This window comes from Triticum urartu, chromosome 3A, assembly GCF_056163025.1.
Source record: "Triticum urartu cultivar PI428250 chromosome 3A, HENAU_Tu73, whole genome shotgun sequence".
Classification (NCBI taxonomy): domain Eukaryota; kingdom Viridiplantae; phylum Streptophyta; class Magnoliopsida; order Poales; family Poaceae; genus Triticum; species Triticum urartu.
The window spans coordinates 458,922,596-458,994,684 of NC_141875.1; the positions used below are offsets into that span (position 1 = coordinate 458,922,596).

The 72,089-nt window shown below is 42.1% G+C and overlaps 1 protein-coding gene across 2 annotated transcripts; it reads left to right on the forward strand.

Annotated features, from left to right (window-relative positions):
* Positions 1-17,811: 17,811 nt before the first annotated feature.
* Positions 17,812-32,035, forward strand: LOC125544345 (homeobox-DDT domain protein RLT2). Of its 2 annotated transcripts, none has more exons than XM_048707996.2 (18): positions 17,812-18,682; positions 18,784-19,311; positions 20,864-20,940; positions 21,735-22,244; positions 22,334-22,426; positions 22,510-22,674; positions 22,780-23,002; positions 24,614-24,714; positions 25,319-25,405; positions 25,858-25,992; positions 26,085-26,240; positions 26,326-26,532; positions 26,623-27,327; positions 27,401-27,943; positions 28,808-29,431; positions 29,518-29,622; positions 30,314-30,565; positions 30,876-32,035. In XM_048707996.2, exons 1-18 carry the CDS (start codon positions 18,481-18,483, stop codon positions 31,722-31,724), a joined length of 5,562 nt encoding a protein of 1,853 aa, XP_048563953.2. In that variant the 5' UTR covers positions 17,812-18,480; the 3' UTR covers positions 31,725-32,035. The 2 variants fall into 2 exon arrangements, with proteins under 2 accessions (XP_048563953.2, XP_048563952.2); XM_048707995.2 differs by having other exon boundaries at positions 17,816-18,682; positions 30,873-32,035.
* The last annotated feature ends 40,054 nt before the right edge of the window (positions 32,036-72,089 follow it).

Below are 72,089 nucleotides of genomic sequence, written 5' to 3' on the forward strand. Positions count from 1 at the left end.
AGGACGAACACAAGGAACATCTTCGAGCAGTTATGCAAAGGCTTCGCGACCATCAACTTTATGCCAAATTCAGCAAATGTGAGTTCCGGCTCTAGCAAGTGGGATTTCTCGGGCATGTCCTCTCGGCAGAAGGAACCTCAGTGGACCCAAGCAAGGTGAATGATGTACTTGATTGGTCCGCCCCCACAATAGTCTCAGAAATCCAGAGTTTCCTTGGACTAGCCGGATATTATCGCCGTTTTATCGAAGGATTCTCCAAGATCGCCAATGACTAAGCTTCTTAAGAAGGATAAGAAATTCGTATGGACTGAGGACTGCAAACAGAGTTTCAATGAGTTAAAAATCAGGCTGACATCGGCACCAGTATTGACTCTTCCAGACATTTACCGCAGTTTTGATGTCTACGGCGACGCATCCAGAGAAGGACTTGGGTGTGTACTCATGCAAGATGGCAAAGTGGTGGCTTATGCATCTCAACAACTACGACAACGCGAAGGAAACTATCCTACTCATGATTTGGAATTGGCCGCGGTGGTGCACGCTTTGAAGATCTGGAGACACTATCTGATTGGAAAGAAATGCCAGATATTCACCGACCATAAGAGTCTCAAGTATATATTCACTCAGCCCGATTTGAACCTTCGACAGCGAAGATGGCTCGAGTTGGTTAAGGACTACGACCTCGGAATAAATTATCACCCGGGCAAAGCTAATGTGGTGGCTGACGCCCTCAGTCGCAAACTAGCCAACCTTAATGCTCTAATGGATTCCTTGCCTCCTGAGCTTTATGAAGAAATCATGCAGCTCAATTTGGTAATCACCGACACCCGTCTTGCCAATATATTGGAAGTTTCCCCTACTCTCGAAGAAGAAATCCGCAGTGCTTAGGCAGATGACAAGAGGTTGAAAATATATGTCTAGAAGATGCACCAAGGGCATGCATCAGATTTCTCTACGGATCAGCGAGGTTCGCTAAGGTTCCGAGGAAGACTTTGCGTACCCAACCAAGAAAGTCTGAAGAAGAAAATATTGGCAGAAGCACATAAAGCACCATACTCGATTCACCCCGGTGGTACCAAAATTATGAGGACCTTCGTCGGGTATGTTGGTGGGATGGTGAAAGCACAAGTGCTCCCTGGGTGATTTTGGTAATTAATGTCAACATATCTCTTGTTGGACTAATGCTTCTACCTAGTATGTTTCAGATAAGTTCAACAATGGAGTGTCATGGACTAGAGGATGTGGAACCCCTTCAAGATGCCGAGGACAAAGGATTGGCTCAAGCTCAAAGCACAAGACTCTGCATTTCTACTTTAGTGATCCAAGATCACATTGAGTCCATAGGAAAGCCAATACTATTAAGAGGGGGTGAGGTGTTGCTTAATGGCTTACTTGCTCAAAGTGCTTAGTGATATGCTCCACAACCCTCAACTACTTTCTCACAGCCAAATATGTCCCAAACCAAAAGTCAAACTCAGCCCCACCGATTTGATCTATCCAGTGCCACCGAGTTCACTTAACATAAGCCACTGCCAGAAACCCTAATCAATTCGGTCTCACCGATAGGATCTCGGTCTCACCAAGATGGCCTTGCAAACTCTCTGTTGCCTATTACATTAATTTCAGTCTCACCGAAATATGAAATCGGCCCCACCGAGTTTACCTGGCCAACTCTCTGTTTGGCTTATTACCAAAATCGGTTCCACCGAGTTTGTGTAATCGGTCCAACCGAGATGAGGGTTTACCCTAACCATAGCACATCGGTCCCACCGAGTTGATCAAGTCGGTCCAATCGAAAATCCTAACGGTCACATTATGAACTAAATCGGTCTGACCGAGTTTCACGATTCGGTCCCACCGAGTTTGGTAAATTGTGTGTAACGGTTAGATTTTGTGTGGAGGCTATATATACCCCTCCACCCACTCTTCATTCATGGAGAGAGCCATCAGAACATGCCTACACTTCCAACATACATTTTCTGAGAGAGAACCACCTACACTTGTGTTGAGGTCAAGATATTCCATTCCAACCACATAAATCTTGATCTCTAGCCTTCCCCAAGTTGCTTTCCACTCAAATCATCTTTCCACCAAATCCTATCCTATGAGAGAGAGAGTTGAGTGTTGGGGAGACTATCATTTGAAGCACAAGAGCAAGGAGTTCATCATCAACACACCATTTGTTACCTCTTGGAGAGTGGTGTCTCCTAGATTGGTTAGGTGTCACTTGGAAGCCTCCGTCAAGATTGTGGAGTTGAACCAAGGAGTTTGTAAGGGCAAGGAGATTGCCTACTTCGTGAAGATCTATCCTAGTGAGGCAAGTCCTTCATGGCGACGGCCATGGTGGGATAGACAAGGTTGCTTCTTCATGGACCCTTCGTGGGTGGAGCCCTCCGTGGACTCGCACAACAGTTACCCTTCGTGGGTTGAAGTCTCCATCAACGTGGATGTACGATAGCACCACCTATCGAAACCATGCCAAAAATCTCCGTGTCTCCAATTGCGTTTGCACACTTGAATCCCATCCCTGTACATTCTTGCAACTTGCATGCTTTACTTTCCACTGCTCATATACTCTTGTCATGCTTGCTTGATATGTATTGTAAATGTGTGAACTTGTGCTAAAACTCCACCTCAACCTAAAGAAATTAAAAACTGCAACTTTTATTTGCTAAGAGTCTATTCACCCCCCCCCCCTCTAGACACTTCTTCTCGATCCTTTCAATTGGTATCAGAGCATTGGTCTCCATTGCTTTGGTTTAAACACCTTTGGAGGAAGATGGACGAGTCTACGTTGGGGAGTCTTAGACATAGAGTGCATATTCTTGATGGAGAGTTCTTCCATGAGTGGAAAAATGAGATGCTTGAGATTTTCAATGAATATCATTTGAACAAGTACATTACTAGCCCTTGTGCACCTCATATTGACCCTCTGCATCCCACACCCGATGAGGATCTTGACATGATTCGCAATCTTAGAACTATCAAGCTTATCATTAGAGGATTGCCCACAAATTTAATTGCTAGCTTACCTACTCTTAAGTGTGCCTACACTATATGGAGATTTTTTGAGGAACGATTCCCAAATTATTCCTTGAAAAATCTAGACGAAATTCTCCATAAGTCTATTGCCTTGAGTAAGATGAGCACTAGTGATCCTAAGTTTAATGATTGTCTATTTGAGCTTCGTGATCTCATGTGTGCCGAAGGAGATGTTGGAATTATTAGCAATATCACTTCCGAAGTCATTAGAATTCATAGAGATGAACATTGTTACGGTCATACTTCTAATTAATCACTCTCTCTAGGAATTGATCCACCACATGACGATGTTGAACATGGATCCTATGATGAGGATGATGATAGTGACTATGATCTTGATGATGCAATGAGACACTTTGGTCTTATGGCTAATCTTCGCGGCTACATGGCCGGAGGAAAGGAATGGGTCCTTGATAGTGGATGTACTGATCATATGACCGGAGACAAAGAGATGTTTCGTGAGCTTGCTGAAAACGACGGCCCTCGAAAGTATGTCACTTTTGGTGATAACTCAAAGGGTAAGGTGGTTGGCCTTGGTAAGGTGGCCATCTCACATGATAGCTCCATACAAAATGTTATGCTCGTTGAATTGCTTGGCTACAATTTACTTTCCGTATCTAGACTTGCTGACTTTGGTTTCAACGTCCTATTTACTGAAGTAGATTGCCAAGTGTTTTGTAGAGATAATCATAAAATGGTCTTTACCGGTATACGTAGAGGTGATCTTTACATTGTTGATTTCACTAGAAAATCTCAACCTAGAACTTGCTTAATTGCTAAATCTTCTAAAAGCTGGTTGTGGCATAGAAGGCTAGGTCATGTGGGCATGCGAAATCTTGATAAGCTTATTAAAGGTGATCATATCCTTGGAGTAAAAGATGTTATATTTGACAAGGATAGACTTTGTAGTGCTTGTCAAGCAGGAAAACAAGTTGGAAGAAGTCACCCCGTGAAGAACATCATGACCACGAGAAGACCGCTCGAGCTACTTCACATGGATCTCTTTGGTCCCAATGCCTACAAGAGTCTCAATGGTAACTCATTTGGTCTAGTCATAGTCGATGCTTTTTCAAGATTTACGTGGGTGTTCTTTCTTGATGATAAATCGCAGGTCCAAAAGATCTTCAAAAACAACTTCGCTAGGAAGGCCCAGAATCAATTTGAAGTGAAGATCAATAAGGTTCGGAGCGACAACGGAACGGAGTTCAAGAACGCAAATGTGGATACCTTCCTTGACGAAGAAGGGATTTCACATGTGTTCTCGGCTACGTACACGCCTCAACAAAATGGAGTTGTTGAGAGGAAAAACCAGACTCTTATTGAGATGGCAAGAACGATGCTTGATGAGTACAAGACTCCAAAACACTTTTGGGCGGAAGCGGTTGAGACAGCTTGTCATGCAACAAATCGCTTGTATCTTCACAAGCTACTCGACAAGACGGCATACGAGCTCATCACCGGTAACAAACCCCAAGTTGGATACTTTCGAGTATTCGGCTCAAAGTGCTACATTATTGATAAGCATCGTCTTTCTAAATTTGCTCCTAAATCTCATGAAGGTTCCCTACTTGGTTATGGCTCAAACTCTCACACTTATCGTTTCTACAATAATTTCACCCGAAAGGTTGAAGAGACGGTAGATGTGAAGTTTGATGAATCTAACGGCTCGCAAGTAGAGCAATTGCCAATTGATGTAGGAGACAAAGACCCTTCGGAAGCAATCCAAGACTTGTCTATCGGCAAGATTCGTCCAACGGAGGTAAAGGAGAGTACCTCGTCCGTCCAGGTGGAGGCTTCCACCTCACAACAAGGTGAACCAAGAGTCGACATGGAAGCATCCATGAGCGGGACGCACCAAGATGAAGAGAACGAGGAAGTACATCAAGATGAACCTCATCAACCCCCTTCTCCACCAAGACAAGAAAACGACAACGCCAATAATGAAGAAGGTCAAGAAGAAGGACAAGATGATGAAGAAGATGTTCCACCCCGACCCAAGCAAAAGCTCTCACGAGTTCGAGCAAGAGTCTCAAGAGATCATCTCGTCGAACAAATCTTCAACAATATTCAAACCGGGAGAATCACTCGCTCTAAAACTAGTTTGGCTAACTTTTGTGAACATCATTCATTCATCTCTAGCATTTAACCTATGAAGGTTGAAGAAGCATTGGAAGATCCAGATTGGATAAATGCCATGCATGAAGAGCTACATAACTTTGAGAGAAATCAAGTGTGGACATTGGTCGAGAAGCCCGACAACAACCACAACATCATCAGTACCAAATGGGCGTTTCGCAACAAGCAAGATGAAGACGGTCAAGTCATCCGCAAAAAGTTCGTCTAGTCGCCCAAGGCTACACTCAAGTCGAAGGTATGTACTATGGTGAGACATATGCCCCCGTTGCTAGACTTGAGTCCATTCGCATTTTACTTGCTTATGCTAATCACCATGATATCACCTTGTACCAAATGGACATTAAAAGTGCTTTTCCAAATGGTGAAATTGAGGAGGAAGTTTATGTTAAACAACCTCCCGGCTTTATCAATCCTAAGAAACCTAATCATGTTTACAAACTTCACAAAGCTCTTTATGGTCTTAAACAAGCCCCTAGAGCGTGGTATAAATGCTTGACCAAGTTCCTTATTGAAAAAGGCTTTGAAATTGGAAAAATAGATTCCACTCTTTTCACTAAAAGGGTTAATGGAGAACTATTTGTGTGCCAAATTTATGTTGATGATATTATATTTGGTTCGACTAACCCTCATTTTAGTGAGAAGTTTGGAAAGCTTATGTCGGAGAAGTTTGAGATGTCTATGATGAGGGAACTCAAATTCTTTCTTGGTTTGCAAATCAAGCAAACTAAGAAGGTACCTTTGTTTCTCAAACAAAGTACACCAAGGACTTATTCAAGAAGTTCAATATGCAAGAATGAAAAGGTATGAATACACCCATGCCTACTAGTGGACATCTTGACTTGACTAAGGACGGTGAACCGGTTGATCAAAAGGTTTACCGCTCTATGATTGGTTCATTGTTATTGTTGGGGAACGTAGTAATTTCAAAAAAATTCCTACGCACACGCAAGATCATGGTGATGCATAGCAACGAGAGGGGAGAGTGTGATCTACATACCCTTGTAGACCGATAGCGGAAGCGTTAGCACAACACGGTTGATGTAGTCGTACGTCTTCACGGCCCGACCGATCAAGCACCGAAACTACGGTACCTCCGAGTTTTAGCACACGTTCAGCTCGATGACGATCCCCGAACTCCGATCCAGCAAAGTGTCGGGGTAGAGTTCCGTCAGCACGACGGCGTGCTGACGATCTTGATGTACTACCGTCGCAGGGCTTCGCCTAAGCACCACTACAGTATTATCGAGGATTATGGTGGAAGGGGGCACCGCACACGGCTAAGAATATGATCACGTGGATCAACTTGTGTCTAGGGGTGCCCCCTGCCCCCGTATATAAAGGATCAAGGAGGGGGTGCGGCCGGCCAGGAGGAGGGCGCGCCAGGAGGAGTCCTACTCCCACCGGGAGTAGGATTCCCCCCCCTTTCCTAGTTGGAATAGGATTCGGGAGGGGGAAAGAGGAGAGAGAGAAGGAAGGGGGGCGCCGCCCCCCTCTCCTTGTCCTATTCGGACTAGGGGGGAGGGGCGCGCGGCCCAGCCCTAGCCACCTCTCCTCTCTTCCACTAAAGCCCACTAAGGCCCATATACCTCCCGGGGGGTTCCGGTACCTCCCGGTACTCCGGTAAAATCCCGATTTCACCCGGAACACTTCCGATATCCAAATATAGGCTTCCAATATACCAATCTTTATGTCTCGACCATTTCGAGACTCCTCGTCATGTCCGTGATCACATCCGGGACTCCGAACAAACTTCGGTATATCAAAATGCATAAACTCATAATATAATTGTCATCGAAACCTTAAGCGTGCGGACCCTACGGGTTCGAGAACAATGTAGACATGACCGAGACACATCTCCGGTCAATAACCAATAGCGGAACCTGGATGCTCATATTGGCTCCTACATATTCTACGAAGATCTTTTATCGGTCAGACCGCATAACAACATACGTTGTTCCCTTTGTCATCGGTATGTTACTTGCCCGAGATTCGATCGTCGGTATCTCAATACCTAGTTCAATCTCGTTACCGGCAAGTCTCTTTACTCGTTCCGTAATACATCATCTCACAACTAACTCATTAGTTGCAATGCTTGCAAGGCTTATGTGATGTGCATTACCGAGAGGGCCCAGAGATACCTCTCCGACAATCGGGGTGACAAATCCTAATCTCGAAATACGCCAACCCAACATGTACCTTTGGAGACACCTGTAGAGCTCCTTTATAATCACCCAGTTACGTTGTGACGTTTGGTAGCACACAAAGTGTTCCTCCGGTAAACGGGAGTTGCATAATCTCATAGTCATAGGAACATGTATAAGTCATGAAGAAAGCAATAGCAACATACTAAACGATCGAGTGCTAAGCTAACGGAATGGGTCAAGTCAATCACATCATTCTCCTAATGATGTGATCCCGTTAATCAAATAACAACTCTTTGTCTATGGTTAGGAAACATAACCATCTTTGATTAACGAGCTAGTCAAGTAGAGGCATACTAGTGACGTTTAGTTTGTCTATGTATTCACACAAGTATTATGTTTCCGGTTAATACAATTCTAGCATGAATAATAAACATTTATCATGATATAAGGAAATAAAATAATAACTTTATTATTGCCTCTAGGGCATATTTCCTTCAGTTATATCTATGTGCCTCTCGTCCAGATATTATGCTAAGTGTGTGCATGTGTGCACGATATCAAGCAGCCCCCAAAGAATGCCATCTTAAGGCTGTGAAAAGGATAGTGAGATACTTAATACATACACCAAATTTTGGCATTTGGTATCCTAAGAGGTCCTCTTTTGATCTTGTTGGCTATTCCGACTCGGACTATGTCGGAGACAAGGTTGATAGAAATTCCACTTCAGGTACTTGTCAATTTCTTGGTAGATCTCTTGTGTCTTGGTCTTCCAAGAAACAAAACTCGGTATCCTTATCCACTGCCGAAGCGGAATACATTGCCGCCGGTTCTTGTTGCGCTCAATTACTTTGGATGACTCAAACTCTTAAAGATTATGGGATCAGTGTGAAACATGTTCCATTGCTTTGTGACAATGAAAGTGCTATTAATATTGCTCACAATCCCATGCAACATTCTCGAACTAAGCATATTGAAGTTCGTCATCATTTCATTTGAGATCATGTTGCTAAAGGGGACATTGATCTTAAGCATGTTCGTACCGATAAGCAATTGGAGGATATATTCACCAAACCGCTTGATGATAAAGTCTTTTGTCATTTGAGAGGTGAGTTGAACATCATTGATGATTCAAAATTGGAGTAGGAACTCCATTTGGATACATGCAAGGCATGAATCTATGACTAATCCTTGATATTTCTTTCATAATGCTATTCATATGTCTTGGATATATTTGCACCCTTGCATGTTATATAACCCTTGTAGGTACTTGGATGAATCTAAATCTATGAGATTGCAACTCTCTCACATCTTGAGCAATCTCTACATCACCAAGTCCCTACAATACAGTAGTCGATGACATGGAAGCACGAAACCCTTCAACATATCCTTGACAAATTATATGTATAGAATTTCATAATTGTCATTTTGGATACACAAGTGCTCTTCCTTACAAAACTAACCCATGTAGGTAGATGAACTCAAATTACAAGTGGTGCTCTCAACTCTTGATGAACTACATTAACCTCGAGCAACTCACACAAGTTCGACTACATGACTAGGATCAACACCACCATCCAAGGTATGTCATTCCAGCTTAGAGAAGCTTAACCTCAAGTGATAGGTTAAAGCAACTCAACAAGATGTGAATACATCAAATGCTTAACGAAAAATGGTAACCCCATTTTGAGCTTAAACGATGAGTATGACCTACGATCAAGTGTTTTCACTTGACTCCTCGGTCAAAATACTCTAGCATAGGTGACTCAGTAACCGCCCAATTCTAGATGAAGTTCTCTAGTGTTTCTCTGAGTTTTTGCATTTTTTCTTTGCATTTGTCCCTTGCATGTTTATTCCCCTTCCATTTATGACTTCATCTAGATTTTTCTTTTCTTTGTTTTGTTCTGCATTCCCTGCATCCAATTCATTGCAAATCTTCCAGCAAATTCCTTGCATATCCTTGTGAGATTTTACCTGCCTAGTGAGCTGAGGTGACAAGTGTTTTTACTGTGACGAACTCGGTCACACCGGTTTGTTTCCTTCGGTCCAACCGAATCCTTTCGGCGCCACCAAAGCACACAACTCGGTGCTACCGATTTCACTACAAGAAAGACAACTTGCCACCTGTTCCTGCATTCTGTTTGCTCCAGCTCCACTCAATGATTCTTGTCTTCTACCAGCATCACATTCGAATTGCTGCTTTGCTTTGTGACTCAAGGACCAAACCCATTTGTAACAAAAATCCAGAAGAACCCTTCTTGGAAATTGATGTCAAAGGGGGAGAGAGAGATCACATCAAAGCTTAATCATTTATATAGGGGGAGAGAATACTCAGGGGAGAGTGTAAGAAACTCCAGATGCTTGGTGTTCAAGAGGAGATAAGTCACATGTATTTAAGAGGGGAAAGACATGTTCATAGTTGATTGTTTGCATTAGCTCTGTTTCTTTTCTTTGCTCTACTTTTCTTTTCCCTATCTTCTCCCAGTATCCCATGCTAGATTCAAGGGGAGCAAGACATCTAAGGGAAGGAAATCCTTGAGTTCATTGCACATCTTTACATTTGGGGACATGTCTATATCCAAAAGAGTACTCAGTACTCACTCTCTACATGTCATCCCAGTCTCGGTATTCTTGTGGTTTCTTTGTTTGCTCTGGCTAGTAGATATATCTGTGTTATCTAACCTTGTTTACACAGGTTCATTCCTTCCTAAGCCAACTCAAGACCACAAGGTAAGTATATGCATCACACTCATGTGCATGAGCATTTCTTGCTGATGTACACACTGTTTGCAAGAACGACTCATGAGCATGAAGGTAGATTACCTATACTCACATCATTTGCTCTGATGCATATAGCCAAGATACATGTAACACATTGCTTACTCTGTCATGCTTATGCATTCACATGTTCCTATATTCCATATTTACATGATTGCATACATGTAGGGGGAGCCTATGCATGTTACATGTCTTTCCAAAGCTTTACTTGTTATTCTCTATATCTTTATCTAAAGCTTTGATGTATGTTGTCATCAATTACCAAAAAGGGGGAGATTGAAAGCACAAGTGCTCCCTGGGTGATTTTGGTAATTAATGTCAACATATCTCTTGTTGGACTAATGCTTCTACCTAGTATGTTTCAGATAAGTTCAATAATGGAGTGGCATGGACTAGAGGATGTGGAACCCCTTCAAGATGCCGATGACAAAGGATTGGCTCAAGCTCAAAGCACAAGACTCTGCATTTCTATTTTAGTGATCCAAGATCACATTGAGCCCATAGGAAAGCCAATACTATTAAAAGGGGGTGAGGTGTTGCTTAATGGCTTGCTTTCTCAAAGTGCTTGGTGATATGCTCCACAACCCTCAACTACTTTCTCACATCCAAATATGTCCCAAACCAAAATTCAAACTCGGCCCCACCGATTTGATCTATCCAGCGCCACCGAGTTCACTTGACATAAGCCACTGCCAGAAACCCTAATCAATTCGTTCTCACCGATAGGATCTCGGTCTCACTGAGATGGGCTTGCAAACTCTCTGTTGCCTATTACATTAATTTTGGTCTCACCGAAATATGAAATCGGCCCCATCGAGTTTGCTTGGCCAACTCTCTGTTTGGCTTATTACCAAAATCGGTTCCACCGAGTTTGTGTAATCGGTCCAACCGAGATGAGGCTTTACCCTAACCCTAGCACATCGGTCCCACCGAGTTGATCAAGTCGGTCCCACCGAAAATCCTAACGGTCACATTATGAACTAAATCGGTCTGACCGAGTTTCATAATTCGGTCCCACCGAGTTTGGTAAATTGTGTGTAACGATTAGATTTTGTGTGGAGGCTATATATACCCCTCCACCCACTCTTCATTCGTGGAGAGAGCCATCAGAACATGCCTACACTTCCAACATACATTTTCTGAGAGAGAACCACCTACACTTGTGTTGAGGTCAAGATATTCCATTGCAACCACATAAATCTTGATATCTAGCCTTCCCCAAGTTGCTTTCCACTCAAATCATCTTTCCACCAAATCCTATCCTATGAGAGAGAGTTGAGTGTTGGGGAGAATATCATTTGAAGCACAAGAGCAAGGAGTTCATCATCAACACACCATTTGTTACCTCTTGGAGAGTGGTGTCTCCTAGATTGGTTAGGTGTCACTTGGAAGCCTCCGTCAAGATTGTGGAGTTGAACCAAGGAGTTTGTAAGGACAAGGAGATCACCTACTTCGTGAAGATCTACCCTAGTGAGGCAAGTCCTTCGTGGGCGACGGCCATGGTGGGATAGACAAGGTTGCTTCTTCGTGGACCCTTCGTGGGTGGAGCCCTCCGTGGACTCGCGCAACAGTTACCCTTCGTGGGTTGAAGTCTCCATCAACGTGGATGTACGATAGCACCACCTATCGGAACCATGCCAAAAATCTCCGTGTCTCCAATTGCGTTTGCACACTTCAATCCCATCCCTTTACATTCTTGCAACTTGTATGCTTTACTTTCCGCTGCTCATATACTCTTGTCATGCTTGCTTGATATGTATTGTAAATGTGTGAACTTGTGCTAAAACTCCACTTCAACCTAAAGAAATTAAAAACTACAACTTTTATTTGCTAAGAGTCTATTCACCCCGCTCTAGACACTTCTTCTCGATCCTTTCAGATGGAATGAAGAAAGACATCGCATACTTTGTGGCCTGTTGCGACATATGCAACAAGGTAAAGGCGGAACACCAAAAACCTGTCGGACTCCTCCAACCTCTGCCGGTATCCCAATGGAAATGGGATGATATCTGCATGGATTTCATCATCGGATTACCAAAGTCTCATCGAGGAAAGGATGCAATATGGGTCATAGTGGACACCTTAACAAAGGTGGCACATTTCCTTCCTATCAGGACCACATACCGTGCAAATCAACTCGCACAGCTGTATGTGTCAAGAATTGTCACTCTACATGGAGTACCCAAGACTATCACCTCCGACAGGGGATCTCTCTTCACCTCCGCATTTTGGTCCCGACTACATCAAGCCTTGGGGACCGCTTTGAAATACAGCACAACTTATCATCCTCAGACAAATGGACAGACTGAGCGAGTAAATCAAATACTCGAAGATATGCTCCGGGCATGTACATTGGCCCAAGGGGCCAAGTGGGAAGACTGTCTGCCCTATGCCGAGTTTTCCTACAACAACAGTTTCCAGGCCAGCTTAAAGATGTCACCCTCTGAAGCCCTGTATGGCCGGAAATGTCGCACTCCATTGAACTGGTCTCAAACCGGAGACAACCGTATTTTTAGGACTGATTTAATGCTCGAAGCAGAGAAGTAAGTCAAGGAAATCCGAGACAGACTACAACTGGCCAAATCCCGAAAGAAGAGCTACTATGATGCCAAACATCGTCAGATCAGCTTCGAACCCAGAGAACACGTATATCTTCGAGTCACCCCTATGAAAGGAGTCAAGAGGTTTCAGACCCGCGAAAAATTGGCACCCAGATATATGGGTCCATTCCCCGTCATGGCTAGATTCGGAACAGTTGCATATCAATTGGAACTGCCACCGGAACTGTTAGAAGTACACAACGTGTTTCACATCTCACAGCTAAGGAGATGTATCTCGCCACCGGAGAAAAGGACTGATATGGCAGAGATAGAATTGGCTAAGGATTTGACTTATGAGGAAAAGCCAATCAGAATATTGGATCAGACAGAAAGGGTCACTCACAGCAAAGAAATAAGGTTTTACAAGGTTCAGTGGGAGCATCACACCAAAGAGGAAGCGACCTGGGAAAGAGAGGAATTTTTAAGGACGGCATACCCAGATTTTTTCGCAAGCAAGCGAATCTCGAGGACGGGATTCATCTTAAGTGGGGGAGGTTTGTGACAGCCTGGATTTTGCCTTCTCTCTTTTTCCGGACTTGCCTTCTCTCTTCTTCCGGACATGGTTTTTACCGTGGTTTTTGCCCTGACTTGATTTGGATTTTGGAATCATTTTAAATGGACTTGTCACTTGGGCATATCCTTGACTTTCACCCAAGTGACCTATCTACTCTATTCCTCTTATAAATCCCCAAAATAATCAAATGAATATTTTTCATAAAAGAAAAATATTCATTTTTCTCTCTGAAATTCAATTCAGAAACTTGTGCTCCAAAGCAACCCCAATTTTTCTTGCCCAGAAAAATCTGAAATAATTCCTGAATATTCTTAGAACCTTGGAACACCTTACCATGTGAAAAATTGCAGGACTTTTTGGAATATTTTTGCTATAGAAAATCATTTCTCTTCTGGCCCAAAATCCCAGTTTGTACAGCAAGTACATTTTCCCTTGAGCTTTTGGCCCTGATCTTTCTTGAGCTTAAACACCCTCCTAAGAAACCCTAAAACCCAGGAGATCAGCCCTAATGGCCTTCTAGAAGGTGGCTTAACTTGGCAACCAAGTTCCTGGTCAAAAACTTGCCAACTTGGTTAAGTCAAATCTGGTCGGTCTGAGCATGAGCTATCACCACTCCTAGACTAAACACTGCATGGACGAGCGCGTAGACAAGGTTTGGCTGCGCTTGGGCGTCGTCTTGACCATGCCAGCTTGGTGACCGTGCGAAGACACTACGCCTGGCAACGTCTCGACGCGCTCTGGCTGGCGCTTTCCTCTCTGTTTCACGCGTGCTCGTTCCAGCGCTCGCCGACGACTGCCGCGCTGCACCAACAGCGTCGACCCATCACCCTTGACCGCTCCCTGGCGCTCGCCGACGCCGGAGCCGCCGCAGCAAGCACGGGGCCGTCGTGGCCAAAATGCCACAGTGTGCACACGCGCTTGTCCACTTCCTTCACCGCCTCCCATGCTCATCCGCGAGCATGGGCAAGCTCCTGCGTTGACACTGAGCGTTTGCCCCCTCACATTGGAGCTTCTCGTCGCCGTTCGCCGCGTGTCCAGAGAGCTCCAGCGGCGACACATCCCCCATCACTCCAGTTATATATAGCGACCCCACCTCGAATCCTAGCCAAGCACCACTCCACACCACCTCCAAAAGCACGTAGAACGACCCCAGCTCGGTCGGGCAGGCCTCTGGCCGTCGCCTCGACCAGAGGACTCCGGCGACCTCCGCAGTCCAACCGTCGCTCTCCAATGCCCCTCGAGCTCAAGCAACTGCTTGGGCGGGGCATTGGGGGTCTGCTACTGCTTCCTGGACACCGCTGAGCCCTCGGAGCCGCCTCTAGCCTCCGTCTTACACCACTCTGGCGAACTCCGTCCGCCACCGTAACTTGCGAGCTCGACCGCGAGCAGCTCCGTCCACCCCACGCCAAGCTATGGGTACGGGCAGGTGCACCACGAACCCCACTTCAATCCTATCCCTCTAGCCTAGCCCCAAACCCCCTCAACGCCGGCGTGAGCTCCGGTGAAGCCCCGCCTCTCTCTGATCTTGCGCTCCCCTCTCTCTCCTAACGCGCGGGACCCACCTGTCGGTCTCACCACTCGCGCCCGAAGCGGTACGAGTGGAGGCACCTTCCCCGTTTACGCCTTCGACGTCACCCCCTGGTTTTCTGTTTAATTCAAATATTATTCAGAAATTTGACTAAAATTTGACCAGCCACCATTTCTAAACCATAAGTCCAAATGATTTGATTCTTTTTGCATTGTCTTTGTTTCAGAAAGCTCTAGCAGCACACCAAAGGGTGGATTTTTCCTTGCTATCTAGAATTTCTGGTGCTTTTTAGATAGGTTTTTGATAATTATTTTTGTGGTTTTAAATTCTTTTCAGAAGGAGAAGCTTGTCTTGAAGCAAACCAAGAGGGGTGTGATCCTCCTCTACACTAAGGTAAGCTACGCCAGCATTTGGATGGTGTTATTTTAATATCTATGATTTTCTACTTGAATATGAGTTCTTGTTTGCATTTAAAATTTGATAAATAAATTTGGTTAATTGCTAGTTACTTTATTCTGCTTGATATGCTTGTTTTAGTTACTGGTTGAATGCATGAACTTGTTTGGCTAAGTATAGCAAGATTTTGCACTAGACATATTGCTATGGAAATTAATGATAGTTATTTTATCAAGTGATATTTTCTATTAAAAGATGAACTAATAAAAATATTGCTTGATAATAAAAATGAGTTATTGCCAGAGAAGTTTTGATTCTGAGTATTGCAAGATAGTTATGTTGTTTGATCCATGACTAGGAGTTGTTTGCCTTGCATGACGAGTAGTTGCATGATTATGGTATTATACCATGTCATTGATAAAAAGTTTTTATCAAAGCTAAACTTGATTAAGTTCAACTTGAATATGATGTTGATCACATCATGGTGCCACTGAATTGGGTTTTTAATTCAGTGCGACCACATTTACCTAGTGGGAAGGTCTTGATTCGGTCATTTGTTGTGGCTCTCACCGGTGCCTCCCGCGAGGGAAGGTTATGGGCGTGCATACCCTGGCCCGGCAGGCAGCCATAACCTTGTGTGCTCGTTTTTGTTTTTATGGTACCTTGTCCCCGTTTGGGACCGTTTTGCCACGACGGTGGCCATTGGTGTCTTTGGTAGACACGGGGCCACCCAAGACCTAGCCCTGAGAGGGAGTTGGTCGGAGTGGCCGGGGAGAGTGCATGACAAAGGGAGGGTTTCGTCAGAATGCTTTGGTCCACCTGAATGGGCATGCGAGGCCAGGTGTTTCGTAGTGTGGGTAAAGTGCGCTACCTCTACAAAATGTATTTAATCTATCGATAGCCGCGTCCTCGGTTATGGGCATAACTCGTGAGTAAGTCACACCATGGATCAACTTTTATAATAAATCTTGCAAACTAAGTGATTGTTGTGATGCATTGTTTCATGGTGAATCATGAACTCTTAAGGTGTTCAGGAGTGATTGGTTTCAGGTGTGACCCCGGTATGGTCACCGTTTGGTTACGAGGTAACCGTCTGGTAAGCGAGTCCGTGAGACTCGGAGCACGTAGTGTTTGCATTGCATCGGTAGTATTTCTTGCATTGATTTAATCTGATTAATTATCATGATATTGTCTGTCATCGTGCTTATGTTTGTTGTGAGCTTGCAAGTATATTCAATGTACTGACCTGGCGTGTTATGCCAGCTTTCAGGCAAGTCGGTTTGCATCGGAGCGCATCTCGTGTCTAGGCCATGTCCACGTCGGTGTCCTTGTGCTATGGAGTTCCACTTCGTCGTTCTTCCGCTGCCGCGTAGTTCGTGTGATCGAGGCCCCCGTCATGTTCATTAATTAATATACATACTGTCCAGCAGCACCGGGTGTGCCGCTTGGCCTCATATCTCGATGTAATATCAGACCTATGTAATCCGCTAGCATCAATAAAGCGGTTGTTTCTGTACCATGTTGTTGTGTATTGCCAGAAGACTTGATCTCTGGGCTGGCAATGCAGGGTAAACCGGTTGTTCTGAGCCGGGGTGCCACATCTCGGTTGTGATTCGACGCCGGAGTGTGTCCCAGGATCAAGCCCCTGAGCATTGGCCGCTGCCTACTAAGGTGGTCATGGACGTCCAACACAACATCCAGAAGCTCCTCATCGCCGAATGAAGAATCATCCGAGTCACAAATGAAATTGTGGAAAAAGAGCTCGTCGACAGAGTCCATTGGTACCTTGTAGGCAAACTGTCGAACAACTTGCGGGCGTGGTGGAAGAAGCTGGCCAGTGAAGAGCCTCGCGCCTTCCCTGGACCAGGTAGCAGGTCTGTCAGCGTCCGGCGAGCATGCGGGCGTCTGGCGAGCGAGGTCCCCACGCTTGGGTACTGCACGCGGCGGGGGTAGTGGTGGCGGCGACGTCGGGGGTGCTGCGACGGTGGTATGGCGAAGCGGTGGCGACGACGACGGGCGACGGGAGACGTGCTTGGGGGTGGGGGCCGTGCGTGCGGACGCATGTGCGGCGGCACGGGGGGTGACCGGGTGTGTTGGGCGTTGATGGGAGGAAGATGGAGTGGCTATATGCCACCGACCGGCGGGCCAGAGGGAGGAGTAGACGGGCGTCACGCGTGTTCGTTTCGTGTCCGCGCCGACGCAAACGATTTGGCCTGGAATGGATCATGTGGCGGGCAAAAAGCAAATGCGCATCCGTTTGATCGACTTTTTTGTGTAAACGAAATGGGTTGGCGCGTTGGAATTGCTCTAACACATTCTCACAAGGAGACTTTTGTTTTTAGTCGACTCCACGATGAGATTTTTGTTTTTAGTCGACTCCATGAGGAGATTTTTGTTTTTAATCGACTCCACGAGGAGACAGGAGGCCCCACCCACCATCATCCGTCATCACGTGCACGACCGATGTCCCAAACCAAACCACCAAAGTCGCCTGGCGGCCGCAGGTCACGCAGAGCCGCGCCCCGCAGAAGATCCCGGCCAGTTCTTGTATCCGCCCGCGCTTCGTCCAATGATCCACCTTCGTACGGGAGGAGCAATCCTATGAACACAACACACGCGCCAGCAGCAACCCCGCGACCCCCAGCCACTACTAGTACTAGTCAAAAGCACAAAAGCCACCCCAGAAGATCAAACCCCAAGAAATCCAAGCACCCACTAATTATTCCACACCCCCCGCATCGATCCACAAATATTCCCCGCACACAACAACAAAACAACGCAGCAGCAGCAGCGGCCAGAATAGAAAAGAAGGCAATAAAAGGTGCCCGAACCCGCGACGAAAAAGAAAGAGGGGGAGAAAAAAGGGTTTGGTTTTTATTAAGCGAGAGGAGGAGGCGAGCAGCAGCAGTAGTACTCTTACTACCCTAGCTAGCATACGATGGAAGCGATCCAAATCGGAACCCAATCCCAAAGGCGCATGAATGATCCACCAGCTCCAGCAGTGGCCCTCCCTGTTGCTGCCTCCGCCTTCCTCCCGCTGCTGCTGCTGCTGTTCCTGTTTTTCTTTCCCCCACATCCCAATCTCCCCTCTCGTGCGCCTCGTCCCCCGTTGTTCGTAGTGTTCAAGTCATCATCATTAGTACTAGTATTAACTGTCCCGCTCCGCTTCGTGGCGAAGAAGATCCGGCCGCACATCGATTCGACTTTTCCTCGCCTCGCCTGGGGCACATAGTGGGAAAGTGCCGCATTCGCTCCTGTTTCTTGGTGCGGGGAAAACCCTACGGGAGGGGAAAGCTTCTGGGTTCCTCTGCTGGAGTTTGGATCTAGGTTTCGGTCCTCGCCGCCATGGACGCCGCCGGCGCCGGAGACGGGCCGCCGCGGGAGGCGCCGGAGGAGAGGACGCCCCAGACCCCTGCGCCGCCGGCCGTGGCCGCCCCGGCCTCCGCCTCCGGGGGCGCCGCGGGCCCTTCTGGCTCCGGGGAGAAGCCGGTGAAGCGCATGATGAAGACCCCCTACCAGCTCGATGTTCTCGAACAGACGTATTTAGGTGCGTGGATTTCGATGTTTTGGGTTCTGCAGAATTTTTTGGGTTGCGTTTCATTCAGCTTTTTTCACGAGGATTCGGTTCATCGTTTTCGTTTCCTGCAGCGGAGCAGTACCCCTCGGAGGCCATGCGCGCCGAGCTGTCAGTGAAGATAGGCCTGTCAGACAGGCAGCTGCAAATGTGGTTCTGCCACAGGCGGCTCAAGGACCGCAAGCCGCCGGCCAAGAGGCAACGGCGGGACGAAGAGGGCCCAGCAACACCTGTGCCCGTGCCGCCGCCTGTGTTGCCGCTACAGGCAATGCCGCTGGCGAGCACCGACCTTATGATGAGCGCCGGCAGTCCTTATGACGAGCCGCTGCTGCCCCTTGCTCACTCCCGTAGGGGAGCTGGACGGTCTTCGGCAGTGCCCAGGATTTCTGCACCTGACATTGGGAGGGACATTGGGAGGAGGTATTATGAGCCATTGCCTGTTATGCTGCCACCACCCGTGGCGCCGATGCAGTTCAGGCAAGCTGAGCTCAGGGTGATTACTTCTGTTGAGTCACAGCTTGGGGAACCGTTGAGGGAGGATGGACCCGTCCTCGGTGTCGATTTTGATCCGCTTCCTCCAGGCGCCTTTGGTGCACCAATCGGTACTTTTCCTAAAATCTATAGTTATTGTGTTCAACATGAGGATTTTGAGCTAAAGAATGCCCAAGCTAATTTGTAGTTGAACTGGGTGGGAACTTTCAGGTCTCATTTGTCCGTGCTTAGTGTGATTTTGCATTCAGGTTTTTTATGTAGACTACTCTTAAACCCATTAATCTTATGCATCGTTTTCTCTATAATGGATTAATGGTGAAGACTTGAATTTAGTTATTATTTGTTACTTCTGTAACTTCCTTTTACTGGGAACTGGAGAGTAATAGTATGGGATTGGAGTGACCGGATGAGTCGTTATCTAATAATGAAAAGTAACTGTAGATTATATGTTGGAGAAGAATGATTGATCAACATAAAGCGGAAATGAAAAGTAAGACAAAACATCCCTTCGAGCTTGGATTAAGAGGGCCATGTAGTATAAGACTAAATTGCTAATTTCCTTCTAGTGAGGAGTGATTTAGATAATAACTACTCCTACATATCATAGGATCTTATCAAACAAAGACGAATAACCTTTTTATAAAATAATTTCACTGTCAACCTTGAACTTAAGCAGAAGTTCACTTTTCGATCCTCAAGTCTAAAGCCATTTGATTCGTAGCCTTGAAACATTGAAATCGTCCATTTTTACCCTTGCCCTTGGGTAGTTTCACAAGTGCTGATGTGGCTGCCACGTGTCCACCACATCACTGCCATGTCGTAGCAATGTACCAAGTTCCGTTTATTGATATGTTTTCACCGATTTTTCTTAGCATCTGGTGAATTTTTTTTATTATCTTAAATGGTGGAGCTTGTTGGATTTTCGGAACTTGTTCACGTCACTTAAAAGTTAAACTAATGAAAATGAAACCATAAGGGTGAAAATGGATGGTTTCAATAGTTTGAGGTGGCAAGTCATACGGTTTAGAGTTTTAAGGTAGAAAACTGAACTTTTGACAAGTAGACCTTTTTCCTCCTTTGAATGAAATACACAGCAAAAAATAAGGAACATTAGTCGGTAATAACATTCCACCATCACCCTATGGAAAGTGGTTTACACTGGATCAGTCTGTAACACGAAATCCTAAAGTGCCTTGATCAGTGATCAGTTGACTTGCTCAGTGCCGCTTTCCTATGACATCTGTGTGTGTGTGTGTGTGTAAGAGAGAGAGAGAGAGAGCTTTACTACCTTCAGATTGAGCAGACATAGCTGCTGCATACCGATGACTAAGTGTGCAGGGGTGAGCTATGGGCGTGTGTGCGGCAAGCTGCCCACCACCCGAAGTCTGTAAATCTGATCTAGTGGCTAAAATGCGAGTTTGCATGACAGCACCTTGTGTGGGGGTGTTTCATTAGACTCTTCCAGATTATTGTTATACAAGTAAAAAAATAGATACACAGTCAAGCAATCGCCTAATGAAATATAACTAAGGCCTGTACCATTGAGCTTCTCTGTTTGGCGAAAGAAGATTCATGTGTGGTATCTATTGATAGCATGGACAGAGTCACCATTTATTCATAATTTCATATCCTTCTGATTGCTGACATACTTTTCTCACGCAGTTCCGGAGCAGCAAAAGCAGCCTGTCCGATCATATGACGCAAAGATATTTTCTAGGCATGATCCGAATCTCTTAAAGGTAAATATTTAGGGAACTTGCATAAGTAAGTTCATGTATCTTAGTGCCTTATAAGCTTGTAGTGGATTTTCGTCACTGCAAAAATTGTTTCTGTAAGCTACCATTGAGATAATTTTATATGGTAGTTATGAGTTGACATTGTAGTCCATTGTTACATTGTTGGTTTGTATTACTTTTCAGCATATGGATATCATGGTAACTATGCTAATCTATTAGCCCCGATCCAGGAAGTGTATTGTTGTTCCAATGAAATGAGTCCAGTGTATTGTGCTTAACACCAACAACGGAGATTTCATGATCTGGAGTAGGCCATGTATTTGGATCTACCAAATGGTAAAAAACGTTGGTGCCAACACGTGTTGATATGGCATCGTTACTGTGTAGTGCGGGTGTCTTGTCAACGTCATGCACAACCCTTACTAAAAGGGAAATAACACCGAGTTTCGATGCATGCATTGGTTGTGCTCAACTGCAGTTCCAGGTTTTATATGGCCATATTTAGTGGGAACACTTGCTCTCTTTATGCGTGTTACTTCATTGATGTACGTGTGACTCGTTGATACCTTTTCCATTGAAGTTCTCCCTTATCCAATGTTCCTTCTTATTTATAACTATCTTCTCAGCGAGTCTACCACTATCTTGTTCTAATCATCTGTGCCGTGATCTTTATTTTGAGGACTGAAAGTGAGAGCACTGTTGGTGCGATATTTTATTCTAAGGCTTGAGTCCCCCTCCCCCCTCGATTTCTTTCTCAAACCCACCTCTAATTGTTTATGCATCTTTTCCCCCACCAGGTGTCCTCATTTTTGCCCAGCATGGAGCACCCTTTTGTTCCGAATTCGTTTGCTGGGAAGAGAAAATCAACGGTTGGTAATCCACCACCTCAAGTTCACCCTCATGGTGGATCGAGGGCAGTTCATGAGTATCAATTTCTTCCTGAGCAGCCAAGTGATACGTACGAGAGAGCAAGTAGATCTCATTACTATGACACTCCGGTTGAAGCTTCAAATTCGAGGATTCCATCTCTCACTCCAGGACCGCACCTTCTCCATGGATCTGAGGATATGGTGCCTGGTTATGCTTTTGAAGGCCAAGGTCTTCTGCCTCAATCTGGCAGGCCTCAGGTGTTTCCTGCAGTATCGACAGATTACGAGATGAATCAATCTAATAGCAACATTAATTCTGTGCCAGTCGATGGTCAATTTGGTAGTTCTCATGTTGCTGGCTTTGAAGACCCACTTATATCATCGGAAACAAGGGCTTATCATGATGAAGATGCTTCTCGAGTGGATAGGAAGCGAAAAGTATGTTTCTCTGTAACCTCATATATGCATCTTTTTCTTCAGCCTTGGACATTTGTGAGCATATTGAATTTATCTGGCATGTTCTTCAGCATAACGAGGAAGCAAAAATTGCAAAGGAAGTCGAAGCTCATGAAAAGCGGATTAGGAAGGAGCTTGAAAAACAAGACATATTGAGGAGAAAGGTATCTGCTTGTTTTCAATTGATGGATATCATCAGCATATACTATTTGGCTTGAAAGTCATTTATGGTTTCATGTCCTTGCAGAGAGAGGAACAAATGCGCAAGGAAATGGAGAGACATGATCGTGAAAGGAGAAAAGAAGAGGAGCGATTGCTTCGCGAGAGGCAAAGAGAGGAAGAGAGGTTCCAAAGGGAGCAAAGGCGGGAACATGAGCGCATGGAGAAGTTTTTGCAGAAGCAATCTAGACGAGTTAGTTTTTTTGTTCCTTTGAAATAAACTGTAACCCAGATATAGTACTATACTATATGTAGCACTAATTCTGTTTAGCATTAAGATCTGTCTACATATTTGCAGGCAGAGAAACAAAGACAAAAGGAGGAACTCAGAAAAGAGAAAGAGATGGCTAGGCAGAAGGCTGCTAATGAAAGGGCCACAGCACGAAGAATTGCACGGGAGTATATGGAGCTTGTGGAAGATGAGCGCTTGGAGCTAATGGAATTGGCTGCGCAAAGCAAAGGGTTACCCTCAATGCTTTGTCTTGATAGTGACACATTGCAGCAGCTGGATTCATTCCGAGGTATGCGTATTAAGTTTAATTTTAACTTCTTAATACTACACGCCACCGAAGGTCACTTCTAATGTATTTGTAGGAAATAAATCTATTCTCATGTATCCATAGTACAATATAACTAGCACATTAAGATGGACTGAGAAACGTTAGTATATAACACTGTAACACATCTATTAAATTTCTGGGTGAAGCTTGACCACTGAAAAATGTAATATACTTGTTTTTGTAGGGTTAATGAATGCAGATTCATAATAGAGTATAAATCTGTCGAGGCTTGTTTTCAACTTCTACTTTCAGTAAAATTAGATTTATCAAACTAGCCTTAGATCCTAATCACCTAAAGCTTTTTTGGTTAGGTTTGCATATGATCAGGAAAAAACAATATACTTTTTACCAAAAGTCAGCACGAGTGATCCTAAAAATAATTCTTACATGTTTCGTTTCGGTAAACTCAGATGTAGATATCTAGAACACTCTTCTTACCAAGGTGTTCATTCTGTACTATTGTAAGTGAAATACAACAAAATCAAACAACTCCCAAATCGTGCACAAGAACTCATAGTTGAAAATCCACCTCTAAAATTTATTGCCTAAAGAACTGATTAAAGTTAAATGGTGTCTAGTGATCTGAAGTCCGAGTGATTCATTTAATTAGTTAGTACTCGTTTGGTTGTGTATATATCCTTTTACGTATGAGTTATGACAGTATCAAAGAAGGGAAAATCTAAATGGTCATTACTGGAGGAAGAGAGCTATGCATGCATGCAGAATCTTACACCTCATACTGACATCACCGACATATTGTACTAAATCCGAGTTTTTGATATGATTTATCTCAAACCGTTAATCCGATTAGCAATCCATCTTTATTTGTGAGTTTGTCTTGATTAGGGCTTCAAAACAAGACCCCATGTTGTTTCGTTTTGATGAATGTTTTTTTGTGGCGCCAGTTCCCAGATTATAGTACTACTGTTGCCATGTTAGCAGTTAACAGTTGCCACATTATAGTGTATGGTTCCAGGCAAATGGCAAAAGTTTATATGTTCTTAGGAAATGCAGTGTTTATGTAGAAACTAGAGTGAGTATTCAAGTGTTAAGAACATTTAAGAGATGGTAAAAACCCTAGGAGTCCTATCATGCAAATCCTTACAGTAGTGGCAACCTGGTAGCCAGGTTATTATAATCTGGTAAATACGTGGCTATAATCTGGCAATCGTTGACGAAAAAAGAAGTCATCGAAACATGTGAACATGGGATCTAGCTTCGAAGATCTCGCCGCAACAAAGCCAATGGTGAAACTGATCGTCAATTGGATTAGTGGTTCGGGAGATATAAGTTTTTAGTTTTAAGAGTTGAGAGAATGTTGCTGATGTCATGCTTACATACTACATGCACACTTCCTCTCTGTTTGCTGCATACATGCATTAGGGGAAAAAAATGGGGCGGCGCCGTGTAAGAGTAGGGTGGGTAAGCTCGCCATGTAGAAATAGATGTGCAACGTCGGCTGCATGCTTTTGTTTAATGCATCATTGTTCCAACACGCGTGAAGTCTAACTGCACATTGCATTTTTCACACCCCCCCCCCCCCCCCCCCCCCGCCCCGCATTCTTCTTCCAGGCATGTTGAGCCAATTCCCCCCTGAAATGGTGAGATTGAAGGTGCCATTGTCGATAAAGCCTTGGACAGGATCCGAGGAAAGTGTTGGAAAGTTTTTGATGGTAATGGTCTGATTCTTATATATGGTTGTTGCAAAGAGATGTTACATTACACATGCTGCAAAGTGTTGCTTTTATCTTATCAAGAAATCACATATATGTTGCGTTCTTGGTTGTATATCTTTCCTTGTCTTTGACTGTTTGTCAAGTGCATGTGGTAAATACTCCTCTTAATACATTCGAATCAGGTCAATGTGGATATAAACGACGCACCATGATCACTTCTTTTCCAGAGTAACGCATACCATATTCTAGCATTCCATTGCCCCAAGAGATATTAAACCCAGAAGCATTGGACTAGCTTGTTGTTTTATTGAAAAGACATGTTCTGATCTTGTTTTAGATATTTCCATTAGGTGTTGTAGTGTCAAACTGCCAACAGATAGTTAGAACACTTCATTTAATTACTGGACTATGTAGTAAGTTCATATTCATCTGTTAGTTATGTGCTTAGCTCAGTACATCTTTTGCAATTAACATTCTATCGGATAGAACTGCTGGTAATTTTTAAGCTAATGCGCATGCTATTCTAAATTCCGAGTTAGATAGTTCAGTTATGTGTAACTTGATAATATTTGCAGTGAAACTGTTGCTATATGAATTGCAGGTGTGGAAATTCTTGATTACTTTTGCTGATGTCCTCGAGCTTTCTTCAGTTACACTTGATGAGTTTATTCAGTCTCTTCATGATTATGTAAGTGTTTTCTTTGGAGAGGGTAATTATCTGCCCTGGACTGTTCTAGTAAAAGGGACTAGGGGGGTGAATATATTTGTATTGTTTACTTGCTATATTAGGCACAAGAACTTGTATCAACATGTTTGCTGCAAAAAGTTATCACAGTACTAATATTTATAAATTTACCAGCACATTTTTGATAAACATTGACGATCAAACTTGGACCTGATGGACCTTGCAAACCAAACATTGATAGGTTTTTGTATCTAATGTTTGCCATGAATTTGGTTTGTTATTGGCTACTCTGCTGTTTCCATCAATTTTATAGGTGCTATGTAACTTCACTCTTTTTAAACCTATAAGTTGTTCGATGTCATCTCTTCTGGCTACCTTTTCTTGTAGATGTTGGTGAAGGCAATAATAGCCTAATAAGTAACGCCATGAGTTAGCTTACTGGATTTGTTTTGTAGGATTCAAGGTTGTTGGGGCAATTGCATGTTGCTCTTCTGAAATCTATCATAAAGGATATCGAGGATGTCGCCCGAACTCCATCGGTTGCATTGGGGGTAAATCCAGGAGGTGGCCATCCACAAATTGTTGAAGGGGTGTGTGTGTGCAGATATCCTGAAAGCTCTGATTGTTCCTTCAGATTATTTGTTGTTTGCATGAGATTTATATATTTTAAACCTTTTTACAGGCATATTCTTGGGGATTCAATATACGTAACTGGCAGCGCCACCTCAATCTTCTTACCTGGCCTGAAATTTTACGGCAGTTTGCTTTATCTGCTGGTTTTGGACCTCAACTGAAGAAAAGGAATGCTGAAGATGTTTTTTATCGTGATGAAAATGAGGTTTGTATGCCATCTCATACTTGTGCATGACAAGAAACACTTCTGGAAGAGTTTTAACAAGATTCATATAAAATTTGATATATAGGGCCAGGATGGTCAGAATGTCATATCCGCTCTCCGAAATGGCTCAGCAGCCGTGCGTGCTGCCGCTTTGATGAAAGAAAGAGGCTACACCCATCGTCGATCCCGGCATCGCCTTACTCCTGGGACGGTAAAATTTGCTGCTTTCCATGTGCTTTCTCTTGAAGATAGCAGTGGTCTCACAATATTGGAAGTTGCAGAGAAAATCCAGGTATGCAGCATAAAGATATGCTAGCTTTATCATTGCCTTCTGTTCTTCTATCTCTAATTTAATAGATTTATTTGCTCTTTCTCTGTTCAGAAATCTGGACTTAGAGATCTTACCACAAGCAAGACACCTGAGGCATCTATAGCTGCCGCCTTGTCAAGGGATACAAAACTTTTTGAGCGAACTGCTCCTTCGACATATTGTGTAAAGTCCCCTTACAGAAAAGATCCAGCTGATTCTGAGGCTGTGTTGTCAGCAGCACGTGAAAAAATTAGGGCTTTTCAGAATGTGCTGTCTGACTCTGAAGCTGAAAAAGAGGTGGATGATGTTGATAGAGACGAGGAATCTGATTGTGATGATGACCCTGACGGTGATGATGTGAATATTGAGGTAGGAGATGAGAAGGACCCCCTTCTTGCTGTTAAAGCACAAGGTGTAGTACCAACTGCGACTAAAGTTGGTGAAGTAAAAGGGGATCCAGATGGTTTGGGTGCTGCATTAACTCGACCAATTAGTTCTACTACATCTCGAAAAGATATCGCCATGCTTTCTTTAGGCGACTCCAGTGCAGTAGGTACTTCAAGTGTTTCACCTCTCAGAGCTTCATCAGATCATCCTGAGGTAATCACTGGTGATGCTGAAGATACACAGATCGATGAAAGCAACCAAGGTGAGTCTTGGGTACAGGGACTAGCAGAAGGTGACTATTGTGATCTTAGTGTCGAAGAACGTCTAAATGCATTGGTCGCGCTTGTTGGTGTTGCCACTGAAGGGAACTCTATTCGAGCTGTTCTCGAGGTAAAGATTCTTCAACTATCCTTTCAGTTATCACTTTCTTATTAGGCAACACTTGATTATAAGAGTCTTGCAGGAACGTTTGGAAGCAGCGAATGCCATAAAAAAACAAATGTGGGCGGAGGCACAACTTGATAAAAGACGTTCCAAAGAAGAGTTTGCTAGCAAAGTGCAGTATAATTCTTACACGAGTTTAAAGGCTGATGTTATTCCAGAAAATAATGCCACAGAGACTACTCCAACTCCAGTCCGTAATCTTGATATAGACAATGACGAAAATGCAGGGACTTCAAACAATAATGAGATACTTAATCAACAGAGTAATGCTGGCAATGCATCTTATGAAAGGAATGGCACGGGGCAAGAAACCAGTGCAACACCAGATAATTTATCTGCTCAGCAGTATGCATATGCCGATAAAACACGGTCTCAGTTGAAATCATATATTGGTCATAGAGCAGAGCAGCTGTATGTTTACAGATCGCTTCCCCTGGGACAGGATCGGAGACGAAACCGATATTGGCAGTTTTCAACTTCCACATCACCAAATGATCCTGGTTCAGGAAGAATCTTTTTTGAATCGAGAGAGGGATATTGGAGGGTTATTGACTCAGAGGAGGTATTGATTTTGTTTGTATATATTTGAGCTAACCTGGTTATCATACATAACTCAAAACTGCAGTTTACTTGTCAGAACAGAATTCTGGAGAATATGTTGTTATGCTAATGAATATTCTGCTCTCTTTTTTCTGTGTTATAGTTTTTCAAGTACGATTTAACCTAGTTGTTATACAGCACACTTACAATTTTGTAGTTATCAGAACACATTTCTGGAGAGTATGCAAGTACTATTGTTTTATCTTTTTTCTATGTGTTATATTTTTTCAAATATGATGCACTAGTCCACTTTTGAAGATTGATGCTAGCTTTCAGATCGTATGATTTTTCTTGAACCATTTATGCCCTGTTTAGAGTGCTGGAATAATGTAGGATTATTTTATAGGAAACAGTAAATTCCCACAGGAATCGCGGAAACTCCCTTGTTGTTTATAAGTTCGTAGATGTTGACTTTTAACTTACACCTAACTAGTTTGAAGTTGGTTCTGTACTAAATCCCTCTTTTTAGATGAGCATTTGAATTTAGGTATTTACTCGAATCTACATCGTCCTGGAAACAGCCTCTTGCAGAAATGTAGGGAAAGGCTGCGTACAAAAGACCCAAAGTGGCCGGACCCTGCGCAAGCGGGAGCTACGTGCACCGGGCTGCCCTTACACAATATACAGTCTATGCAGTCTGTGCCTACCTTTTGAAATATATAACCTAACGCTGTTTTGTGTCCACAATGCATACACCGTGTAGAAATCTGAAATCTGTTTGCCTCTGTTTCCAATGTTCCTTTTACAGTCAGCCATAGCAGGATACATATAGTGCATCCGTCACATCGTCTCTAATCTGTAGATATTCTGTGTAATGAAACTGCAGGTGTTTGATGCTCTGGTAGCTTCCCTTGATACACGTGGCAGCCGGGAGGCACAACTGCACTCGATGCTGCAAAGGGTTGAGTCAACCTTTAAGGAAGGTATTAAGAGGAAACAAGGCGCAGCCATTGAACAATCAGCTGGAAGGTACCTAAAGAATGGAGCTACTGATACAATGCGTGCAAGTTATCGTAGTGAGTTTGGAAGCCCAAGCAGTACTCTTTCCAGTGTCTCTGCTGATAGCGCCACCACATATTCTGATTCGTTCAAAATAGAGCTTGGACGTAATGATGTGGAGAAGATATCTATCTCAAAAAGGGCGGATAGTTTTTTAAAATGGATGTGGAGCGAATGTTGTGATCGCCAACTGACATGTGCCATGAAGTATGGGAAGAAAAGATGCTCTGCACTGATGCATTCTTGTAATTACTGCTATCAGATTTACTTAGCAGAAGAAAGGCACTGCTCGTCTTGCCATAAGACCTTCAAATCCATTTATAATTATTCTGAGCACACGTCACAATGTGAAGAGAAGAGAAGAACTGACCCTAACTGGAAGATGCAAATTGCAGACTATTCTGTTCCAATTGGAATGAGATTGCTCAAGTTGCAGTTAGCTACCATTGAGGTGAAGTTTCTGTTGGTTGTTTGCTTCTCAGTTTAGCTTACTTGTCCACTGTAGCTGTTTGATGATATATTGGTGTTTTTTTACAGGCTTCGATACCATCAGAAGCACTTCAACCTTTTTGGAGTGATGGATATCGGAAATCTTGGGGTGTGAAGTTGCACTCTACCACATCCGTTGTGGAAATATTCCAGGTTCTGCATTTATTTCTCCCTTACTCTGGACATGTGGTTAGATTTTTTTGTTTGGCAAACATATTGCCTTATGTTAATTGATCTTTGAATATGTTGGCTAGAAGCAATTGTGGTAGATGGTCAAGGCCTTATTAGAAAACAGCCTGAAACATTCATGACAATAAGACTGCATTATTCTGTGTCAGTGAATGTGGGTAATTATTAAATTGCTGAAATAGCTTTGGTTATAACCAGGATTAACCTAACCGTCAAGCTGACTGACCATGGTAGCTTGAACCATGTGGTTTTGAGTTTTGACCACTTCACCAGCAATGCCATCTCTTACTAGCTCCAGCCTTAGCATATATGAATTGAAGCACCAAGGGCAATGCTGATGTAACAGGCATAAACACTTTTCTTGAAGAATTTAGATTGTTTTGACGGCTCATGGCTTCCTATCTTATTACTTCTGTTACTCTCTTTTGGAAACTGGACTATGTTTTTATCGCTCATGGCTTCCTATATACTATTGGAAACTGGCATAGCTTGTTTTGATGACTCATGGCTTCTTACTGTTACCCTCTTCCTGGGTATATTTACACGATTCAAGTACAGATGCTGAAAATTGCGTGCATACTGATGGGTTCATTCTTATTTCATTTCTCTACCTTTTCACATAATATCTGTGCTGATGTTCTTCTCTCCCTTGCAGATGTTGACTCTACTGGAAGGTGCAATAAGACGAGACTACCTGTCTTCTGATTTTGAAACATCAAATGAATTGCTTAATAACTCAAAGACAGAAGATATGCCTTCCCAGAATCCTTCCTCATCACCTGGAACTTCTGTACTTCCATGGGTTCCTGACACTACTGCTGCCATCACATTAAGAATGTTAGACCTTGATTATGCTGTTTCATATGTACAGAATCAAAAGAAGGAGAGAGATGGTGGAGATTCCATGGTAAGATAAAGAGAATACTGCTTTTTGTTGTTTGAACTTTAAGTAGTAACTACTGTATAAAATAGCGTACTATAGTTGCAAAAGTATTCAGCCGTACCAGATATGTACAAAATAAGTAGTAACTACTGTATAAAATAACTACTTGGTCTTTTGCTTGCTTTGTACCTTCTTGCTCTACTATGCATATGCAATTAAATCATGTATTGTCATCAAATGTTCAAGTTAATGATTTGTTTGTATGACATGTACGTTGCTTTTCATGTTTAATGCTACCATTAGTTGTGTGATTTTTTTTCCCTTCCTGCAGAAGCTTGCATCAAGGTATACTGTTGTTAAGAAGGCACAAGATATAGAGCCGTTGGAACCAACTGGTTTTGACCTGTATGATGCAAGGGGGCCTCCCAGTAGTGGCCGCAGGGGTCGTGGAAGAGGAAGTAGAGGAGGTAGCAGGGGAGGAAGAGGTCGAAGTCGAGGTGGAAGGATCCCAAGAGGTATTAGCAGCTCATCTAGGATTGAATTTATGGATGAGGATGCTGCATATGAGAAAGCCCCAAGAAAGAACGCACGTCGAGGACGTGGCCGTGGCCGTGGCCGTGGGCGCGGACGTCGAACAGTTAGGCCTCGGCAGCCATTATCTGAGGGCAGAGGCAGATCGATTCCAAAGGCTCATCTGTTGGGAAGCTTCAGCATGCTTAGCAATGTGAAGCCTTCTGCTGTTGAGGAGTCTCCACGAAGCTCAGGTGCAGAAGAGTGGGGCTTGGAGAGCAGAAGACCGTACATCCAAGGTGAAGGTGACGAGAACAGCTCTGGATCCGAATCAGATCAATCAGAAGACAACGGGGAAAACGGCCAGCCCATGGACGAGGAGTATGAGGAGGAGCAGGTTCCAGATTACTCGAGAGCCTATTCTGGTGGATTGAGACCCCTTGCCCATGTCATGATGGATGATGAGACCGAGGATGATGATGAAGATGCTGAAGGGGACGGAGAGGGTGACGAGGAAGAATATGACGTGAACCATGCTTCCGCCGATGTTGATGATGAGATGGACGAGGATGATGATATAGGTGATGATGGGGATGATGGTGGTGATGGAGTTGAGGTGAATGCAGATGAAGATGAAGGCGCGACCTCATACTCGTCAGAGTACAGTGAATAAGAGCTTCTGTCTCCGGTGACCATTTATGCAGGTAGTGATACTGGTGGACAATAATAAGCCTTTTGCCCCTTTTTGGGGGCATAGTGGGCTAGATGTGGAACGGGGAAGCTGTTGCTCGGTAGGTTGGTATGTATGTAGTACAGCAGTCAGGTTTGTATTGGTTATCTGGTGGCACATCATGGTGGCTGCCTCGACAATCTGCCAGTGTAAAAAGTGTGTGCCTTGTTAGTTTACTAATTCGTTGGAGCAGTGCAATTCCCTCATGTGTACAAGTACAATGTGCCCAAGGCAGAGTATAATTTTTATCAGAAGAGCTGCCTCTGTTCTCCGTTGCATGATATTTCTTCTGTCGGGTGCTGAATCTGGATTTTGTTTTCCATTCTCGCAGGGTAGTTAATTAACGCCGTTGGTCACTGATCCGGATAGCTTGGCGAAAGTGGTTTTGGGAACTGATATAAAAATGTTTGTATTTTTGCTCTCCCCAGGCAGGGCTGGGGTGTGGTCCAGTGTTTGACATTTGGAGCATCTCTATCATCGACGCGGTTGAGCAATAACATATGGTACCGGAAAGCCATAATCGATTGCTAACGACTATGGAGTCTCTCGGGTCAGGGTTGGCATGCCTGGCTTCTCCCATGATTGGGCATGTGTTAGCGTTAACAATGTCTAGTGTAGGCCTGGTTCATGATTACTTTTGCACGATAGATACCGACCTTCCATTTCTCTCGTCTCTTTCGCGCTTAACACCTCTTCTGGTCGGTCGCACTTAAACACCTCCAGGCAAAACGGTCGCACTTAAACACCTCCAGGCAAAACAAAACAGACGCAGGTCAGTACAAAAATCTCACGAAATAAAAACAGACACAAATGAAACGCGGAAATTAAAAAGCAACACAAAAAAGTGGTACTGATGGCCCCGCCGTCTTCTCGTCAAATCAAATTGTCAGATTTTTTGTGCTGAAACTTGCTCGTTCGGGTTCAAGTTCTAGACTTGAAATGAGCGATCACGTCTTTTTTCCCTCTCACAAGGTGCCTAGGGCAAAGCCTTCCTCCCTCGATCTCCATCGACGAGCCCGTGGATTCACCTCCCCTCCGGTGGTCGGTGGCGGGGAGGAGAATCTTGGTGCCTTGGCTTCGGCTAATAGATCGGTTAGGGGTTTCAATCCTCGCAGGGGCGATGCTAGGACGAATGGTGACGCTTCTTCGAGTCGGTCTTCAAGGCTCCAATCTTTCTCAAGTTGATCAGTTGGGATGGATTAGACTGAGCTTCCACGTAGATTCGTGCCAGCTCTTCGGGACGGCGAGATTAGGGTTTTTCATCGTGCGTAAGCAACGACGAGATTTGGTGTCAGATACTTTGGATCAATTCAAAGGTTGTCAACGACGAGTACTTCTTCAGGGCACTAGTCCTTAAGGATACGTGCACGAGTTCTTTTCGGATGTCATCGACAAGGTCAGACCAACTTCGGTATGAACGGCGACATCGATGCGTCGATGACCTGCTCTGGTGCGGCAGTGGTGGTTCGACGGTCCAAATTTTGATGTACTTTTATTCATTTATGTTTGGGATGCTTTGTACTTTTGATCAACCTTTATAATAGATTTGATTTGTTTAAAAAAGTGGTACTCTTTTTTTTGCGAAAATAATTCTTGTATTACTCAATCAAAGTATAACCATGCTTAACAGCGTCTAAAACGACCTATGATCTCGACCCAAACCATACAACAATTCGGCCCTGAGTCCTCCGAAAGTTTGCCAAAATATGACTAGAGAATTACAACTACGACGGATATGAGTAATACAAGAACTACGTTTGGACATGCTTTCTTTGATCTCTGTAATAAGAAAGGCATATTTTGTTCCGTTTGTTTCTTCACTTCTCAACATGTTTACTGCCTACAAGTTGTCACTTTCAATGTCAATTGGCAGATTGCTCCACTGTAGAGATAGCATGAGTCCCTCCCGGATAGCTAGTATCTCAGCTTCCAACACATCATTGCACGAAAACAGATGTGGTCTCGAAGAAGCATGCCAATACCATCAATCCCATCCAAAATAGACCCATCTGTATTTAGCGCGTGACCATGGAGTACTATGAATGGGGGCATTATCACATGTGCGAGCAGTAAGCGGGAAGCACAACTGAACCGGGCCTTTACCTTCACATGATCATCATTTGGGCAGGTCGCAATAGACTGCAAGGAGGATAGATAGCTTGCCAGAAATCTAACAGAAACATCCAATGGAGGGGCGGGCTTTGAGTGCATGATCTCGTTTCTAACATACCAGATTCTCCAGAAGAGCATTAGAAGTCGAACTCTCATTGGCTCATCTAGCTCACAAAGTAACTGAATGAACCATTCTGGACCCGTATTCTTGATTGATTCAACAACATGAAGAGTCCATTCAACATCCAGTGCACGCCATAGAAATTTTGCATTTTTGCATGTACAGAAAGTATAGAAAGAATCTTCCTCATCATCACCGCGGATAGGGCATAGCAAGGTAGTTTCCAAATTTTGTTTATGTTTGTTGCACCACGTAGAGAATTATTTGCTAAACGCCAATCGAAGCTCAGTAGCTTTGGCGGTGCTTGACACGACCATAGAGCTTTCTAACCTTCACGTCTGCCATCCGTGTGGTGGCTTGAGGAGGCCATGCGCCCATTGTGGAGATCATTAGAAGCCAATCTTTACGCACTCCTCACATTGAAGACACCCCATGGATATTCGGTCCACTTCAGAATTCCATTCATTTGTCAAACGTAACTTGATTGCTGATACGTCTCCAATGTATCTATAATTTTTGATTGTTTCATGCTGTTATATTATCATCCTTGGATGTTTTACAACCATTTTATAGCAACTTTGTATCATTTTTTGGGACTAACCTATTGACATAGTGCCCAGTGCCAGTTGCTGTTTTTTCCTTGTTTTTTACTTCGCGGAATATCAGTACCAAACGGAGTCCAAACGCAGCGAAACTTTTTGGAGACCATTTTTGGACCAGAAGACACCCAGTGGGCCAAAGTACCAGAGGGGAGGCCCCGAGGTGGGCACAACCCACCAGGGCGCGCTGATACGTCTCCAATGTATCTATAATTTTTGATTGTTCCATGCTATTATATTATCTATTTTGAATGTTTTATATGCATTAATATGCTATTTTATATTATTTTTGGGACTAACCTATTGACCTAGAGCCCAGTGCCAGTTTCTGTTTTTTCCTTGTTTTTTAGCTTCATGGAAAAGGAATACCAAACAGAGTCCAAACGGAATAAAACCTTCGCGATGATTTTTCTTGGACCAGAAGACACCTAGGAGACTTGGAGATCAAGTCAAAAGAGCGACGAGGCGGCCACAAGGGTGGAGGGCGCGCCCAGGGGGGTAGGGCGCGCCCCTAGCTTGTGGGCCCCTCGGTGATCCCCTGACCTAGCTCCGCCTCCTATGTATTCACATATATTCCCAAACCACCAGAAGCATCCACGAAAACACTTTTCCACCGCCGCAACCTTCTGTTCCCATGATATCCCATCTTGGGGCCTTTTCCGGCATCCTACTGGAGGGGGATTCGATCACGGAGGGCATCTACATCAACTCTATTGCTCTTTCGATGAAGCGTGAGAAGTTTACCTCAGACCTACGGGTCCATAGCTAGCAGCTAGATGGCCTTTTCTCTCTCTTGGATTCTCAATACCATGTTCTCCTCGATGTTCTTGGAGATCTATCCGATGTAATCTTCTTTTGCTGTGTGTTTGTCGAGATCCGATGAATTGTGGATTTATGATCGACTTAATTATCTATGAATATTATTTGAATCTTATCTGAATTCTTATATGTATATTTGATATCTTTGTAATTCTCTTCGAACTATCAGTTTAGTTTGGCCAACTAGATTGGTTTTTCTTGCAATGGGAGAAGTGCTTAGCTTTGGGTTCAATCTTGCGGTGTCCTCTCTCAGTGACAGTAGGGGCAGCGAGGCACATATTGTATTGTTTCCATCGAGGATAAAAAGATGGGGCTTACATCATATTGCTTGAGTTTATTCCTCTGCATCATGTCATCTTACTTAAAGCGTTACTCTGTTCTTCATGAACTTAATACTCTAGATGCAGGCAGGAGTCGGTCGATGTGTGGAGTAATAGTAGTAGATGCACGCATGAGTCGGTCTACTTGACATGGACGTGATGCCTATATTACATAATCATTGCCTTGAATATCGCCATAACTTTGTGCTTTTATATCAATTGCTCGACAGTAATTTGTTCACCCACCGTATTATTTGCCTTCAAGAGAGAAGCCTCTAGTGAAACCTATGGCCCCCAGGTCTATTTTCCACCATATTAGTTTCCGATCTACTATTTTGCAATCTTTATTTTCAGATCTATACAACGAAAAACCCAAAAATATTTTATCTTTTGTTAGTTTTACTTATCTATCTCTATTAGATCTCACATTTGCAAGTGACCGTGAAGGGATTGACAACCCCTTTATCACGTTGGGTGCAAGTGTTTGATTGTTTGTGCATGTATTGGTGATTTGTGCGTTCTTCTCCTATTGGATTGATACCTTGGTTCTCAAACTAAGGGAAATACTTATCTCTACTTTGCTGCATCACCCTTTTCTCTTCAAGGGAAAAACCAATGCAAGCTCAAGAAGTAGCAGGAAGAATTTCTGGCGCCGTTGCCGGGGAGATCTACACCAAGTCAAGACATACCAAGTACCCATCATAAAACTCTCATCTCTTGCATTACATTATTCGCCATTCGCGTCTCGTTTTCCTCTCCCCCAAATCTAAAACGATTTTCGAAAAGGATTTTTCCTTTTCTTCGCCCTTCTTCCATTCGTCTTTTCGTTTGCCCTTATGTCTTACTTGGTTTGTTTGCTTGTTTGCTTGGTATAATTTTGTGTTTATTGAAAATCAGAAGCAAAGAGTTTATGTATCCTCATACACTTGCTAATCTTTTTAGAAGATCCAATTATGATGAACCAATTGCTAGTGAGTTGAGTGCACTAGATTATCTTTATGAGGTTTTGCTTGAAATTCATGAATCTAAAAATTGTGATGAAGTGTTGAAAGAACAAATTTACGAAGTGATTCACGATAGCTCCTTGAATGAAAAGCATGATTGCAATGATATTATTATAAATTCTATTAATGTCAATTGTGTTAATGATATGCAAAACCCTAAGCTTGGGGATGCTAGTTTTGCTATATCCACTATTTGTTGCAATGATCATGATTGGGGGTGATTCTTCTTATAATCTTGAAAATTTATTTAAGCCCCATGATGAATATGAGATTGATAATAATGTTTGCAATAATACTAAAAGCGGGTTTGGAAGAGTGTCAACTTTTGATCCCACATATTTGGATAATGTTCAATCTTATGAAGTTTTTGATAAAAGTGGGTTTGGAGAGGTCATGACTTTAGTTAATGATATTCCCACTATTTTGGAAGAGTGTCAAATTTGCATGCATGTGGATCATGTAGAGAAATTTTTATGTGATAGATATATTGTTGAATTTGAATATGATCCCACATGTAATTATTTTGAGAGAGGAAAATACGATAGAAAATTTCATGTTACTAAATTACCTCTCGTTATGTTAAGATTGCTATTGTTTCTTTATTCTTCCTTGCACATGCTAGGTTTTGCTTGTTTCGATAATTTGTTTGCTTATAAAATACCTATGCATAGGAAGTATGTTAGACTTAAACTTGTTTTTACATGCTATTTGATGCTCTCTTTGTGCTTCAATTCTTGTCTTTCATGCGAGCATCATTAAAATTATCAATGCCTAGCTAAAAGGCTTTAAAGAAAAGCGCTTTTTGGGAGACAACCTAATATTTTCCTTGATGTTTTGCAATAGATAATTCATCTAGCCTCTGGTTAGATGTGTTTTTGTGTTTTAGTTAGTGGTTTTGCCAAGTAAGACCTTTGGGATGGCTTACGGTGATAGTTGATTTGATCTTGCTAAAAAATAGAAACTTTTGCACTCAAGAAAATAATTCTCATTTTTAACAGAAGCGTGATAAAATACTGATTCTTTTTGCAGAAAAATTAAGATACAAATTGCCTCTATTTGCCTAATTTTTCAAATTTTTTGGAGTTACAGATTACTACAGATTGTTCTGTTTTTGAAAGATTCTGTTTTCTATGTGTTGTTTGCTTATTTTGATGAATCTATGGGTAGTATTGGGGGGTATGAACAATGGAAAATTTGGAATACAATAGATATTACACCAATTTAAATAAAGAATGAGTTCACAACAGTACCATAAGTGATGATTTATTTTCTTATACTAACAAATCTCATGAGATTTTCTGTTGAGTTTTATGTTGTGAAGTTTTCAAGTTTTGGGTAAGGATTTGATGGACTATGGAATAAGGAGTGGCAAGAGCCTAAGCTTGGGGATGCCCAAGGCACCCCAAGGTAATATTCAAGGACAACCAAGAGCCTAAGCTTGGGGATGCCCCGGAAGGCATCCCCTCTTTTGTCTTCGTCTATCGGTAACTTTACTTGAGGCTATATTTTTATTCACCACATGATATGTGTTTTGCTTGGAGCGTCTTGTATGATATGAGTCTTTGCTTTTTAGTTTGCCACAATCATCCCTGCTGTACACACCTTTTGAGAGGGACACACATGAATCGTGATTTATTAGAATACTCTATGTGCTTCACTTATGTCTTTTGAGCTAGGCAATTTTGCTCTAGTGCTTCACTTATATCTTTTTAGAGCACGGTGGTGGTTTTATTTTATAGAAATTGTTGAACTCTCATGCTTCACTTATATTATTTTGAGAGTCTCTAAACAACATGCAATTTTCTTTGGTTATGAATTTAGTCCTAATATGATAGACATCTGAGAGGGATATAATAAAAACTTTCATATAAAGTGCATTGAATACTATGAGAAGTTTGATTCCTTATGATTGTTTTGAGATATGAATATGGTGATATTAGAGTCATGCTAGTGAGTAATTGTGATTTGGAGAAATACTTGTGTTAAAGTTTGTGATTCCAATAGCATGCACGTATGGTGAACCGTTATGTAACAAAGTTGGAGTATGAGGTATTTTTTGATTGTCGTCCTTATGAGTGGCGGTCGGGGACGAGCGATGGTCTTTTCCTAATCTATCCCCCTAGGAGCATGCGCGTAGTACTTTTTTTCGATGACTAATAGATTTTTGCAATAAGTATGTGAGTTCTTTATGACTAATGTTGAGTCCATGGATTATACGCACTCTCACCCTTCCACCATTGCTAGTCTCTCTAGTGCCGCACAACTTTCACCGGTACCATACACCCACCATATACCTTCCTCAAAACAAGAACCATACCTACCTATTATGGCATTTCCATAGCCATTCCGAGATATATTGCCATGTAAATTTCCACTGTTCCGTTTATTATGACAGGCTTCATCTTTGCCATATTGCTTTGCATGATCATGTAGTTGACATCGTATTTGTGGCAAAGCCACCTTTCATCATTTTTGTACATGTCGCTCTCGAGTCATTGCACATCCCGGTACACCATCGGAGGCATTCATATAGAGTCATATTTTGTTCTAGTATCGAGTTGTAATTTTTGAGTTGTAAGTAAATAAAAGTGTGATGATCTTCATTATTAGAGTATTGTCCCATGTGAGGAAAAAAATAAAAGAGAGGCCAAAAGAAGCCAAACAACAAAAAGAGAGAGAAAAGAGATAAGGGGCAATGCTACTATCCCTTTTCCACACTTGTGCTTTAAAGTAGCACCATGGTCTTCATGATAGAGAGTCTTCTATGTTGTCACTTTCATATACTAGTGGAAATTTTTCATTATAGAACGTTGTATATTCCAACGATGGGCTTCCTCAAATTGCCCTAGGTCTTCATGAGCAAGCAAGTTGGATGCACACCCACTTAGTTTCTTTTTGAGCTTTCATACACTTATAGCTCTAGTGCATCCGTTGCATGGCAATCCCTACTCACTCACATTGATATCTATTGATGGACATCTTCATGGCCCGTTGATACGCCTAGTTGATGTGAGACTATCTCCTTCTTTTAGTCTTCTCCACAACCACCATATTCTATTCCACATATAGTGTTATGTCCATGGCTCACGCTCATGTATTGTGTGGAAGTTGAAAAGGTTTGAGAACACCAAAAGTATGAAACAATTGCTTGGCTTGTCATCGGGGTTGTGCATGATTTGAATATTTTGTGTGATGAAGATGGAGCATAGCCAGACTATATGATTTTGTAGGGATAACTTTCTTTGGCCATGTTATTTTGAGAAGACATAATTGCCTTGTTAGTATGCTTGAAGTATTATTGTTTTTATGCCAATATTAAACTTTTTTTTTGAATCTTATGGATCTGAACATTCATGCCACAGTGAAGAAAATTACATGGATAAATATGTTAGATAGAATTCCACATCAAAAATTCCATTTCTATCATTTACCTACTCGAAGACGAGCATGAATTAATCTTGGGGATGCTTGATACGTCTCCAACGTATCTATAATTTTTGATTGTTCCATGCTATTATATTATCTGTTTTGGATGTTTTATATGCTATTTTATATTATTTTTGGGACTAACCTATTAACCTAGATCCTAGTGCCAGTTTTTGTTTTTTCCTTGTTGTCACAGCCCTAGGTTAATGCTTGTAATTAGTGGCATTGCATCCATGCATCATGTTTAAATTCCATTTAATTTTGAAATGGGGATGTTCAACCCTAGCACTAGATGAATCTCAACTAGGTTCAAATTCAAATATTTTCAATGAACCCAAAGTGCCTCCAAAAAAGTTCATGACTTTTGATGAAGGTGAAAACCTCTGCCAAAAATGATGAACATATTTCTAGGACATTCTGGATTTTTGAATTAACTCATATTGTATTTGAATTGGGGCATTTAAATCCTATAAATGTTTTAAATGCTCTAATAATTCTGAAACTAGTTGTTGGCTGTTGGGAGTAATTTTAGCAGTGCCCACAAATATTTTCAGGAGTTTTAAAAATGGTTTAGTATTTTTACTAAATCGAAACAAAACAGAAAAATAGAAACCAGAAAATAAAAAAGAGAGAGAGACTACTGTACCTAGCTTACCTGTCCGGCCCAGCTGGCCCATCCCACTGGCCTTCCCCCTGTCGTCTTCTTCCCCTGCCAGGAGGACGAGCGCGTGGCCGCAGCACGCCCGCACGCGCCCCGGCCACCTCCTGCTTGCCGCTTCCCCCTCGACGCCCTAGATATGCCACGCGACCCCCTGAGCCGTAGAGATCCCCTACTCCTCCTCTCCCCTCCTCTGCTCTCTCCCCGAGCGCGCTCGTCGCCGCCGCTCGCTGCCACCGTAGCCACCGCCTCCTTCTCATCCCCTCGACGTGCCCCAGAGCTCTGCCACGACCTCTTCCTCGTCTCCATCGAGCTACACGTCGCCGGGCGCCCTGCCCCACCGTCACCGCCGTCGTCTTCAACCTCGGATGCCCGAGATTGCCGATGCCCGCTCGTTATCTCCGACTCCTCCCCGAGCCCATTGAGCTGCTTTGCGAGTCCGCCGTGAGCCCCGGTCCCTTTCCCCCTTCTCCCCTCGTCGTCCGCGTGTCGTAGCGCGGTACGCCGTGAGCTCCCGTGCCGCCGTCCGCCATGACCGGCAGGCCCGTGCTCCTGAGCTCTTCCGCTCGCAGCTGAGCATACCAATGCGCCCAGCGCCTCCCCAGGAAGCCGCAGACCACACCAGCTCAACCTAAGACACGCCGTAGCGCCTAACCCACTGATGCCCGAGCTCCGGCCGCCGCCTCGCTCGCCGCCGTCACCAAGTCCGGCCTCCCCAGCATGAACTGATGCCACAGTTTGATGTGCGCACACACCAGCTACGCATAGATGCCCTCGGCTGCTGTTTTGGTTGCCGGAGCACGAAACCCGCAGCTCTCTGCCGTGTCTGGCCTCGCCGACAGGTTTTGACCCAGTTGACCTAGGTTTGATCACCGTTTGACCCCCAGTGGGTCACTGACATGTGGGCTTGGCCCCTGCTAACTTTTGGTTAAATTAATAACTAATTTTAGTTAAGCCACTGCTTCACTGACATGCGGACCCCGCCCGACTAATTAAATTAGGTTAGGTTTAATTTATATTAGGATTAGCCACAACCATTGACATGTGGGTCCCAGTCGTCAGGTTTGACTTGGGCTGGCGCCTTTGACCTGCTGATGTAGTGATGATGTCACTTTGACGTCATAAAGTCTTTTCTGGAATTTAAATAAATCTAAATGATTTAGATTTATTTATTTTCAAAAAATGTTCAAAACTTTGAAAAATCATAGAAATTCAACCGTAACTCCAAATTAAATAATTTATATACGAAAAATGATCAGAAAAATCCAATCTATCCATCTGTACCATTTCCATGCATGTTAGAACAACTTATGGCTTCTGTTTAGGACAAATCATATAAATGGCATTTGCATATCCACATATGGAGTTTGAATTTGAATCTTGAATTCAAACCAACTTCATTTAAATTGTTGCTAGTTGCATTAGCTCAAACCATATCATATTGCCATGTCATGATCATGCATCATATTGTTTCATTGCATCGATTATGTTCCTTCTCTGTTGCCGGTATTTGTCCCCTCTCAGTAGACGCGGTTCTGACGATGAGATCGATGACACCGATGAAGAACTATACAATCTTCAGAAGTGCCAAGCAAGCAAACCCCCTTGTTCATTCCGGTACAATCCCACTCTCTCGCTTCTACTCTCTTTTACTGCATTAGGACTGATAACCCCACAAGTATAGGGGATCACAACAGTTTTCGAGGGTAGAATATTCAACCCAAATTTATTGATTCGACACAAGGGGAGCCAAAGAATATTCTCAAGTATTAGCAGCTGAGTGGTCAATTCAACCACACCTGGAAACTTAATATCTGCAGCAAAGTATTTAGTAGCAAAGTAATATGATAGTAGTGGTAACAGTGGCAAAAGTAACGGTAGCAGTTTTGGTTTTATAGTGATTGTAACAGTAGCAACGGAAAAGTAAATAAGCGAAGATCAATATATAAAAAGCTCATAGGCAATGGATCAGTGATGGATAATTATGTCGGATGCGATTCCTCATGCAATAGTTATAACATAGGGTGACACAGAACTAGCTCCAGTTCATCAATGTAATGTAGGCATGTATTCCGAATATAGTCATACATGCTTATGGAAAGAACTTGCATGACATCTTTTGTCCTACCCTCCCGTGGCAGTGGGGTCCTATTGGAAACTAAGGGATATTAAGGCCTCCTTTTAATAGAGTACCGGACCAAAGCATTAACACATAGTGAATACATGAACTCCTCAAACTACAGTCATCACCGGTAAATATCCCGATTATTGTCACTTCGGAGTTAACGGATCGTAACACATAATAGGTGACTATAGACTTGCAAGATAGGATCAAGAACTCACATATATTCATGGAAAAACAATAGGTTCAGATTTGAAATCATGGCACTCGGGCCCTAGTGACAAGCATTAAGCATAGCAAAGTCATAGCAACATCAATCTCAGAACATAATGGATACTAGGGATCAAACCCTAACAAAACTAACTCGATTACATGATAAATCTCATCCAACCCATCACCGTCCAGCAAGCCTACGATGGAATTACTCACGTATGGCGGTGAGCATCATGAAATTGGTGATGGAGGAAGGTTGATGATGATGATGGCGACAGATTCCCCTCTCCGGAGCCCCGAACGGACTCCAGATCAGCCCTCCCGAGAGAGATTAGGGCTTGGCGGCGGCTCCATATCATAAAACGTGATGAATCCTTCTCTCTTATTTTTCTCTCTCTTGAATGTGAATATATGGAGTTGGAATTGAGGTCGGTGGAGCGTCAGGGGGCCCACGAGGCAGGGGGCGCGCCCCCACCCTCGTGGACAGGGTGTGGGCCCCCTGACGTGGATTCTTTCGCCAATATTTTTATATATCCCAAAAATAATCTCCGTTGATTTTCAGGTCATTCTGAGAACTTTTATTTCTGCACAACACCATGGCAATTCTGCTGAAAACAACGTCACTCCGGGTTAGTTCCATTCAAATCATGCAAGTTAGAGTCCAAACAAGGGAAAAAGTGTTTGGAAAAGTAGATACGTTGGAGACGTATCAACTCCCCCAAGCTTAAACCTTTGCTTGTCCTCAAGCAATTCAGTTGACAAACTGAAAGTGATAAAGAAAAACTTTTACAAACTTCGTTTTCTCTTGTTGTTGTAAATATGTAAAGCCAGCATTCAAGTTTCCAGCAAAGATTATGAACTAACCATATTCACAATAACATTTAGGTCTCATGTTTACTCATATCAATGACATAATCAACTAGCGAGCAATAATAATAAATCTCGGATGACAACACTTTCTCAAAACAATCATAATATGATATAACAAGATGGTATCCCACTAGCCCTTTCTGAGACCGCAAAACATAAATGCAGAGCACCTCTGAAGATCAAGGGCTGACTGGAAATCGTAATTCATGGTAAAAGAGATCTAGTCAAGTCATACTCAATGTAAACTAACAATAATACATGCAAATGACAGTGGTGCTCTCCAGCTGGTGCTTTTTTATAAGAGGATGATGACTCAACATAAAATTAAATAGATAGGCCCTTCGCAGAGGGAAGAAGGGATTTGTAGAGGTGCCAGAGCTTGATTTTGAAATAGAGATGAATAATATTTTGAGCGGTATACTTTCATTGTCAACATAACAACTGAGAGATCTCGATATCTTCCATGCTACACACATTATAGGCGGTTCCCAAGCAGATTGGTAAAGTTTATACCCCCCACCACCAACAAGCATCAATCCATGGCTTGCCCGAAACAACGGGTGCCTCCAACTAACAACAATCCCGGGGGAGTTTTGTTTGCAATTATTTTGATTAGATTTGAGCATGGGACTGGGCATCCCGGTGACCAGCCATTTTCTCGTGAGTGAGGAGCGGAGTCCACTCCTCTCGAGAATAACCCGTCTAGCATGGAAGATACAAACAACCCTAGTTGATACATGAGCTATTCGAGCATACAAAACATAATTTTTATTTGAAGGCTTAGAGTTTGGCACATACAAATTTACTTGGAACGGCAGGTAGATACCGTATATAGGAAGGTATGGTGGACTCATGTGGAATAACTTTTGGGGTTTATGGGGTTGGATGAACAAGCAGTATTCCCGCTTAGTACAAGTGAAGGCTAGAAAGAGACTGGGAAGCGACCAGTGATACGTCTCCAACATATCTATAATTTTTGATTGCTCCATGCTATTATATTATCTATTTTGGATGTTAATGGGCTTATTTTTATACTTTTATACTATTTTTGGGACTAACCTATTAACCGGAGGCCCAGCCCAAATTGCTATTTTTTTTGCCTATTTTAGAGTTTTGCCGAAAAGGAATATCCTCGCCGTCAAAATTGGCCACCAGTGCAAATAAACGCGATAGAAAAACAAGAGCATAACTGAAACAACTTCAGAAGAGCTCAAGAAACGTTATCCTGGGTATCCACCATGCTGGCAATAAGCTTAGCAAGCTGATTAGCTTTGTCCTGTTTGGCTCTAAAATCCTCCAACGCTTGTAGTTGCACCAGAAAGTATGCATCTGAATGCTCCAGGGACTTTCGCAGTCCTTCCGCTTCTTGTCGCAGCACAGCTGATCGATGTCTTTCAGCTTGTAGTTGAGACTCAAGAAACTGAACTGATACAGACAGTGAGTTTGAATAGCTTGTGCAAGCGGTAGTGGCCAGTAACTCGAACACTAAACCAAGACAGGACTTTGGGGTTGTCTCGCTGTCTTCAAGATAGTCTTCCTTAGCTGTTTTATCACCTTTGTTGGAGACCAACAAGGATGTGTCACTATCCTGAACCTTATCTGCATTACTTCCTTTACCATTGCTTAATAAGGCACTGAGTCCAAATGGAATGAAACCTTTGGGAACTTGATTTTTGGAACAAACGTGATCTAGGAGACTTGGAGTGGACATCAAGAATCAATCGATGGGTCCACGAGGCAGGGGGGCGCGCCCACCCCCCTGGGCGCACCCTCCACCCTCGTGGGCCCCTCGTTGCTCCACCGACCCACTTCTTCCTCCTATATATATATATCCATATACCCCGCAAACATCCAGGAGCACCACGAAAACCTAATTCGACCGCCGCAACCTTCTGTACCCAAGAGATCCCATCTTGGGGCCTTTTCCGGAGCTTCGTCGGAGGGGGCATCGATCACGGAGGGCCTCTACATCAACTCCATGGCCCCTCCGATGATGTGTGAGTAGTTTATTTCAGACCTTCGGGTCCATAGCTAGTAGCTATATGGCTTATTCTCTCTCTGTGGATCTCAATACAAAGTTCTCCTCGATTCTCTTGGAGATCTATTCGATGTAATCTTCTTTTGCGGTGTGTTTGTCGAGATCCGATGAATTGTGGGTTTATGATCAAGTTTATCTATGAACAATATTTGAATCTTCTCTGAATTCTTTTATGTATGATTGGTTTATCTTTGAAAGTCTCTTCAAATTAACAGTTTGGTTTGGCCTACTAGATTGATATTTCTTGCAATGGGAGAAGTGCTTAGCTTTGGGTTCAATCTTGCGATGCTCGATCCCAGTGACAGAAAGGGAACCGACACGTATTGTATTGTTGCCATCGAGGATATAAAGATGGGGTTTACATCATATTGCATGAGTTTATCCCTCTACATCATGTCATCTTGCTTAAGGCGTTACTCTGTTCTTATGAACTTAATACTCTAGATGCATGCTGGATAGCGGTCGATGTGTGGAGTAACAGTAGTAGATGCAGAATCGTTTCGGTCTACTTGTCTCGGACGTGATGCCTATATACATGATCATGCCTAGATATTCTCATAATTATTCGCTTTTCTATCAATTGCTCGACAATAATTTGTTTACCCACCGTAATACTTATGCTCTTGAGAGAAGCCACTAGTGAAACCTATGGCCCCCAGGTCTATTTTCCATCATACAAATTTGCAATCTACTTTATTTTGCAATCTTTACTTTCAATCTATATCATAAAAATACCAAAAATATTTATCTTACTATTATTATCTCTATCAGATCTCACTCTTGCAAGTGGCCTTGAAGGGATTGACAACCCCTTTATCGCGTTGGTTGTGAGGTTCTTATTTGTTTGTGTAGGTACGAGGTGACTCGCGCGTAGTCTTCTACTGGATTGATACCTTGGTTCTCAAAAACTGAGGGAAATACTTACGCTGCTTTACTGCATCACCCTTTCCTCTTCAAGGGAAACCAACGCAGAGCTCAAGATGTAGCAAGAAGGATTTCTGGCGCCGTTGCCGGGGAGATCTACGCCAAGTCAAGGCATACCAAGTACCCATCACAACTCTTATCCTTCGCATTACATTATTTGCCATTTGCCTCTCGTTTTCCTCTCCCCACTTCACCCTTGCCGTTTTATTCGCCGTCTTTTCCTTTCACCCTCTTTTTCCGTTCGCCTCTTTTCCGCTTGCTTCTTGTTTGCTTGTGTGTTGGATTGCTTGCTTGTCACGATGGCTCAAGACAATACTAAATTGTGTGACTTTTCCAATACCAACAATCATGATTTTATTAGCACTCCGATTGCTCCTCTTACTGATGCTGAATCTTGTGAGATTAATACTGCCTTGCTGAATCTTGTCCTGAAAGATCTGTTTTCTGGCCTTCCTAGTGAAGATGCCACTACCCATCTAAACAACTTTGTTGATTTGTGTGATATGCAAAAGAAGAAAGATGTGGATAATGATATTGTTAAACTTAAGCTATTTCCATTTTCACTTAGAGATCGTGCTAAAGTTTGGATTTCATCTTTGCCTAAAAATAGTATTGATTCATGGAATAAGTGCAAAGATGCTTTTATCTCTAAGTATTTTCCTCCCGCTAAGATCATCTCTCTTAGAAATATATTATGAATTTTAAGCAACTTGATCATGAGCATGTTGCACAAGCTTGGGAGAGGATGAAATTAATGATACATAATTGCCCTACACATGGATTGAATTTATGGATGATTATACAATTTTTTTTATGCCAGATTGAATTTTGCTTCTAGAAATATTTTAGATTCGGCCGCGGGAGGCACTTTTATGGAAATCACTTTAGGAGAAGCTACCAAATTCCTAGATAATATTATGGTTAATTATTCTCAATGGCACACTGAAAGATCTACTAGTAAAAAAGTGCATGCAATCGAAGAGATTAATGTTTTGAGTGGAAGGATGGATGAACTTATGAAACTGTTTCCTAATAAGAGTGCTCCTACTGATCCTAATGATATGCCTTTGTCTACTTTGATAGATAATAATAATGAATCTATGGATGTGAATTTTGTTGGTAGGAACAATTTTGGTAATAACGCGTATAGAGGTAATTTTAATTCTAGGCCGTTTCCTAGTAATTTCTCTAATAATTATGGTAATTCCTACAACAATTCTTATGGAAATTATAATAAGATGCCCTCTTATTTTGAATCTAGTATTAAAGAATTTATTACTTCGCAAAAGAGTTTCAATGCTTTGATTGAAGAAAAGTTGCTTAAGATTAATGAGTTGGCTAGGAACGTGGATAGAATTTCTCTTGATGTTGATTCTTTGAAACTTATATCTATTCAACCTAAGCATGATATCAACGAGTCTCTCAAAGCCATGAGAATTTCCATTGATGAGTGCAAAGAAAGAACCGCTAGGACACGTGCTAAGAAAGATTGCTTTGTGAAAGCGTGTTCTTCTAGTTTTCATGATAATAAGGATGAAGATCTAAAAGTGATTGATGTGTCCCCTATTAAATCTTTGTTTTCTAATATGAATCTTGATAATTATGGGGCTGGATATGAGTCAACTTTAGTTAGAAGGCGTCCCAAAAATTCGGAGTTTTTAGATCTTGATGCAAAAATTGTTAAAAGTGGGATTGAAGAGGTCAAAACTTTAGATAGCAATGAAACCACCATCTTGGATTTCAAGGAATTTAATTATGATAATTTCTCTTTTATAGATTGTATTTCCTTGTTGCAATCCATGCTAAATTCTCCTCATGTTTATAGTCAAAATAAAGCTTTTACTAAACATATCGTTGATGCTTTGATGCAATCTTATGAAGAAAAACTTGAGTTGGAAGTTTCTATCCCTAGAAAACTTTATGATGAGTGGGAACCTACAATTAAAATTAAAATTAAATATCATGAATGCTATGCTTTGTGTGACTTGGGTGCTAGTGTTTCCACAATCCCAAAAACTTGGTGTGATTTGCTAGGTTTCCGTGAATTTGATGATTGTTCTTTAAACTTGCACCTTGCGGATTCCACTATTAGGAAACCTATGGGAAATATTAATGATGTTATTATTGTTGCAAATAGGAATTATGTGCCCGTAGATTTCATTGTTCTTGATATAGATTGCAATCCTTCATGTCCTATTATTCTTGGTAGACCTTTCCTTAGAATGATTGGTGCAACTATTGATATGAAGGAAGGGAATATTAAATTCCAATTTCCATTAAGGAAAGGCATGGAACGCTTCCCTAGAAACAAATTTAAATTACCATATGAATCTATTATGAGAGCCACTTATGGATTGCCTACCAAAGATGGCAATACCTAGATCTATCTTCGCTTTTATGCCTAGCTAAGGGCATTAAACGATAGCGCTTGTTGGGAGGCAACCCATTTTTGTTTTTATTCCTTGATTTTTGATCCTGTTTAGTAATAAATAATTTATATAGCCTCTGTTTTGGTTGTGTTTTTGTGTGTTTAATTAGTATTTGTGCCAAGTAGAAGCGTTGGGAAGACTTGGGGAAAGTCTTTTTGATCTTGCTGTAAAAAATAGAAACTTTAGCGCTCACGAGAATTGCTGCCATTTTTTATTGGAGAGTGATATTTAGTTAATTATTTTTGAATATGATTAATAGATAAATTACTCACGTCCAGAAATTTATTTTAGAATTTTTGTGGTTCCAGAAGTTTGCATTAGTTACAGATTACTACAGACTGTTCTATTTTTGACAGATTCTGTTTTTCGTGTGTTGTTTGCTTATTTTGATGAATCTATGGCTAGTAAAAGAGTTTATAAACCATAGATAAGTTGTAATACAGTAGGTTTAACACCAATATAAATAAAGAACGAGTTCATTATAGTACCTTGAAGTGGTTTTTTGTTTTATTTCGCTAACGGAGCTCACGAGATTTTTCTGTTAAGTTTTATGTTGTGAAGTTTTCAAGTTTTGGGTAAAGATTTGATGGATTATGGAACAAGGAGTGGCAAGAGCCTAAGCTTGGGGATGCCCATGGCACCCCAAGGTAAAATACAAGGACACCAAAAAGCCTAAGCTTGGGGATGCCCCGGAAGGCATCCCCTCTTTTGTCTTCGTTTATCGGTAACTTTACTTGGAGCTATATTTTTATTCGCCACATGATATGTGTTTTGCTTGGAGCGTCTTGTATGATTTGAGTCTTTGCCTTTTAGTTTAGCACAATCATCCTTGCTGTACACACCTTTTGATAGAGACACACATGAATTAGAATTTATTAGAATACTCTATGTGCTTCACTTATATCTTTTGAGCTATATAGTTTTTGCTCTAGTGCTTCACTTATATATTTTAGAGCACGGCGGTGGTTCTATTTTATAGAAATAATTGATCTATCATGCTTCACTTATATTATTTTGAGAGTCCTTTAGAACAACATGGCAATTTTCTTTTAGGCATAATAAAAACTTTCATACAAGTGCATTGAATACTAAGAAAAGTTTGATACTTGATGATTGTTTTGAGATATGGAGATGGTGATATTAGATCATGCTAGTTGAGTAGTTGTGAATTTGAGAAATACCTGTGTTGAATTTTGTGATTCCCGTAGCATGCACATATGGTGAACCATTATGTGATGAAGTCGGAGCATGATTTATTTATTGATTGCCTTCCTTATGAGTGGCGGTCGGGGACGAGCGATGGTCTTTTCCTACCAATCTATCCCCCTAGGAGCATGCTCGTAGTACTTTGTTTTGATAACTAATATATTTTTGCAATAAGTATGTGAGTTCTTTATGACTAATGTTGAGTCAATGGATTATACGCACCCTCACCCTTCCACATTTGCTAGCCTCTCTAGTACCGCGCAACTTTCGCCGGTACCATAAACCCACCATATACCTTCCTCAAAACAGCCACCATACCTACCTATTATGGCATTTCCATAGTCATTCCGAGATATATTGCCATGCAACTTTCCACCGTTCCGTTATTATGACATGCTTCATCATTGTCATATTGCTTTGCATGATCATGTAGTTGACATCGTATTTGTGGCAAAGCCACCATTCATAATTCTTTCATACATGTCACTCTTGATTCATTGCATATCCCGGTACACCGCCGGAGGCATTCACATAGAGTCATATTTTGTTCTAAGTATCGAGTTGTAATTCTTGAGTTGTAAGAAAATAAAAGTGTGATGATCATCATTAGAGCATTGTCCCATGTGAGGAAAGATTGATGGAGACTATGATTCCCCCACAAGTCGGGATGAGACTCTGGACAAAAAAAAGAAAAAAAGAGGCCAAAAAGAAAAAAAAGAAGGCCCAAATAAATAAAAAAATGAGAGAAAAAGAGAGAAGGGTGTAGCGACCCGACCCGAATGGATCAAGTCTCTGTGCTTAAGTGTCATCCCTGGATCGGTATGCTGACACACACAGTACTCGAGGATTTATAACAGAGGTAAATCACATGTATAAGTAACGTAAAATACTATTACCTCAATCCAAAATAGCGGAAGTAACAACAAGGTTGTGGATTCCCATCAACACCAACGGCAAAGTTGAGTGTAGAAATCATAACCCTAACGTATCACTTACTCGTCATAAGAAATCCTGCAACATGAGACGTTGCAGCCACAAAGGGTCAGTACATTGAATGTACTGACAAATTCACACCATAGAGAAATGATGAACAATGGCTATCACTACATGCATATTTGGCTGGTGGAAAGGCTCTAGGGTTATAAGGTTTTTGCGAAAAGCCAATTTTTTCCTACTGCAAAGGAATACATTTTATTTAACTATCGTGGTGGTTGTTAAACATTGAGAATGGTTGACAGCATTCTCAATCCCAATTAAGCATCATCATTAAAACCCAACAATATTCATTTAAAGTAACGTGATGAGATTCACATGATAATCCAGGTACTAGATACTCAAGACGTCCATAATCGGGGACACGGCTAATCATGATTAGTTTGTACACTCTGCAGAGGTTTGCGCACTTTTCCCCATAAGACTCGATCGCCTCCGTTTGGTTTCTCGCACTACATGGTGTTTGAGAAGACGGATGACCGAGACATAGTCTTTCAGAAGCGCTAGCACCTTACGATGGATAGACCGTTACACCTACTTTCCCTACATCTGCTAGTCTACCCTGTAAGAGTTCGCGTGACTTAATCAACTATGCTAGAGCCCATAATAGCTTGTGGCTGCACACGGAAGTTTCTAGTATGAAAAATCTCATGATCCCTTTGGGCCTGGGTGGCGGTCCATAAAAAAATAGGCAATCCTGGTCTACCCAGGTGCCTAGACAGGCAATCCTGGAATACCCAGGTACCTCAATCCACCCAGATGTATGTTTAAGTTGCCACCTTAAGTAAACCATTAATTAACAATCCCACATCTGTCATGAATACTCTCAAAACCCAATCCACGTCTACGAGCATAGCATGACACTATAAGCATAACATAATAGTAACTCCCAAAGGTTTGATAATAAACAGGTAATAGGTACTACCTCAACTACTTCCCAATACCCACATGTTATCAATCCTACTCATGCAATGTTTGAGGGTTGAGACTAATGCATAAAAACTGGGTATGAAAAGGGATATGATCAAAGTGTGAACTTGCCTGCAATGTTGATGAAGATGATTCGCACTCAAAAATCTTGATAGCTCTACTCGTCACACTCCGGTCAATCTATCGTAATCAAGCAATAATAATCACACATAAGCAATCACTCAAAAGACCAGAAAGATCGAAGAAGTCGATTCGGAAAACATCAAAACCAAGCAAATAGCTCTTGAAACATAAAACAATTTCTAACAGTACCAAACTTATGTGAATTTGGCCTTATCAGAAAGTTTAGGTCAAGAGCTTCGATTTGCAAAAGGATCAACTCAAACAGAGCTACAGAACTCAAGTTATGATCAAACGAAGTTTGAATTCAAATCTGGTCTAATTCAAATTTTAAAGTTTTCAAAAACATGTTTAAGTTGTTTTACTGGATAGAGGGGAGCATAACGAAGAAGTGGGGGTTGGTTTCGTTGGATTTGGACAAACGAGTAAAGAGTTGTGATCGATTGAAGTACATGGACTAATCTGTGAAGAAAATTATCACGAATAGGTCCCTGGCTGAAAACTAAAATAAAAAGAAAAATCCTATCGAGCGGACGCTCGCTAATAGAACCTATCTGACGAATCTATTCACTGAAAAACATAAACGAACGAACGAAATCTAAATAAGTAAAACAAAACAAAACGGTTTTAAGTCGAAAACCAAAACTAAAACTACTAAAAGAAAACCGGGCGGTTCCTACCGGTTCAGCCGGTCGGCGGTGGATCGAACCGGCGTCGGCGGTCAACTCTGGCGGCAGCGAGGCGAGGCGGCACGACGGTTCCGGCGAGCGCGGCGAGGCAGGGCGGCGCGGGGCGGCGGCGGCGATGCGTGGGCAAGGGGTGCGGCGGCGCGGGCGGCGCGCGGCGAGGCGCTGCGGCGGCGGCGGTGGATCTGCGGCGGCGTCGCAAGATGCGGGCGAGGCGAGGCGGCGCGAGCGGCGAGGAGGAGAGGGCCCGGGGCCTCGGCCTTTTAAAGGGCCAGGAGCTGCGGCTTCCTTGGGGAAAGGGACGGCCGGCGGCGTGGCTCGCTCGGACTCCGGCGAGTCCGGGTGGAGCACGGGAGGAGGAAGGCAGCGGCGGGATCTTGGGCCTAGGCTGGCTCAGGGCGGGCCGGCCGAGTTGACGCGCGGTTGATTTTTTTCTTTTTTTTCAAACATTTTCCACACAAACCAAAATAAAAACAAAAGGAAATAAAAAATATTATATAGGCATATAATATACCAAAATTTGCAAAAAAAGATTTTCTACAACATGGACATTTTTAATATGCCAAATAAAATCCTCACAAAATCAGATAAATCAAAGAGTGCTACTGGTCTATTAAAATCCAACAAAAATCATTTTAAAAAATACCAAAATGATTTCAAATTAATTTTTCTCCAATTTTCTAATGTAGGGAATCATGTTACCCTATTTTCCATATATTTTATTTTTGGAGAAAAATAATTTGAATAAAACTCAAATAACTCCAAATTTAAAATAAATTCAAAAAGGACTTTAAATGTGATCTTTGAAACTCCCAACTCATATTTCATAATTTGAAGAAGTCATTTTATCTTCTCTCGTGAAAATCATTGAGTTGCATAAAGTTTCTGAATTGGAAAATATTTCCCAATGGAATTCAAATATTTTTCAAACACCCTTTTCATTTATTTAAATGGAAGAAGTCATGTCATCTTCTCTCTAGGGTTTTGTATTTGAAAAGAATTTGAATTCACGAAGATCATAAATGAAAAAAATGAAAGTTTGGGAAAGTCCTTTTATTCCCTCTCATCTTTCAAAAAGTTCAAATTCACTCACTTTCAGTCAATCAATCAAACAACTAATCAAATCTATCTATTTAATATAACATTCCAAAATTTAGAATTTTGGGATGTTACAAAGGGACAATGTTACTATCCTTTTTCCACACTTGTGCTTCAAAGTCGCATCATGATCTTCATGATAGAGAGTCTCCTATGTTGTCACCTTCATAAACTAGTGGGAATTTTACATTATAGAACTTGGCTTGTATATTCCAATGATGGGCTTCCTCAAATTGCCCTAGGTCTTCGTGAGCAAGCAAGTTTGGATGCACACCCACTTAGTTTCTTTTGTTGAGCTTTCATACACTTATAGCTCTAGTGCATCCGTTGCATGGCAATCCCTACTCACTCACATTGATATCTATTAATGGGCATCTCCATAGACCATTGATACGCCTAGTTGATGTGAGACTATCTTCTCCTTTTTTGTCTTCTCCCCAACCACCATTCTATTCCACCATAGTGCTATATCCATGGCTCACGCTCATATATTGCGTGAAGATTGAAAAAGTTTGAGAACATCAAAAGTATGAAACAATTGCTTGGCTTGTCATCGGGGTTGTGCATGATTTAATATTTTGTGTGATGAAGATAGAGCATAGCCAGACTACATGATTTTGTAGGGATAACTTTCTTTGGCCATGTTATTTTGAGAAGACATGATTGCTTAGTTAGTATGCTTGAAGTATTATTATTTATGTCAATATTAAACATTTATCTTGAATATTTCTGATCTGAACATTCATGCCACAATAAAGAAAAAATACATTGAGAAATATGTTAGGAAGCATTCCACATCAAAAATTCTGTTTTTTATCATTTACCTACTCGAGGACGAGCAGGAATTAAGCTTGGGGATGCTTGATACGTCTCCAACGTATCTATAATTTTTGATTTCTCCATGCTATTATATTATCTATTTTGGATGTTAATGGGCTTATTTTTTACACTTCTATACTATTTTTGGGACTAACCTATTAACCGGAGGCCCAACCCAAATTGCTGTTTTTTTGCCTATTTTAGAGCTTCGCCGGAAAGGAATATCAAACGGAGTCCAAACGGAATGAAACCTTTGGGAACGTGATTTTTGGAACAAACGTGATCCATGAGACTTGGAGTGGATGTCAAGAATCAATCATGGAGGCCACGAGGCAGGGGGGCGCGCCCTCCACCCTCGTGGGCCCCTCGTTGCTCCACCGACCTACTTCTTCCTCCTATATATATATATCCACATACCCCGCAAACATCCAGGAGCACCACGGAAACCTAATTCCACCGCCGCAACCTTCTGTACCCAAGAGATCCCATCTTGGGGCCTTTTCCGGAGCTCCGCCGGAGGGGGCATCGATCACGGAGGGCCTCTACATCAAATCCATGGCCCCTCCGATGATGTGTGAGTAGTTTATTTCAGACCTTCGGGTCCATGGCTAGTAGCTAGATGGCTTCTTCTCTCTCTTTGGATCTCAATACAAAGTTCTCCTCGATTCTCTTGAAGATCTATTCGATGTAATCTTCTTTTGCGGTGTGTTTGTCGAGATCCAATGAATTGTGGGTTTATGATCAAGTTTATCTATGAACAATATTTGAATATTCTCTGAATTCTTTTATGTATGATTGGTTTATCTTTGCAAGTCTCTTCGAATTATCAGTTTGGTTTGGCCTACTAGATTGATCTTTCTTGCAATGGGAGAAGTGCTTAGCTTTGGGTTCAATCTTGCGGTGCTCGATCCCAATGACAAAAAGGGAACCAACACGTATTGTATTGTTGCCATCGAGGATAAAAAGATGGGGTTTACATCATATTGCATGAGTTTATCCCTCTACATCATGTCATCTTGCTTAAGGCGTTACTCTGTTCTTATGAACTTAATACTCTAGATGCATGCTGGATAGCGGTCGATGTGTGGAGTAATAGTAGTAGATGCAGAATTGTTTTGGTCTACTTGTCTCGGACGTGATGCCTATATACATGATCATGCCTAGATATTCTCATAATTATTCGCTTTTCTATCAATTGCTCGACAGTAATTTGTTTACCCACCGTAATACATATGCTCTTGAGAGAAGCCACTAGTGAAACCTATGGCCCCCGGGTCTATTTTCCATCATACAAGTTTCCAATCTACTTTATTTTGCAATCTTTACTTTGAATCTATATCATAAAAATACCAAACATATTTATCTTACTATTATTATCTCTATCAGATCTCACTCTTACAAGTGGCCGTGAAGGGATTGACAACCCCTTTATCGCGTTGGTTGCGAGGTTCTTATTTGTTTGTGTAGGTACGAGGTGACTCACGCATAGTCTCCTACTGGATTGATACCTTGGTTCTCAAAAACCGAGGGAAATACTTACGCTGCTTTACTGCATCACCCTTTCCTCTTCAAGGGAAAACCAACACAGTGCTCAATAGGTAGCAACTAGCTAGAGAGCGACAACAGTCATGAACATGCATTAAAATTAATCAACACTGAATGCAAGCATGAGTAGGATATAATTCACCATGAACATAAATATCATGGAGGCTATGTTGATTTTGTTTCAACTACATGCGTGAACATGTGCCAAGTCAAGCCACTCGAATCGTCCAAAGAAAGATACCACCCTATCATACCACATCACAACCATTTTAATAACATGTTGGCACGCAAGGTAAACCATTATAAATTCCTAGCAAATTAATCATGGCATGGGCAACTATAATCTCTAATTGTCATTGCAAACATGTTTCATTCATAATAGGCTGAATAAGGAACGATGAACTAATCATATTTACAAAAACAAGAGAGGTCGAGTTCATACCAGCTTTTCTCATCTCAATCAGTTCATCATATATCGTCATTATTGCCTTTCACTTGCACGACCGAACGGTGTGGATAATAATAATAGTGCACGTGCATTGGTCTAAGCTGGAATCTGCAAGCATTCAATGCAAGGGAGAAGACAAGGTAATATGGGCTCTTGGTTAGATCAACAATAATGCATAAAAGAGCCACTCAACAATTTCATCGCGGTCTTCTCCTCTCGACCCCCAAAGAAAAGAAGCAAAACTATTTACACGGGAAAGCTCCCAACAAGCAAAAGAAGAACGAGAAATCGTTTTGGGTTTTCTTTTGAACTACTACTACTACAAGCATGGAAATTAAACTAGCTAAAATCTAGAACTAATATTTTTTGGTTTTTCTTAAGGTTTTTCAAACACACAAGAAGAAAGCTTAAAAAGAAAATAAACTAGCATGGATTATACAATGAAAAAGTATGAGCACCGACAACTAGCATGAGTGTGTGAACATGAATGTAATGTCGGTGAGAAATACGTACTCCCCCAAGCTTAGGCTTTTGGCCTAAGTTGGTCTATGCCCATGGATCAAAGTTGTAGCTGGGGTCGTACTGAGATGTAGCGGCAATTGCCTCATGAGCTGCAGCTTGGAGGCGAGCTGCCTCCATCCTCCTCTCGTACTCGTTCGCCTCCTCCCTGGTTATAACATATCTCCCTTTTGTCTGAAAGTCAAAGAAAGCAGGAGCAGGGAGAGCAACGTGGACGGTGCACCGTTTGTCAAAGATTAGTCAGTACTGGAGGAACTGATTGTTCCTCTCAACAAACTGATGATGAACCATAGCATTATAATCTGGATAAGCAGGAGGCAACTCAATATCATCCCCACATATGGGTATACCAAGAAAGTTAGCTACACGAGTTGCATAAATTCCACCAAACAAATCTCCAGTTAAACCATTAAGGTGCAACCTACGTGCGACAATAGCCCCCAAGTTGTATTGTTTATTTCCTAATACAACACTCTTGAGAACACTAAGATCAGGAACACACATGTGACATGCCTCATCCTTACCGTTAATGCATCTACCCACGAAGAGAGCAAAATAATGTATGGCAGGAAAATGAATGCTCCCTATGGTAGCTTGTATTATTTATCTAGATTCCCCACAGTGATACTAGCAAGAAATTCTTTAAATTTAGATTTGCGAGGTTCACTAGCACTATCCCACTGCGGGAGTTTACAAGCAGTATTAAAATCTTCTAAGTCCATGGTATAATATTTATCATAAATATCAAATAGGACATTGTGAGAATTGCGCGAGGATGTAAATTTAAACCTTCTCACAAATGAATCAGTTAAATAGAGGTATTGCCGGCACTTATCTGGCTCGTAGCTCTCAAGATCAGCGTTACGCACATATGCGTCAAATTCTTCCTTAATGCCTTCCTGGACCATGAAATCCTCTGACGGCCATTCACAAGGCCGCACTTGAGCCTCCCTAGGTAGTTCATTGTCCGGCTCGCGTATTGCGGGCCTTGCTTCCTTGAGTAACCACCTTGGCACATTTTCCTAAACACATTTCTTCCTCTGAAAAATTTCTGAAATTTTTAGTGACTCCAAATAAAAGTGAACCAAACTCAACAAAATTGATAGCAACTACTCCTACAAGTGCCCAGAGGCCATATCATGCATTAAAACTACTTTTGACCACATAAATTTGACATGCAAGCTCAAGAATAGGGTCCCCTAAGCAGCAAAAATTTGCAATAAATAATGCACTAGAACAAAAACTAATTGGACCATTGGAGGAGTCACATACCGAAGAACAATCCCCCAAAGCAGTTTCGCGAATGGAGCTTTGAGCAAGGAGATCGAAAATGGCAGCAAGATGAGCTAGAACACGGGTTTGAGCTGGTGGATGATTTTTTCTGGAGGAATACGAAGTGTGTGGGTGCAAGAATAAGTGGAGGGGACCCACATGGGGTCCACGAGGCAGGGGGCGCGCCCTCCACCCTCGTGGGCACATGGTGGGTCCCCCTGGTGTGTTCTCAGTGCCAATAATTGTTAAATATTTTGGAAAAAAAATCATATTTCATTTTCAGGGCATTTGGAGAACTTTTATTTTCGGGGTATTTTTTATTACAAGGATAATTCAGAAAACAGACAAAAAAATACTAATTTTTTCTTTATTTAAACTAAATAACAGAAAGTAAAAATAGGGTACAGAGAGTTGTGCTTTCTAACTTCATCCATCTCATGCTCATCTAAAGGAATCCACTAACAAGGTTGATCAAGTCTTGTTAACAAACTCATTCCGAATTGCATAAAACCGAAGAAATTTCGAATAACACTAGGTTACCTCAACTGGGATATGCACATCCCCAACAATAAGAATATCATATTTCTTCTTGGCAGTAGGAAGAGGAAATTCAAAACCTCCAATAGTAATTGTTGAGATTTTTCCAATAGAATTGATACTATGGACTTGAGGTTGTTTCCTCGGAAAGTGTACTGTATGCTCATTACCATTAACATGAAAAGTGGAATTGCCTTTGTTGCAATCAATAACAGCCCCTGCAGTATTCAAAAAGGGTCTACCAAGGATAATCGACATACTATCGTCCTCGGGAATATCAAGAATAACAAAGTCCGTTAAAATAGTAACGTTTGCAACCACAACAGGCACATCCTCACAAATACCGACAGGTATAGCAGTTGATTTATCAGCCATTTGCAAAGATATTTCAGTAGGTGTCAACTTATTCAATTCAAGTCTACAATATAAAGAGAGAGGCATAACACTAACATCGGCTCCAAGATCACATAAAGCAGTTTTAACATAGTTTCTTTTAATGGAGCATGGTATAGTTGGTACTCCTGGATCTCCAAGTTTCTTTGGTATTCCACCCTTAAAAGTATAATTAGCAAGCATGGTGGAAATTTCAGCTTTCGGTATCTTTCTTTTATTAGTAATAATATCCTTCATGTACTTAGCATAAGGATTCATTTTAAGCATGTCAGTCAAACACATACGCAAAAAGATAGGTCTAATCATTTCAGCAAAGCGCTCAAAATCCTCATCATCCTTTTCTTGGATGGTTTAGGAGGAAAAGGCATGGGTTTCTAAACCCATGGTTCTCTTTCTTTATAGTGCTTCCTAGCAACAAAGTCTCTCTTATCATAACGTTGATTCTTTGATTGTGGGTTATCAAGATCAACAACAGGTTCAATCTCTACATCATTGTTATTGCTAGGTTGAGCATCAACATGAACATCATCATTCACATTATCACTAGGTTCATGTTCATTACCAGATTGTGTTTCAACATCAGAAATAGAAATATCATTGGGATTCTCAGGTGTGTCAACAACAGGTTCACTAGAAGCATGCAAGGTCCTATCATTTTCTTCTTCTTCTTCTTAGAAGAACTAGGTGCATCAACATTAGTTCTATGAGAATCTTGCTCTATTCTCTTAGGATGGCCCTCAGGATACAAAGGTTCCTGAGTCCCCCTCTAGTCATAACTCTAATAGCATTATCATTTTTCTTATTATTTAATTCATTGAGCAAATCATTCTGAGCCTTAAGTACTTGTTCTACTTGAGTGGTAACCATAGAAGCATGTTTACTAATAAGTTTAAGTTCACCTTTAACTCTACACATATAATCACTCAAGTGTTCAAGCATATCAGCATTGCATTTCAATTGTCTACCAACATAAGCATTGAAGTTTTCTTGTTTAACAATAAAATTATCAAACTCATCTAAGCATCGGCTAGCAGACTTATAACGAGGAATATCACCTTCATCAAATCTAGAGAGAATATACCTTTATTACCTGTGTGTAACATCCCAAATTTTCAATTTGCAATGTTATACATTAGATCATCATTGCATATCATAGTTTATTGCATTTTGGTTGATCCTAGAAATTCTACGCAACTCAAGGACCCTCGGAGAGAGTTGGGGATTTCGTTATTTTCATATTTGAGTTTTCTCAAATTTTGAAAATAGGATCATTTGATTTTATTTATTTTATCTTCAATTATTTCTATCATAAAAATATGAGAGAGGGAATAAAATGACTTTCCCAAAAATAAAGAAATATTGAGGATTTAATAATAAAATCAAATAAGATTTTATTTTGGTTTTATTTGCTATTTTATTTGAATTTAGGAAAAATGTGCATTTTCCAAAATTGCATTTAGGCTCCAAATAAATGTTCATCCTGTGCGGCTTGATTTTAGAAGCCGGGTAAAATTTATTTTGGGATTTTTGGAGTCCGTTTAGTATTTCTTTTGTTTGTTTTCCTACGTGTAATTATTTAAAAAAAACCGAACCGACTACGGGCCGGGATCGGCCAGGACTCCTCTGGCCGGGGCCCTTTAAATAGCGCCACCCCAGGAAACCCTAGCCCGTGCCCCAAGCCGCCGCCGCCGATGCCGGACCCGCCCGCCGAGGTTGACCCCGCCGCCATTTTTTTTAGAAAAAACCGTTCGGTTTTTCCGTCGGTTTTTCGTCGGTTTTTTTAGATCTGTTTTTTTATTAGATCGGTTTTTTTCCGGTTTAGGTTAATTAGCGAGCGTTCGCTCGTTCGTTTTAACGAATGCGTTCATTGTTTAGTTCCAGATAACGAACGTTCATTCGTTAATCTGTTCGTCGTTTTTCTTTTTCTCGGATTTTTCCACGATTTTTCTGATCGCGATTTCTGATCCGATTTTCGTTCTAGTATAACTTTTCGCTCGTTTGTCGGAATCAGGCGATTCAAGCGCCTGGAGTTTCGTCTTGAAACCCTCTTTCCGTTTAACCAACTCAAACAAGTTTTTGCCTCTGTATAATTTTGACCTAGATCCAGATTAGTAATCGAAGCTTGTTTCCTTTGCCGTTTGACTTTTGTTGCTTCGTTCGATTTGATTCTTTTTGCAAACCGGAGTTCTTAAGTTGAACTATCTGGTTAGATCTCTTATTTGAGTTTTACCTGTGCATTAGATGAGTACTTATTGTATGCTTGTTTGTTTGCCATAGAGTACCTGGAGTGCGCCGCTTGCTACTTCGAATCCCTAGGTTTCACGGATCATCAGCAAGGCAAGTAACACTTTGATCATACCTCCTACTACCCAGTTTTTATTGCATTAGATCAATCCTCAAACATTGCATGATTAGAATCTAATTAAATTGTGGGTTTTGAGAAGTAGATGAGGTAGTACCTATTACCTGTTTTATTATCAAACCTTTGGGAGTTATTTCTACGTTTTCTTATTTCCATGCTATGCTAGTAGACGTGGATTGGGTGAGTGTATTCATGACAGATGTGAGATTGTTAAATTAATGGTTTATCTAAGGTGGCAACTTAAACACACATCTGGGTGGATTGAGGCACCTGGGTATTCCAGCGATTGCCTGTTTTTCTTTTGGACCGCCACCCAGGCTCAAAGGGATCATGAGATTATTCATACTCGAAACTTCCATGTGCAGCCACACGCTACTATGGGTTCTAGCATAGTTGACTAAGTCATGCGAACTCTTACAGTGGTAGACTAGAAGATGTAGGGGATATAGGTTGGTACGGTCTACCCGTTCATAAGGTGCTAGCGCTTCTGAAAGACTATGTCTCGGTCATCCATTTCTCAAACACCATGTAGTGCGAGAAATCTAACGGAGGAGATCGAGTCTTGTGGGGAAAAGTGCGCAAACCTCTACAGAGTGTATAAACTAATCATGGTTAGCCGTGTCCCCAGTTATGGACAATTTGAGTATCTAGTACTTGGATTATAATGTGAATCTCATCATGTTACTCTAATTAATTTTGTTGGGTTTTAATGATGATGCTTAATTGGGATTGAGAGGCTGTCTACACTCTCAATGTTTAACAACTACCATGATAGTTAAATAAAATTTATTCCTTTGTAGTAGGGAAAAATTGGCTTTACGCAAAACTGTAACCATAGAGCTTTCCACCAGCCAAATATGCATACAGTATAGCCTTATTCTGTCATTGCTCTCTATGTGTTACTTTGCCAGCATATTCCATGTGCTGACCCGTTTCGGGCTGCAACGTCATGTTGCAGACTTTTCAGACGACGAGTAAGGAGCCTTTAGGTCGTGGTTCTATAGTCAGTGATGCCGTTGGAGTTGATTGACTCACTTATCTTCCAAGCCTTCCGCTGTTATCGTTATTAGATGGCCTTAAGCCATATTATTGTAATAAGTTCTCTTTTGAGACACTCGTTGTATTAAGTGTGTGATTGCTACTCTGTTAAAAATCCTTCAAGTACTATGCAGTGTCAGCATTACTGATCCAAGAATGACACTGGAGCACAGAGATTGGACCATTTGAGGTCTGGTCGCTACAAGATGGTATCAGAGCACACGCTGACTATAGGACACGACCACTAAGCTAAAACCCTAGATCACTACTCACTCTTCTCATTTCTGACTACTCATCTTTTCTACTCTTTTAGGATGGCGGATGCAAGGAACAAGTTTACATAACCGGATGAAGATACACCCTTTGGACGTCACTTGAAGGAAGTCACTAGATATCTGAACATCGGAGTACCAAGCTTCACCGGAACCTACAACGCCACTTTACCTGAAGAGGAGCACTGGATGATTCAAGTTCAAGTTCTAGGAAGGACGTTCATGCCAGTCACTGAGCCCATAGAGTTTTCCTTTGATGCACCAACCTGGAGTCTAGGAAAGAGCATGGCAGCTCACATCACCATGGGACGTATTGGAGAAGTTTACCGCAATGATCTTAAGGATACAATCTACCAGATTTGTGGGCGCCGAGATGAGCATTGGGAGATGATAAGCACCAAGAAGGATAGATCAATCGCAGCTTTTATCCAGGAGTTAAACCAACACATTCGACGTCAGGAGAACCAGATGTGCGCGAACATGATAGATCTGAAGAAGGCGAGGACAAGAATCACGGAACTGGAGGAAGAACTCAAGGCTACACATGAAGATTATGAGGAGGAAATTGAAGTACTAGTGGATAAGAATGCTGACCTAACAATGAAGATCGAAATATTTATGGGAGACCCTACACTAGTAGAAGAAGACGAAGAACACAAGGAGATTCGCCCGGAAGACTACATCATCATCAACGACACCGACTCGGATCCAGATGATAGCGATGATGACTATGTTGATGAAGCTAGGGCAGATATCATGGAGTCTGCAACCAAAGAATATTTCTAGTAGACCACTCCAACAGTAGTAGTAGTCCACCATGTAAATATAGTAGTCCGAGCACTTTTGCGATAGTTAGACCGATTGCATGCCCTTGTTTGATTGAATGAAGTGATATTGTTTGCATTTTCCTCATGTGCATATGGGTAGTGTTTTCTCTCTAGACCCCCCTCTATTCTTAAATCTCATCTTTTCTAAACCCATCAGATGCCTCCGAGACGTGACCCCGGATTTACCTTCCCACCTGAGCTCACTCAGTTGATCCAGCAGCAGAATACGTTGATGCAGTTGCTAGTTCGGAATCAGAATCAGGGGAACAACAACAACAACCCACCATCACCACCACCTGTTGATCACTTAGCTCATTTTCTTAGGCTGAATCCGCCGGTGTTTTCCAGTAGCACCGAGCCTATAGTAGCATATGATTGGCTCCGTAAGACAGCAATGGAGTTGACCACGGCAGGATGCACAGATGCGGAAAAGGTGAAGTTTGCCGCACATCAGCTTGACGGACCCGCAACATCATGGTGGGAGAATTTCACATCCACTTTCCCTATCGACACTGTCACATGGGACTAGTTTCAGCAGGCTTTCCGTACTTCCCATGTTTCAGCAGGAGCTATGGCCATGAAGAAGCGTGAGTTTCGCAACTTGCGCCAAGGAGGACGGACAGTTGGCCAATATGTGCATGACTTTAGTAAGCTAGCATGTTATGCCCCAGATGACGTTGCTACAGATGCAGCTAAGCAGGAGAAGTTTCTAGAAGGATTGAATGATGAGTTAAGCATGCATGGTAGAAACCTTCAACAACTACCAGGAGTTGGTAGATCGTGCTCTTATGATTGAAGGGAAGCAGCAGCAAATTGAGAACCACAAGAGAAAGTATGGATAAGAGAAGCACAATTCTGGAGCTCAGCAGAAGCCGCGTTTTACCCCTAGGCTGGGAGGACCTTTTCAGCATACCCATGGAGGAGGAAGCTCGCACAATCATAATGGCTCCAAGAATGGTAATGGGAATGGAGGAAGCAACGGCTAGAACCGTACCAACCTATCAACCCCAGCCAAGAGAGACCTGAGCCAAGTCACTTGCTTTAAGTGCCAGAAGACCGGACATTATGCCAATGAATGTCCTGAATCCCAGAATGGAAATGGCAATGGAAGCTCTGGGAAGAAGCCAAACCCTTTCAATAGGGGACAGGTGAACCACGTTAACGTGGAGGAGGTTGAAGAGCAGCCAGATGCAGTAATAGGTAAGTTTTTGGTTAAGTCATTTACTACACTCGTTCTTTTTGATACCGGTGCATCGCATTCATACATATCAAGGGGATTTGTGGATAAGTATAAACTGCCAACCCAAGCCCTTAGGTCACCCATGTTAGTAACCTCACCTGGAGCAGAGTATATGGCTAGTCTATGGTGTGATCGGTTACCATTAAGGATGGGTAACTATGTATTTCCCTCGGACCTAATAGTATTGGAATCTCAAGGATTGGATGTGATATTAGGCATGGATTGGTTATCGAAGTATGAAGGGAACATTGAATGCGCCAATAAATCTATTTTGCTTACAATGCCAGAAGGAAGAAGGATCAAGTATGTATCCCGGCATGTGCCGAAAAGGACTCAAGTAAATTCCTTAACAGGAGTTGTGTGCAGGAGGAAGTACCAGTAGTGAAGGATTTCCCTGACGTATTTCCAGAGGAGTTGCCAGGCATGCCACCGGATAGAGATATTGAGTTTTTGATTGAGCTTTTGCCAGGCACAGGGCCAATATCTAAGAGACCATATAGGATGCCCGCAAAGGATTTGGAAGAGATTAAGAAGTAGATTAAGGAGTTATTGGATAAAGGCTATATTCGCCCAAGTTCTTCACCTTGGGGATCGCCAGTACTTCTAGTGGAGAAAAATGATGGATCATTAAGAATGGTTGTTGATTATCGAGGATTGAATGAAGTAACCATCAAGAACAAGTGCCCACTACCGCTGATCAATGATCTGTTTGATCGATTGCAAGGAGCTAAGGTATTTTCCAAGATCGATCTTCGATCGGGATATCATCAGTTGAAGATTCGAGAACAGGATATACCTAAGACGGCTTTTACCACCAGGTATGGGCTATACGAGTATACCATTATGTCATTTGGGCTGACTAATGCACCTGCATATTTTATGAACATGATGAACAAAGTATTTATGGAGTTTTTGGATAAGTTCGTCATAGTGTTCATTGATGATATTCTAGTTTACTCAAAGAATGAAGAGGAGCATAAGGAGCATTTGCGTTTGGTACTTGAGAAGCTCATAGAACATCAGTTATATGCCAAGTTCAGCAAATGTGAATTTTGGTTGAAGGAAGTTGGATTCCTCGGACACGTTATATCCGGAGAAGGTATAGTAGTAGATCCCACCAAGGTTGATACTGTGACGAATTGGGAAGCACCAACAATAGTTGGAGAGATCCGGAGTTTTCTTGGACTCGCAGGATACTACCGGAGATTCATTGAAAATTTCTTGAAGATTGCGAAGCCTATGACGGAGTTGTTGAAGAAGGATACCAAGTTCAAATGGACTTAGGAATGTGAGGCCAGTTTCCAGGAGTTGAAGAAACGTTTGGTTACCTCGCTAGTGTTGATTCTGCTAGATCAGCGCAAAGATTACGAGGTGTATTATGACACTTCACGTCGAGGACTTGGAGCAGTGCTTATGCAGGAGGGAAGAGTTGTTTCATATGACTCACGACAGCTTAAGCCTCATGAGTTGAATTATGCCACACATGATTTGGAGTTAGCAGCCGTAGTGCACGCATTGAAGACTTGGAGACATTTTCTCATTGGAAACCATTGTGAAGTATACACGGATCACAAGAGTTTGAAGTATATTTTCACGTAGAAGGAGTTGAATCTCAGGCAAAGGAGATGGTTGGAACTCATCAAGGATTATGATATGAGATTGCATTATCATCCCGGAAAGGCTAATGTAGTAGCTGACGCATTGAGCTGTAAAAGCCACGCCAATACCCTAATGACGGGAGATTTACCAAGGGAGTTAGCCAAAAATCTTCGTGAGCTATGTTTGGAGATAGTTCCGAGAGGCTATGTAGCAGCATTGGAGATTCAGTCTACTTTGATGGGTAAGATCAGAGAAGCTCATAGGACTGGCAAGGAGATTACTTCTATTAAGGAGAAAATGAGTAAAGCAAAAACTAAAGGATTTTGTGAGGATGAGCACGATACCTTGTGGTTTATGTGCCTAATGACCCGGAGATCAGGAAGTTAATTCTGCAAGAGGCCCATGATTCACCATATTCAATTCACCCAGGAAATACCAAGATGTATCTGGATTTAAAGGATACTTTCTGGTGGACCGAAATGAAGAAGGATATTGCGGAGTATGTAGCAGTTTGTGATGTATGTCAAAGAGTAAAGGCAGAGCATCAGAAGCCAGTGGGATTGCTACAGCCATTGCCAATACCCGAATGGAAGTGGGATAAGCTAGGCATGGATTTTTGTAGCGACCCGACCCGAATGGATCAAGTCTCTATGCTTAAGTGTCATCCCTGGATCGATATGCTGACACACACAGTACTCGAGGATTTATAACAGAGGTAAATCACATGTAAAAAGTAACGTAAGTACTATTACCTCAATCGAAATAGCGGAAGTAACAAGGTTGTGGATTCCCATCAACACCAATGGCAAAGTTGAGTGTAGAAATCGTAACCCTAACGTATCACTTACTCGTCGTAAGATTCCTGCAACATGAGACGTTGCAGCCACAAAGGGTCAGTACATTGAATGTATTGGCAAATTCACACCATAGAGAGAAATGATGAACAATGGCTATCACTACATGCATATTTGGCTGGTGGAAAAGCTCTATGGTTATAGTTTTTGCGAAAAGCCAATTTTTCCCTACTACAAAGGAATAAATTTTATTTAACTATCATGGTGGTTGTTGAACATTGAGAATGGTTGACATTATTCTCAATCCCAATTAAATAACATCATTAAACCCAACAAACTTAATTTAAAGTAACGTGATGAGATCAATAGGATAATCCAAGTACCAGAGACTCAAGATGTCCATAATCGGGGACACGGCTAATCATGATTAGTTTGTACACTCTACAAAGGTTTGCGCACTTTTCCCCACAAGACCCGATCTCCTCCGTTGGATTTCCCGCACTACAAGGTGTTTGAGAAACGGATGACCGAGACATAGTCTTTCAGAAGCGTTTGCACCTTACGATGGGTAGACCGTTCCACCTACAACCCCTACATCTGCTAGTCTACCACTGTAAGAGTTCACATGACTTAATCAACTATGCTAGAGCCCATAATAGCTTGTGGCTGCACACGGAAGTTTCTAGCATGAATAATCTTATGATCCCTTTGAGACCGGGTGGCGGACCGTAGGATGATCACACGGTATATCCCCGGGATCTCCTAGGACAACACTAGTATTTCCCCAGGTGTCCGGGCAAGTCCACTGGTATATCCCTAGGGTGCCCCTAGAATCCACCCATATGTGTATTAAAGTTGCCACCTTAAGTTGAACCATTAATTAACAATCTCACATCTGTCATGAAATACTCTCAAACCCAATCCACGTCTACGAGCATAACATGGCAATGTAAGCATAACGTAATAGTAACTCCCAAGGTTTGAATGCAGGGCAATAGGTTCCTACCTCATCAACTACTTCCCAATACCCACATGTTATCAATCCTACTCATGCAATGTTTGAGGGTGAAACTAATGCATAAAAACTAGGTATGAAAGGGGATATGATCAAAGTGTGAACTTTCCTGCAATGTTGATGAAGATGATTCGCACTCAAAACTCTTGATAGATCTACTCGTCTCACTCCGGTCAATCTATCGTAAGCAAGCAATAGTAACCACACATAAGCAATCACTCAAAGATCAGAAAGATCGAAGAAGACAATTCGGAAAATATCAAAACCAAGCAAATAACTCTTGCAACATAAAACAATTTCTAACAGTACCAAATTATATGAATTTGGCCTTATCAGAAAGTTTAGGTCAAGAGCTTCGATTTGCAAAAGAATCAACTCAAATGGAGCTACGAAACTCAAGTTAAGATCAAACGAAGTTTGAATTCAAATCTGATCTAATTCAAATTTTTAAACTTTTCAAAAACATGTTTGAGTTGGATTACTGGATAGAGGGGATCATAACGAAGACGTGAGCATTGGTTTCGTTGGATTTGGACTAACGAGCAAAAAGTTACGGTGTTTCGAAGATCAGGGGCTATTCTGCAAATAAGTTATTCACAAACGGGTCCCTGGCCAAAATTAAAAAGAAAAGAAAAAACCTATCTAATGAACGTTCGCTACAGAGGCATATTCGAAGAAAACTGTTCACTAAAGAGGCCTAACTGGTGAACGCTCGCAAAATAAACTAAACTAAATATATAAAACCGTTCTAAAAGAAAAACCGATCAAAAAAACCAAAGAAAAACCGCGGTAGGTTAACTTGGTTTATACCGGTTCAAGGAAAAAGTCCGGCGGCGGTGGCGGTTAACTCCGGCGGGCGGCATGGCAAGACGGCGGCTCCGGCGAAGTGATGCGGCAGCGGCGGCGGCACTGCAAGGCGGCGGAGCTTGCAGCGGCGGCGACGGTGTCAGCGGCGCGGCAGCGGGCGAAGGTGCGGTGGCGGCGCGAGGTGAGAGGCGGCGGGGCTACGGTGTGGCAATGGCGGCGTGGCAGCGCAGTGCGGCGATGCGGGGAGGAGCGGGGTCGAGGGCGCGGCGTTGGGGGCCCGGTGCTCCGCTATTTAAGGAGGGAGAGGAGGCGCAAGGCGTGGGGGAGGGGCAAGGGTGGCGCGGAGTCCGGCCATGGGACGGCGGAGGCGCGTGCCCGAGCGGGTCTCCCGCTCGGGAGGAGGGAGGCGGTGCGGCTGGGCTGGGCCGTGGCCTGGCTTCGGCTGGGCCGGCCCAGTCGGTGAGGGAAAACCCTTTTTTTTTAAACACATTTTTTCTTCAGAGAACTAAAATAATAAAAACAAAATAACTAAAAATATTACATAGGCATATATTATATCAAAATTTTCAGAAAAAGAATATCTACAACATGGACATTTTTATAATGCCAAATAAAATCCGTAGAAATTTAGATAAATCAAAGAGTGCTACTGGTCTAATAAAATCCAATAAAAAACTCATTTTAAAAAAACCAAAATGATTTCAAATTTATTTCTCTCCAATTTTCTGTTGTAGGGAATCATGTTACCCTGATTTCCATATATTTTATTTTTGGAGAAAAATAATTTGAATAAAACTCAAATAACTCCAAATTGAAAATAAATTCAAAAGAACTTTGAATTTAATTCTTTGAAACTCCCAACTCATATTTCATATAATTTGAAGAAGTCATTTTATCTTCGCTCTTGAAAATCATTGAGTTGCATAAAGTTTCTGGATTGGAAATATTTCCAAATAAAATTCAAATCTTTTCAAAACCCCTTTTCATTTAAATAAATGGAAGAAGTCATGTCATCTTCTCTCCAGGGTTTTGTGGTGAAAATAATTTGAATTCACGGGGAGCAAGATGAAAGTTTGGGAAAGTCCTTTTATTCCCTCTCATTTAACTTTCAAAAAGTTTCGAATTTCACTCACTTTCAGTCAATCAATCAAATAGTCAATCAAATCTATCTATTTAATATAACATTCCAAAATTTAGAATTTTGGGATGTTACAATTTTATCACGGGATTGCCCAGAACTCGTTCAGGCTATGACTCGATTTGGGTAGTAGTCGATCGTTTGAAAAAGGTAGCTCATTTCATCCCAGAGAAGACTACTTACAGCAGTGCCAAATTGGCTAAGATATACATGACCAGGATCGTATGTCTGCATGGAGTTCCAAGGATTATTGTATCAGACAGAGGGACCCAGTTTACCTCAAAGTTCTGGAATCAGTTGCACGAAACTTTGGGTACCAGGCTAGAGTTCAGTACAGCTTTCCATCCGCAGACAGATGGACAGACCGAGAGAGTCAATCAGATTTTGGAGGATATGTTGAGAGCTTGTGCGCTAGATTATGGATCCAGCTGGGAAGACAATTTGCCGTACGCAGAGTTCTCTTACAACAACAGTTATCAATCCAGTTTGAAGATGGCCCCTTTCGAAGCCTTGTACGGAAGGAGGTGCAGAACCCCATTGTCGTGGGATGAAGTTGGAGAGCGCCAGTTGTTTGGACCGGATCTGATTAAGGAGTCTGAACAGAAGGTGAAATTGATTCGCGATAGGCTCAAGGTAGCCCAGTCCAGGCAGAAGAGCTACACAGATTCTAAACGCAAGGAGACAGTTTACGAAGTCGGAGACCAATTTTATCTTCGAGTATCTCCACTTTGAGGAGTTAAGCGCTTGGAAGTTAAGGGAAATTTAGCACCACGTTTTGTAGGACCATACAAGGTTTTGGAGCGTATGGGAGAAGTAGCCCACAAGTTGGAATTGCCCGAAGGATTGTCAGGAGTTCACGTCGTGTTCCACATTTCCTAGTTGAAGAAGTGCCACACAGAGATGGCTGATATACCGCTGAGAGATACAGTGCCGCTGGAAGCGATTCAGTTGGACAGTGATTTGACCTATGAGGAGAAACCAGTCAAGATTCTTGA

Coding starts and splice junctions, on each gene's coding strand:
- LOC125544345 (XM_048707995.2), top strand. CDS start 18,481: ATGGACGCCGCCGGCGCCGGAGACGGGCCGCCGCGGGAGGCGCCGGAG. Junction 22,245..22,333: donor GAGTGGATAGGAAGCGAAAA/GTATGTTTCTCT, acceptor CATGTTCTTCAG/CATAACGAGGAAGCAAAAAT. Junction 26,533..26,622: donor AAGTTGCAGAGAAAATCCAG/GTATGCAGCATA, acceptor TTCTCTGTTCAG/AAATCTGGACTTAGAGATCT.